Genomic DNA, 72089 nt, shown 5'->3' on the forward strand with positions numbered 1-72089 from the left:
TCCAGAACTTGGTCTAATGGAAACCTGGAAAATAATTACTGAGAATAGTGGTTAGTGTCAAATTTGCAGTCTCTGATTTAAAAATAAATAGCTAAATGCTGTGTACAGGATCATGGTAAATGAAATTGCAAATGGAGAAATTTACAGGGAAATTAAATTTTAAGTTGTCAGATTTTTAATTTATGCCCCACTTTAAAAAATTAGATTTATTTTCAAGAAGACTGCTTGTTGACATATCAAAAGCATATGCATTGGTGAATTTGTGTCTCTAAATTATTCCTTTTTGTTGAAAAATGGGTCATTGATTTATCATTAGCTGTTAGGTTAGCTGGTGTTTAAGCAACTAAGAAAAAAATGGGTCATCTATTTATATAATAGCCTAGGGCTCCCATATTTTAATTACTTGTGTTCTCTGTGAATAGTCAACTATGATAGCAGTCCTACATCCTGTTATGTGAAGTACTTATTTACTTATTTTGGCCTTCCTTTGTTTCTTCCTCCCTCCCTTTCTATGTGTGTATATGTATATATAGTTTTTGCTTTCTGTCAGAAAGGCAAGGATGATTATTATTAAAAACAAGAATTTACCAGGAAAATATTTTTCCACTTTTACTGTGTAATTTTGCAGTATTCTGACCACAAAGAAAACAAGAAAAAATAATTTTCCTTGGTATCACAAATATTTATATTTGCTATAATGCTCAAAGTGTACATCACTTTAAAATAGACTTATCACCTTCCCCCGTGAATTTTTTTTATTGAGTACCTATTGCAAGCATTGTTATATAAACATATGTCTTTATATAAGCAATGTCTATAAAGCAATGTCTTTACCCTGAGAAAATGGGAATCTACTCTTGTCTATTTAATTTTACAGGCTGAAAATACAAAATATTTATAATTAAGAAACAATACTAATAAAGGATTTTATAATAATACAGAACAAATACAAAGATGTAGTTAAAAATGCAATAGTAGAGAAAATTCACCATATTTATCAACTTGTCACAGGATTCATATGTATATTATTCATACTAACAGTTAGTTATATGGACAACGTGACATGGATGCTTAGCATTGAAAGCTCAGGGAAAGAAATCACATGGAAATTTCAGAAAACCTTCTTTTTTTTTAGATTGGCTCTATTATTTCCCTGAAACTAATAACACAATACAATTGTTGATGAAAATAATCAATAAGCAATTTATAATAGAAATTGAAAAGAGTTTTATTTGAGCCAAACTGAGGACTATAGCCCAGAAGACAGCCTCTCAGGTAACTCTGAGGAAATGCTCCAGAGAAGCATGGTTTTCAGTACAATTTTATATCTTTTCAGAACAAAGAACATTAAACAAGTCAGGGATACATTCCTTCAAAGTTTCACAAAAGCAGATCTGCATGTATACAGTGAGTCACTACGGCTTTGGCACCTGGGTAGGGAGTCTTATCATCAAAGGAGTACCAGCATTAGTGTTCAGGAAAGGAGGCTAATGTTTATTTCTAACATGGACATTCTTTACTTCTGGTTAATGTGCCCTTTTCTTTAATAATTAAAGCAGATGTACAATGTATGTTTGATAGGCCACAAACAGCCTGTTTTAGTTAGCATAAAATTCAAGTTTACTTATGTATAAGACAGAATGACTTCCCCATACCTCAATATGTGAAAGTTTATTTCATCATGTTCCACTTTTAATTACATTTTTCCCCAATTGCCACAAGCAAAATAAATATGTAAGTATTAAATTTTTGATGCTATTCTATTTGGTAATCTATGTAACAAGATGTCCTCTAAAGAGTTTGACAAAGGACAGCAACAGAAAAGAAGACACCAGGTTTAAAATCATGCCTAATTTGAGGATAATAAAAATGAAAAGGGCACAATGATACAGAAGGATATGTAACTATTCTGGAGGTTGGCCTCTCTAGTGAAATCTCACTGAGTTTATAAGCAACCAATACATGTTTTTCATGGTGAAACCTGAGAAAATTGATTAACAAGTAAAGTAGGCATAATTTGCATGGGGTGGAAGTTGGAGTAGAATGTCCTTGTCCTTTTTTAGAAGTTCTATTGAAAGATATCTCATGGGAGATAGGAATTATGGTAAAAAAATAAAAATAGTATTTCTATTCCCCTCTTAAGTACTAGGCCATTTATTCAGAATAAAGAAAAGGCTTTTTCCTAGGATTTCCAGGAGCAGCTGATTTAATTTTGTCCACCCCTTCACCTCTCTCTGTGGAAATAATGAGCTCTAACTCTAGAGTTTTCCCCAAAAGGCAGCTTAAATTTGGCATCCTAGTTAGGATTCTCGTACGCAGAGGTCTTGATAGTCTCTGGAGATTTAGGAATTCTTCTTGAATAGTTTTCCATATCCATTCTGAATTGGAGTTATCTTTAGTAAGAAAATAGATTGCTAAGTGGCCAGAGTCCAGTTCCCAGTGATTTTCTTCCCTTGAGAGTTAGGACTGGGGGTAAAATCCTTTTCCATGTCAATCAATGAATTTGTCCCAGCTTCCTCCCTTTGCTAGCTCGGACTCTAATTTCATTCCAGGGCATAACAGCCCAGCATTTCTCTTCTAAGATTCCAGGGAGCTGCTGGAATTTTCACTAATCCATTAAATGCTAGCCAGCAGGACTAAGGGTCAGGGACAGCAAACTGCATTTGTGAGCAACTGCAGCTGGGGGGGGGAGATTAAGTACTTTAGCAAGCACAGTTGGCAGAGCTGGTGGTGGCCCAGGGGCTGGACCTCCTGTTACCTCTGCTACTGGGGCAGCTCTGCTCCCAGCTTCTGGGAACCTCTGGGGATAACATGCTGCACTATTGGGACCTGACGGCAAAAAATAGCAGCTGGGGACCCAAAAGAGCACAGGAAAATACCTCGATGGTGTCTGCTCACACACTCCTCTTCTCCCTGGATTACCAGCATGTGCAAATTCCTTTCGAGATCACACTCTGGATTATGTTAGCCTCTCTGGCAAAGATAGGTAAGTGAGGAACTTCCCAAGGCTCTCCCAGGGAGTTGCCTAATGGGGGAGAGGACTTTCAGGGCTTTTCCAGATGTTAAGAAAGGCACCTTTTCCTTAATAGACCAGAGAAAGACAAACTGGAATATTTGCCTCCCGTGCTCTGTCACAAGGATCTTTATCTTCATAGCTCAAACCCTCTTGCAGTGATTATGTTCAAATATTGGTGGTCTCCCAGCAGAAGGAGGTGGGAATAGGCTCAGCACAGGAACTTAGACTACAAAGGGTCCCAGTTGTTCAAGGGTTGAGAAGATGAGGCATAACTTTAAAAGGGAGAACAGAGAAATCTTAATAGAATGATTCTAACTGATATGAGTCTTTAGGCAGCCTTTTTTTCTCAGAGGATGCTTATTATAGTTACCAGGTAGTGAGAAAGTGGAACAAGTCCATTTCCTATTTTTTAAAAGATAGGCCTTTTTGTCACCACTCAGAATTTAAGTGGAAACACAAACTAAGACTAAATCCAGCAAGAAAAGAAGAGCTGCTATGTTTTAACTATTTCACCTTTATGAACACCCTGATTTACTAGTGTTATGATTCTCTTAAGGAGATTTATTCTGTTATTCCTTTTATGTTCTTTAATAATTTATCAGACCTTTGCTTTGGTGGTATTAAAATTATGAGAGTCCTTTAACAGTTCAAAGTATTTATGATGGAATTAACATTTTTATGTAGGTTGAGAACCAAAAACAATGCCAGGAAAACATAAAAGACTGTAGAATTCTGTCATTTTAAAATGAATTTATTCTAAAATAAACCATGTTCAGCATTTCAAAGTTTTATTTAAGTGACTTTATAGATACCAAAGCTTTACCATTCATGAAATGTAATATTTAATAATGACACAGAAAATCCATAGATTCATAGCACAATAGATTGTCAGAGCTGGAAAAACCCTAGAAATCATTCTTATCCAACTCCTTTATTTTATAGATAGGAAATCTGAGGCCCAGGGAGAGAAGATGCTTTGTGAAGTTCAACAAACCAGAACTAGAATGCTGGTCTCATGCTTCCTTGATTAGAAATACATGCTGTTTTGGGTGATAGTAATTAGCACTTGTGGATTCTTTTAAATTATTAGGGTTAATAATTAAGGTTATTAGGGTTAGGTTTCTTTTAAATTATTTTTGTAGTACTAGATATATTGATTATAATAAATAGTCTAATTAATGTTAATTTCAGGATAACAGGGCAAAGGAACTTCCCAGTAGGTCTTACATCCCCATTTGTTTAAGTAGGACTTTATTGAGCCATCACTGACAGACAATTTTTTGCTGTGACCTTGTAAGAGAATGTAAATTAAAAAACAAAAAACTTCCTTGTTAGCATTCATTCAACAAATACTTTTGAGCACATTTTATGTGTGGAGCATTATATTTGGCCCATGGGCTACAGAGATGAATAACACCCCATCCTTCCCATGAGGAGTTTTCAAATTATTTCAATGCCTAGAGGAAATAAGTGGTTCTGTAGAGCATAAAGAGAGACCTAGCATGGTTTAGTGGAAAGATAAGATTACTTTGAGCTATTTAATATTTGCTCAAATTTAGGAGCCAGTGCCTGGCACATAGGCAATCAGTATGTGTTAGATGAGTGAAGTACTTCTTTGGCCTCATATTTATCATTTCTAATATGGCGATAACAGTATTTACATTGCTGTGTTGGTATGATGAGAGAGTCAAATAGAAGAGTATATGTGAAAGCACTTTTGAAACTGTTTAAAGTCTAGCTTAGGAACCAACTGGCTTTCTTTTCTAAAAATATATTTATTATTTATTTGATAAGTATCTGTTGAGCTCTTTCTATGTGCTATCAATGTGCTAGGGGATTAATGTAAAAACTAGCTTCAATCCTTGAGAAAGTTGTAGTCAAATTAATTAACAAATATTTTAGAAAGGGATCTCAGCAGTGTATTAGTGGTGACTGGGGCAGAGAGGAAGGGGATGGATTAGCTCAGATGACCATTAAGGCCCTTTCTATAGCAGAGAGGATTGATGATAATTAGAGTCGTTATTTATAGGCTTCATGTAAGCTAGAGCATGATGATGTGGCATATAACATGGGCAGAGGTAAAAAAATACAGGATAAAACAGAGAACTGCTGCTATGTGGGTTGCTAGAGATGGCTGCATTTCCCTCATGGGATGAAAGACTCATATCATTCTATGAGAAAAAAACTAACTTTATAGTTGGGATTGTATTTTGATAATTCAGTAGTATGCATTAGTGTTAAGTCCATATCTGTCAATCAGACCAAGTGACAGTTTGGGGTAATTATAGGAACACTGAGCTAAAAGTCAGGAGACCTGGCTGGGTTGTCATCTCAGCTCTGCCACATAATTACCATTTAGCCATGAAAAGTCACTTTACTTCTTTGGCCTCAATTTCCTTATAAGTAATTTTAATTCCTTATCAATGAAGAGTTAGTTATGATTACTAAAGCCCTTTTCAACTCTTATTATTCAAAGCAGACATTTGAATTATGGTTGTCATTTCTATATTTTTAAGTTTCTGATGTCTTTGACTATGATCATGAGAAGAGCAGAAGAATATTGCCAGCTGATAAATGCATTGTTTCCATTTTAAAACATGTACTCACATTTTAAAATGATTCAGTGGGCACATGGATAATCATTTGCTGTTAACTGTGAACACTTTTATTCTATTAGTAAATATTTTCCATTATAAAGAAAATTGTCTCCACTCATGCCTCTGCATCTTTATCAAGTCATTATTAAAATGTAAAATGTAAAATGACTGAGAGGCTATTTTCCTGAAATCATGAGGCTTGAGAAGAAGGCTGACATATAGAGATGATCGATAATAAAGATGTTATAATAGTCTATCTTTTTTCTCTTTTCTAGGATTTCACCTCTATAATAAGTTACCCACAGTTGTACCTGAAAGCTGCCTCTTGATATTTGTATGTCGCAACATGGGAGGACTAATTTACAGTTTAAATGACAAATCCCCACCAGTCATGAACAGTGATATATTTTTCTTGTATTTACTTCCACCAATAGTCCTTGATGCAGGATATTTTATGCCTAGTTAGCCATCTTTTGAAAACATAGGGACCATTCTGTCATATGTTGTAGTTGGAACCATGTGGAATGCATTTGGGATAGGCCTTTCCCTCTATGGCATATGTCAGGAGAAGTACTTCAAACTTCAAGATGTGTCATTGCTCCATAACTTTTGGTTTGGTAGTTTGATTGCTGCAGTAGATCCTGTGGCTGTACTCTCTGTATTTGAAGAAATTCATGTGAATGAAAAGCTTCACATTTTGGCATTTGGAGAATCCCTCCTTAATGATGCTGTTACTGTTGTAAGTATCCGAAGCATGAGCTTTCATGGTAATTAATTAGGTTCCCTTATGGTCACCCTTGAAATTTAAATAAGAATTGAATTCTGGTTTAGACCATGATTGAGCAACTTAGTCCTAGGAATAAGTCTATGAATCGAGAGAATATGATTTACGGGTCATTAATATGTTTTCAAAAATAACCATGCTTTTTTGATACTATACTAATCTTGTATCAGTTTATTAAGTGAAAACTAGGATAAAACTTCTGGAGGCCACAGTCTTTCTAGTCATGTCAAATAAGAATATTTTAGCCATGAAGCATATATTCACAGCCCATCGGACAATTTTCAAACAGAATCATGCATAATTTGATATTGACCTGTAGAAATATCTTTTGATGTAGGGAAGATTTCTAGGAACTCATGTTGGGAAGGAAATGGGGAGTTGGAGGACTTCAAAGTTGAGAAACCTCAAAATAGAAGGATACATAGGGCATAAGTTGAGACTTTTCTGATTGGTAAATTCACTCTAATCTTTTTTTATGAAGGTGCTCTATAAGTTGTTCAAATCTTTCTCTGAAATGCCATCTATCAAACCATTGGATATTTTGGCTGGGATAGGAAAGTATTTTTTGGTTGGAATAGGAAGCATTTTCATTGGGCTCCTGTTTGGCATGGTTGCTGCCTTTACCACACACTTTACCAAGACCAGCCAGGTCATCGAACCTCTCTTTATCTTCTTATATAGCTATCTCTCCTACCTGACAGCTGAAATGTTCCGTCTCTCAGGGATTGTGGCATAAGTATCTGGAAAAGTCTTTGATTTATTGAATATCTTTTAGGAATTGAGTCTGATTTCCCACTAGAAATCTAGGAAATTGCATTTCCTAGATATGGGAGAAGGACCCTCCCTTTATGTTCTTCTAGGATTTCCTGTTACCTCTAATAGTCACTTAGTCATAGCACTGAAAGTGTTATTGTGGTCAAGTTCATGGGCTCCCTGTAGAGATTAAATGGCTACATCCCAACTACCTTGCCTATGTTGGGGTGGGGGTCAGTATGACTCTTTCATTGTATAACAAAAATGCTGAGAATTTGGCATGGGGCTACCTAGGGCAGTTCTCTATCTTTGCAGGGGAGAATCATTTCTCCTAATGGATTAGTTATCTGAGCTCAGTAGCATTCCAGTGGTAAGTAATTAGATGGCCCAGCTAATAAATAAGCTTGGCATTAGTCCTTGTATAGATGAACTTTCTGCCATAACAATTAAGAAATTTTATTACTTCTTTTGTAAACCATATGGCATATGCTATATTTTTTTTTTCCTATCCATCACTGGTATTTAACCAATGATGATAGTACCTCATATCTAGTAATTAGCTTGTAAGGCTAAATGCCCACATGGTAAGTATTAACGCCTAAGTGCTTTTGTACTAGGGTTCAGACAGACCATCCGTTCTGTGTTTTTAAAAGAAATAGAATGCATTTTTTTTTCAAATGTTGCATGTTTTCTGAAAGCTTAAAAAGAAAAAAAGAAAAGATTGATTTTTAAATTAAGTTCTATAGAGCTAATGCCATTTGATTTTAGGTTGCTCTAAGTTCTAAATGGAATTACTGTACATGATAAATGTCACAATATAGTGGTTGAAATTAGTCTGTTTTAAATAAAATGTTCTAGGTTGAAAGCAAGGATTCTATCTAGGGTCTGGGTGATTGCATTTTAATTTGTTAAGGGATGTAGTTTGTGCTTAAATTGTCTTTGATGTTTATTGTTCGTGTTACCTATTAATGAAAGACATGTTTAAAAAAATCCAATAAAAGAATTGGATTAGGAAATTTAAATTTAATTCTTCTAATCCAGGGCATTTTCCAAAGCTTTGAATACAGTATCTTTTAAGTGGCTTCCTTCTTTTGAGCACCCTGGACTTTTAAAGAATTTTGCAATGTGGAGAGTATTGCCATGTCTCTGTTGAGTCCTGAAAGAAAGAAACAGGGGGTCTCTCAGGTTAGAATGAATTCCAGTCAATCTTTTTCCATTGTCCCTGAGATACACTTTAATTAAAAAAACAGACAAGTAGTTATGAGCTCTTGTATGTTTAGTGCTATTCTCATTGTTAGGAATGATAAAAGTAACTTTTTAATAAATTTAAATTCTTGCTTTCAGAGATCTTATAATCTACTTAATGATGAAAAACATACACATGAAATAATAGGTTGACAACAAAGAAAGATGGGAAATACTCAAATGTATGGTAACAATGAATAGCACTTATCTGCTGTCATGCCTGGGCCTGGGCCAGAGTTTCTTGTGGAGAAGGGAAGGTCTGAGACCTAGGGGAAAAACAAGAGTGGGGGGTTGTGTAGAAAAGGGAGAAGAGAAGGCTGGCTTCATGGCTCTCTCAACACTGAAGACCTAGAGGCTGTAGAATTTTCTGCCTGCTTCCTCCTTTTGCCTTCCATAATAACTTCTTTTAATCTTTAGTGCCATTAAATATTGCACAGTTTTTGATTCATATTAACTGCTTTACGTGTGAGGACAATTTGTAACCAGCTACTCATTAAATCTTCCAGAAAGTGGCCATAAGGTACTTAATTATTTTTACCTTATACATATGTGAGCATGTTTTATCCATCCTCACCCCCAAAGATTGTGAGCTCCTGTAAGATAGTGACAATATCCTCTGTATTTTTCTGTTTTAACTAATTAACTAGCATACCATAGATGCTAAATATTTATTGAAGATAAGTTTTATTAATTTATTTATTTAGTATTATTATTACTTTATTTTTGTGTGCCTCCTAGAGAAAAGTTAGACTGGTAAAATGCTTTGGGGACTGGTAAAAATATTGTTATTTTGTTACCAAACTCAGGTTCAGCTGCTTGCCTCTTGAAAGCCGATACTGGAGACACAAGTGTTGGTTGGAAAAGGAAAAGTTGCTTTATTCAGGAGGCTGGCAACCTGGGGAGAAGGTGGACCAAGAACCAATTGCAAAGATTCTGCTCAGCCATGAAAGTTTTTAAAGGGGAAAAGGGAAGCTAGTTGCAGTTAACCATTTGGGGAGGGGATCAGAATCTTGGTCATCTTTCACTGTGTGCAGACTTACTGACTCCCTGTGATCTTTCTTTAGATGTTATCTTGTTCATGCAGTTTGCTCGTGAGATTACTGAAGGGGAAAATAGGGAAAAGATCTAGTCATCAGTTAATTACTTATTCTTCATTCCTACTTCTTCAGTCTAAAAAAAAAATCAACAGGTTAGACAAGGCATTATGTGATCAAAAGATTTGAGAAGTACGCTTGGGCCAGAGATTAGTGAAGCATGGGGGCACCTGGTGTAAGGTTAAGTTAAAATACAGCTGCTAAAGTGATGGGACAAAGGGCCTCCTGCAAAGAGCTGCTTCCTGCAAAAATCTGTTTCCTGCAAAGAGCTGCTTACAGTTTGATAGGTGTATTAAATACCTAGTAGCCCAAGTTACACTGCTAGGTGCTACATACAAAATTTGTGTACAGAGATACAACCCCTTTTTTAATTATTAGAGCTTGCTGTTACTTCAACACTTTATATAGTAAGGGTGAAAGCAAATAAGTGGTTGAAATTGATAGTCTAAGTGGTCTAAAAAGAAAGCTGTTCTCACTTTAAAATCCTTGTTATAATAATTTTTTTTTAAAAAACTAGTATTAGAATTTGATTCCTAAGTGGCTGTACTTCAAAAAAATACTATTTGTCTCACCTTTTTTAAAAGTTTTGCTGAAATAAAAGTTTGGATTTGTACAGTGAAAAGAGAAAGAAATGAAAAGGAAAAAAAGGGTGACCAAAAGTCTGTTGGGTGACAGCGACAGTGAAGGGAAAAGAAATAAAAGAAGTAGGGACAGGAAACCTTATAAAGTAGGTGAGACTTATTGCCAAATTAGCACATGGGGTGTGCCAGACTATCAATATAAGAACACAAACTTAACTTATGTAGGCAGGCTTGATTTGTTTTGCGTGGAGAGCTACAGGAACCATATCTGGTTATTACTGGTAAAGGTCTGACATGGATCTTTTTTGACAGGTGTTGTAAACTGTAGATTTTAGTCCTAGCCATTACCCCAAAAGGTGAATAGTTACAACTTAATTTTATAGTAATTTACTATTGCACCATATACAGTTTGTTACATAAAGAGAAATCATAAGGTATGCAGAGTTATGAAGTAAAACATACCTGAAAATTTTTGAGTCTAGTACAGGCATATCTCACTTTATTGTGCTTCATTTTATTGCACTTCACAGTTATTGCATTTTTTACAAACTGAAGGTTTGTGGCAACCCTGCATTGAGCAAGTCTATCGGTGCCGTTTATCCAATAACATTTGCTCACTTCATGTCTCTGTGTCACATTTTGATAATTCTTGCAGTATTTTAAACCCTCCACCAGCAGAAAGATTACAACTCACTGAAGGTTCAGTTGATGGTTAGCATTTTTAGCAATAAAGACTTTTAAAATTAAGGTATGTCCATTGATTTTCAGACATAATACTATTGTACATGTAATAGATTACAGTACAGAATAAACATAATTTTATGTGCACCGGGAAACCAAAAACTTCATGTGACTTGCTTTATTGCAATATTCACTTTATTACAGTGATCTGGTACAGAACCTGCAATATCACTGAGATATGCCTATATTCCACCTAGATTTTGTTGTGTTTTAGATCTTTGGCTTTTCTTCCTTATAAAGCACAGTCTTGGGATGCTTACAGTAACTCTTTTTGTATGAGAAGGATATTAATAACATTTTACTATATGAAACATAAGTGATCTATGCAGGATAATTTTTTCTATTTTAACATGATGTGGCATTGGGTGATAGAAAGGCCATAAGTACTGGAATTAGTCAGAGTTGGGTTCAAATATATGCTCTGCAACTTACTAGTTGTTTAATATTGGGCCAGTTAGTTAACTTATTTACATTTTGTGTATTTTGTGAGGTTATGAAGATTAAATGGAATAATTCATGAAATGTGACTATCATGTAATAGACACTCAATATTAGCAGTTCTAACCATTTTATTAGGAATGTGTTATATTTAATAGTTAATAAATCAAAATATATTTTAATCCTGCTTTATCCCCAAATTTTACTTAAATAGCTTTTCCTTTACCTGACATTGCCACCTTCATTAGCTCTTCCTACCCTGGCTAAAAGAAATGACCAAATTATAGTTCTGGTTTTGCATAATTGATCTTTCACTCTCACCTCTCTTAATACCTTCTTTTTGGTGTCATTTCTAAAAAAGAATTAGAAATGACCTAAGTGTTATGGGGGGGGGTACTTTAAAACCACAGCTACTTCATTCATCTTTTATCTGGTTATTGTCTTTCTTTATGAGATGTATGAATGTATGTTTGTCTATAGTTAGAAAACAGAATAGAAAGAAAAATTACAATCAATCTTTGAAAATAATCAGTTTATATGCAAATTGTATTTCTAGCTTAATGTATGTACTGTCAGAGTGACTTCATGTTACCTAAGATCATAAAGTGATTAAGAGTAGGAACCATGTCTAAAAATAGAATTACCATATGACCCAGCAATCCCACTACTGCACATATACCCAGAGAAAAGCATAATTCAAAAAGACACATGCACCCCAGTGTTCAATGCAGCACTATTTACAATAGCCAGGTCATGGAAGCAACCTAAATGTCCACTGACAGATGAATGGATAAAGAAGATGTGGTACATATATACAATGGCATATTACTCAGCCATAAAAAGAACAAAATTAGGTCATTTGTAGAGATGTGGATGGACCTCGGGACTGTCATACAGAGTGAAGTAAGTCAGAAAGAGAAAAACAAATATTGTGTATTAACGCATATATGTGGAATCTAGAAAAATGTTACAGATGAATGGGTTTGCAAGGCAGAAATAGAGACACAGATGTAGAGAACATACATATGGGCACCAAGGGGGGGAAGAAGGGTGGTGGTGGTAGTGGGATGAATTGGGAGACTGGGATTGACATATATACACTAATATGTATAAAATAGATAACTAATAAGAACCTGCTGTATAAAAATTAAATAAATAAAATTCAATTAAAAAAAAGAGTAGGAACTATGTATGGGGGAGAAATCACACAATGCACCATACTGCTCAGAAAATATTAAGCAGTATCAACTGGGAATTGCCTTAGATGTGGTCATAGTGTATGTCTGGTGGCAATAATATATTCTGGGTAATATTTTAATTAGTTACCACCTATAAGATCCTCAAAGATGCAAATGTAGAACTCTCTTGTGCTGAAAGACACCAGACAGCATATAGTATTTCAGGAATTTCAGCAGAAGCTCTATGTGAATCTTACTCCCTGAGGATTTCATTATTCCATTTCTCTCAAACAATAACAAATTGACCCAAGAGAATGGACACTTGTGGTTATAGAGCTGCTTTAATTTTTTTTTTTTTTTACAGAATATGATATAAGAATAAAACCTGCATGTAACGGGTTGGAAAACAAGAAATTTATGATAATTATTAAGTAACCAAATGCTATTTATTGGAAGAAATTATTAAACATAGTGAAAATAATAAGGAAATATATTCTCTGGAGATGAATTAGCACTTGAGAGTTCACTTAAGGTTTTTTTTTTTTAACATCTTTATTGGAGTATAATTGCTTTACAATGGTGTGTTAGCTTCTGCTTTACAACAAAGTGAATTAGTTATACATATACATATGTTCCCATATCTCTTCCCTCTTGCATCTACCTCCCTCCCACCCTCCATATCCCACCCCTCTAGGTGGTCACAAAGCACAGAGCTGATCTCCCTGTGCTATGCGGCTGCTTCCCACTAGCTATCTATTTTACGTTTGGTAGTGTATATATGTCCATGACACTCTCTCACTTTGTCACATCTTACCCTTCCCCCTCCCCATATCCTCAGGTCCATTCTCTAGTAGGCCTGGGTCTTTATTCCCGTCTTGCCACTAGGTTCTTCATGAACTTTTTTTTTTTTCCCTTAGATTCCATATATATGTGTTAGCATACAGTTTTTGTTTTTATCTTTCTGACTTACTTTACTCTATATGACAGACTTTAACTCCATCCACCTCACTACAAATAACTCCATTTCGTTTCTTTTTATGGCTGAGTAATATTCCATTGTATATATGTGCCACATCTTCATTATCCATTCATCCGATGTTGGACATTTAGGTTGCTTCCATGTCCTGGCTGTTGTAAATAGAGCTGCAATGAATATTTTGGTACATGACTCTTTTTGAATTATGTTTTCTCAGGGTATATGCCCAGTAGTGGGATTGCTGGGTCATATGGTAGTTCTATTTTTGGTTTTGTTTTTTTTTTAACATCTTTATTGAAGTATAATTGCTTTACAATGGTGTGTTAGTTTCTGCTTTATAACAAAGTGAATCAGTTATACATATACATATGTTCCCATATCTCTTCCCTCATGCATCTCCCTCTCTCCCATCCTACCTATCCCACCACTCTAGGTGGTCACAAAGCACCGAGCTGATCTCCCTGTGCTATGCGGCTGCTTCCCACTAGCTATCTATTTTACATTTGGTAGTGTATATATGTCCATGACACTCTCTCACCCTGTCACATCTCACCCCTCCCCCTCCCCATATCCTCAAGTCCATTCCTTAGTAGGTCTGTGTCTTTATTCCCATCTTGCCACTAGGTTCTTCATGACCTTTTTTTTTTCTTTTTTCCTTAGATTCCATATATATGTGTTAGCATACTGTATTTGTTTTTCTCTTTCTGACTTACTTCACTCTGTATGACAGACTCTAACTCCATCCACCTCATTACAGATACCTCCATTTCATTTCTTTTTATGGCTGAGTAATATTCCATTGTATATATGTTATACATCTTCTTTATCCATTCATCCGAATATTATTCAACATAGTTTTGGAAGGGTTGGCCACAGCAATCAGAGAAGAAAAAGAAATAAAAGGAATCCAAATCGGAAAAGAAGAAGTAAAGCTGTCACTGTTTGCAGATGACATGATACTATACATAGAGAATCCTAAAACTGCCACCAGGAAACTACTAGAGCTAATCAATGAATTTGGTAAAGTAGCAGGATACAAAATTAATGCACAGAAATCTCTTGCATTCCTATAAACTAATGATGAAAAATCTGAAAGTGAAATTAAGAAAACACTCCCGTTTACCCTTGCAACAAAAAGAATAAAATATCTAGGAATAAACCTACCTGAGGCAACAAAAGACCTGTATGTAGAAAATTATAGGACACTGATGAAAGAAATTAAAGATGATACAAATAGATGGAGAGACATACCATGTTCTTGGACTGGAAGAATCAACATTGTGAAAATGACTCTACTACCCAAAGCAATCTACAGATTCAATGCAATCCCTATCAAACTACCACTGGCATTTTTCACAGAAGTAGAACAAAAAATTTCACAATTTGTATGGAGACACAAAAGACCCCGAATAGCCAAAGCAATCTTATTTTTGGTTTTTTTTTTTTTGGTTTTTAAAAAAATTTTTTTTTAAACATCTTTATTGAAGTATAATTGCTTCACAATGGTGTGTTAGTTTCTGCTTTATAACCAAGTGAATCAGCTACACATATACACACGTTCCCATATTTCCTCCCTCCCGCATCTCCCTCCCTCCCACCCTCCATATCCCACCCCCCCAGGCAGTCACAAAGCACTGAGCTGATCTCCCTATGCTATGCGGCTGCTTCCCACTAGCTATCTATTTTATATTTGGTAGTGTATATATGTCCATGACACTCTCTCACACTGTCACATCTCACCCCTCCCCGTCCCCATATCCTCAAGTCCATTCTCTAGTAGGTCTGTGTCTTTATTCCCATCTTGCCACTAGGTTCTTCATGACCTTTTTTTTTCCCCTTAGATTCCATATATATGTGTTAGCATACTGTATTTGTTTTTCTCTTTCTGACTTACTTCACTCTGTATGACAGATTCTAACTCCATCCACCTCATTACAAATACCTCCATTTCATTTCTTTTTAAGGCTGGGTAATATTCCATTGTATATATGTGCCACATCTTCTTTATCCATTCATCCAATGATGGACACTTAGGTTGCTTCCATGTCCTGGCTATTGTAAATAGAGCTGCAATGAACATTTTGGTACATGACTCTTTTTGAATTATGGTTTTCTCAGGGTATATGCCCAGTAGTGGGATTGCTGGGTCATATGGTAGTTCTATTTTTAGTTTTTTAAGGAACCTCCATACTGTTCTCCATAGTGGCTGTATCAATTTACATTCCCACCAACAGTGCAAGAGTGTTCCCTTTTCTCCACACCCTCTCCAGCATTTATTGTTTCTAGATTTTTTGATAATGGCCATTCTGACTGGTGTGAGATGATACCTCATTGCAGTTTTGATTTGCATTTCTTTAATGATTAATGATGTTGAGCATTCTTTCATGTGTCTGTTGGCCATCTGTATATCTTCTTTGGAGAAATGTCTATTTAGGTCTTCTGCCCATTTTTGGATTGGGTTGTTCGTTTTTTTTGTTATTGAGCTGCATGAGCTGCTTGTAAACCTTGGAGATTAATCCTTTGTCAGTTGCTTCATTTGCAAATATTTTCTCCCATTCTGAGGGTTGTCTTTTGGTCTTGTTTATGGTTTCCTTTGCTGTGCAAAAGCTTTCAAGTTTCATTAGGTCCCATTTGTTTACTTGTGTTTTTATTTCCATTTCTCTAGGACCTGAGTCAAAAAGGATCTTGCTGTGATTTATGTCATACAGTGTTCTGCCTATGTTTTCCTCTAAGAGTTTGATAGTGTCTGGCTTTACACTTAGATCTTTAATCCATTTTGAGTTTATTTTTGTGTATGGTGTCAGGGAGTGTTCTAATTTCATACTTTTACATGTACCTGTCCAGTTTTCCCAGCACCACTTATTGAAGAGGCTGTCTTTTCTCCACTGTATATGCTTGCCTCCTTTATCAAAGATAAGGTGACCATATGTGCATGGGTTTATCTCTGGGGTTTCTATACTGTTCCATTGATCTATATTTCTGTTTTTGTGCCAGTACCAAACTGTCTTGATTACTGTAGCTTTGTAATATAGTCTGGAGTCAGGGAGCCTGATTCCTCCAGCTCCATTTTTCGTTCTCAAGATTGCTTTGGCTATTAGGGGTCTTTTGTGTCTCCATACAAATTGTGAAATTTATTGTTCTAGTTCTGTGAAAAATGCCAGTGGTAGTTTGATAGGTATTGCATTGAATCTGTAGATTGCTTTGGGTAGTAGAGTCATTTTCACAATGTTGATTCTTCCAATCCAAGAACATGGCATATCTCTCCATCTATTTGTATCATCTTTGATTTCTTTCATCAGTGTCCTATAATTTTCTGCATACACGTCTTTTGTCTCCTCAGGTAGGTTTATTCCTAGATATTTTATTCTTTTTGTTGCAAGGGTAAACGGGAGTGTTTTTTTTAATTTCACTTTCAGATTTTTCATCATTAGTATATAGGAATGCAAGAGATTTCTGAGCATTAATTTTGTATCCTGCTACTTTACCAAATTCATTGATTAGTTCTAGTAGTTTCCTGGTGGCAGTTTTAGGATTCTCTATGTATAGTATCATGTCATCTGCAAACAGTGACAGCTTTACTTCTTCTTTTCCGATTTGGATTCCTTTTATTTCTTTTTCTTCTCTGATTGATGTGGCTAACACTTCCAAAGCTATCTTGAATAATAGTGGTGAGAGTGGGCAACCTTGTCTTGTTCCTGATCTTAGTGGAAATGGTTTCAGTTTTTCACCATTGAGGACAATGTTGGCTGTGGGTTTGTCATATATGGCCTTTATTATGTTGAGGAAAGTTCCCTCTATGCCTACTTTCTGCAGGGCTTTTATCATAAATGAGTGTTGAATTTTGTCGAAAGCTTTCTCTGCATCTATTGAGATGATCATATGGTTTTTCTCCTTCAATTTGTTAATATGATGTATCACGTTGATTGATTTGCGTATATTGAAGAATCCTTGCATTCCTGGAATAAACCCCGATTGATCCTGGTGTATAATCCTTTTAATGTGCTGTTGGATTCTGTTTGCTAGTATTTTGTTGAGGATTTTTGCATCTATGTTCATCAGTGATATTGGTCTGTAGTTTTCTTTCTTTGTGACATCTTTCTCTGGTTTTGGTATCAGGGTGATCGTGGCCTCGTAGAATGAGTTGGGGAGTGTTCCTCCCTCTGCAATATTTTGGAAGAGTTTGAGAAGGATAGGTGTTAGCTCTTCTCTAAATGTTTGATAGAATTCGCCTGTGAAGCCATCTGGTCCTGGGCTTTTGTTTGTTGGAAGATTTTTAATAACAGTTTCAATTTCAGGGCTTGTGATTGGTCTGTTCATTATTTCTATTTCTTCCTGGTTCAGTCTCGGTAGGTTGTGCATTTCTAAGAATCTGTCCATTTCTTCCAGGTTGTCCATTTTATTGGCATAGAGTTGCTTGTAATAATCTCTCATGATCGTTTGTATTTCTGCAGTGTCAGTGGTTACTTCTCCTTTTTCATTTCTAATTCTATTGATCTGAGTCTTCTCCCTTTTTCTCTTGATGAGTCTGGCTAATGTTTTTTCAATTTTGTTTATCTTCTTGAAGAACCAGCTTTTAGTTTCATTGATTTTTGCTATTGTTTCCTTCATTTCTTTTTCATTTATTTCTGATCTGATCTTTATGATTTCTTTCCTTCTGCTAGCCTTGGGGTTTTTTTGCTTTTCTTTCTCTAATTGCTTTAAGTGCAAGGTTAGGTTGTGTATTCCAGATGTTTCCTGTTTCTTGATGTAGGCTTGTATTGCTATAAACTTCCCTCTTAGCACTGCTTTTGCTGCAACCCATAGGTTTTGGGTGGTCGTGTCTCCATTGTCATTTGTTTCTAGGTACTTTTTGATTTCCCCTTTGACTTCTTCAGATATCACTTCGTTATTAAGTAGTGTATTGTGTAGCCTCCATGTGTTCGTATTTTTTACAGATCTTTTCCTGTAATTGATATCTAGTCTCAGAGCATTGTGGTCGGAATAGATACTTGATACGATTTCAATTCTCTTAAATTTACCAAGGCTTGATTTGTGACCCAAGATTTGATCTATCCTGGAGAATATTCCATGAGCACTTGAGAAAAATGTGTATTCTGTTGTTTTTGGGTGGAATGTCCTATAAATATCAATTAAGTCCATCTTGTTTAATGTATCATTTAAAGCTTGTGTTTCCTTATTTATTTTCATTTTGGATGATGTGTCCATTGATGAAAGTGGGGTGTCAAAGTCCCCTACTATGATTGTGTTACTGTCGATTTCCCCTTTTATGGCTGTTAGTGTTTGCCTTATGTATTGAGGTGCTCGTATGTTGGGCGCATAAATATTTACAATTGTTATACCTTCCTCTTGGTTCGATCCCTTGATCATTATATAGTGTCCTTCTTTGTCTCTTGTAATAGTCTTTATTTTAAAGTCTATTTTGTCCTATATGAGAATTGCTACTCCAGCTTTCTTTTGATTTCCATTTGCATGGAATATCTTTTTCCATCCCCTCACTTTCAGTCTGTATGTGTCTCTAGGTCTGAAGTGGGTCTCTTGTAGACAGCATATATATGGGTCTTGCTTTTGTATCCATTCATCCAGTCTGTGTCTTTCGGTGGGAGCATTTAATCCATTTACATTTAAGGTAATTATCGATATGTATGTTCCTATTCCCATTTTCTTAAATATTTTGTGTTTGTTATTGTAGGTGTTTTCCTTCTCTTTTTTTTCTTGCCTAGAGAAGTTCCTTTAGCATTTCTTGTAAAGCTGGTTTGGTGGTGCTGAGCTCTCTCAGCTTTTGTTTGTCTGTAAAGGTTTTAATTTCTCTGTCAAATCTGAATGAGATCCTTGCTGGTTGGAGTAATCTTGGTTGTAGGTTTTTCCCCTTCATCACTTTAAGTATATCCTGCCACTCCCTTCTGGCTTGCAGAGTTTCTGCTGAAAGATCAGATGTTAACCTTATGGGGATTCCCTTGTGTGTTATTGGTTGTTTTTCCCTTGCTGCTTTTAATGTTTTCTTTATATTTAATTTTTGATAGTTTGCTTAATATGTGTCTTGGCGTGTTTCTCCTTGGATTTATCTTGTATGGGACTCTCTGTGCTTCCAGGACTTGATTAACTATTTCCTTTCCCATATTAGGGAAGTTTTCAAATATAATCTCTTCAAATATTTTCTCAGTCCCTTTCTTTTTCTCTTCTTCTTCTGGGACCCCTATAATTCGAATGTTGGTGCGTTTAATGTTGTCCCAGAGGTCTCTGAGACTGTCCTCAGTTCTTTTCATTCTTTTTTCTTTATCCTGCTCTGCAGTAGTTATTTCCACTATTTTATCTTCCAGGTCACTTATTCGTTCTTCTGCCTCAGTCATTCTGCTATTGATCCTGTCTAGAGTATTTTTAATTTCATTTATTGTGTTTTTCATTGTTGATTGGTTCCTCTTTATTTCTTCTACATCCTTGTTAATTGTTTCTTGCATTTTGTCTATTCTATTTCCAAGATTTTGAATCATCCTTACTATCATTATTCTGAATTCTTTTTCAGGTAGACTGCCTATTTCCTCTTCATTTGTTAGGTCTGGTGTGTTTTGACCCTGCTCCTTCACCTGCTGTGTGGTTTTTTTTCTTCTCATTTTGCTTATCTTTCTGTGTTTGGGTCTCCTTTTCACAGCCTGCAGGTTCGTAGTTCCCGTTGTTTTTGGTATCTGTCCCCAGTGGCTAAGGTTGGTTCAGTGGGTTGTGTAGGCTTCCTGGTGGAGGGGACTAGTGCCTGTGTTCTGGTGCATGAGGTTGGATCTTGTCTTTCTGGTGGGCACATCCACGTCTGGTGGTGTGTTTTGGGGTGTCTGTGGCCTTATTATGATTTTAGGCAGCCTCTCTGCTAATGGATGGGGCTGTGTTCCTGTCTTGCTAGTTGTTTGGCATAGGGTGTCCAGAACTGTAGCTTGCTGTTCGTTGAGTGAAGCTGGGTCTTGATGTTGAGATGGAGATCTCTGAGAGATTTTCGCCATTTGGTATTACGTGGAGCTGGGAGGTCTCTTGTGGACCAGTGTCCTGAAGTTGGCTCTCCCACCTCAGAGGCACAGCCCTGATGCCTGGCTGGAGCACCAAGAGCCTTTCATCCACACGGCTCAGAATAAAAGGGAGAAAAAAATAGGAAGAAAGAAAGAAAGAGGATAAAATAAAATAAAATAAAATAAAGCTATTATAATAAAAATATGAAAAAAATTTATTAAGAATAAATGTATTCAGAAAAATATTTTTTTAATTTTTAAAAATAGATTTATTAATTCTTTATAGTAAAAAATAAGAAAAAATTATTAAGAAAAAATTTATTAAGAAAAAAAATTTAATTTTTTAAAATAAAAATTTAGAAAAAACTTATTAAAATTTTTTTTTAATTTCTGAAAATAGAAAATAAGGAAAAATTATTAAGAAAACATTTATTAGGAAAAACAATTTTTTTTAAGTAAAAAAAAAAAAAAAAACACGGGCGGACCTAGCCCTAGGACTAATGGTGAAAGCAAAGCTATACAGACAAAATCTCACCCAGAAGCATAAACATATACACTCAGAAAAAAAGGAAAAGGGGAAAAATTAATATATCCTGCTCCCAAAGTCCACCTCTTGAATTTGGGATGATTCGTTGTCTATTCAGGTATTCAGCAGATGCAGGCACATCAAGTTGTTTGTGGAGGTTTAATCTGCCGCTTCTGAGGCTGTTGGGAGAGATTTCCCTTTCTCTTCTTTGTTTGTACAGCTCCCGAAGTTCAGCTTTGGATTTGGACCCGCCTCTGCATGTAGGTCGCCTGAGGGCGTCCGTTCCCCGCCCAGACAGAACGGGGTTAAAGGAGCAGCTGCTTCGTGGGCTCTGGCTCACTCAGGCTGGGGGGAGGGAGGGGTACGGTTGCGGGGCGAGCCTGCGGTGGCAGAGTCTGACGTGACGTTGCAGCAGCCTGAGGCGTGCCGTGCGTTCTCCCAGTGAAGTTGTCCCTGGATCACAGGACCCTGGCAGTGGCGGGCTGCACTGGCTCCCGGGAGGGGCAGTGTGGAGAGTGACCTTTGCTCGCACACAGGCTTCTTGGTGGTGGCAGCAGCAGCCTTAGCATCTCCTGCCCGTCTCTGGGGCCTGCGCTGATAACCGCGGCTTGCGCCCGCCTCTGGGTTCCACACTGATAGCCGTGGCTCAAGCTCGCCTCTGGGGTCTGCGCTGATAGCCGCAGCTCACGCCCGCCTCTGGGATCCGTGCTGATAGCCAAGGCTCGCGCCCGTCTCTGGAGTTCGTTTAGGTGGCACTCTGAATCCCCTTTCCTTGCGCGCCGCAAAACAAAGAGGCAAAAAAGAGTCTCTTGCCTCTTCGGCAGCTGCAGACTTTTTCCCGGACTCCCTCCGGCTAGCACCGAAGCCCGAGCCTCAGCTCCCAGCCCCCCGCCCACCCTGGCGGCTGAGCAGACAAGACTCTCGGGCTGGTGAGCGCTGCTCAGCGCCGAGCCTCTGTGTGGGAATCTCTCCGTTTTTCCCTCTGCGCCCCTGTTGCTGTGGGATCTGCGCTGATAGCCGCGGCTTGCACTCGCCTGTGGGGTCCGCGCTGATAACTGCGGCTCGCACCTGTATCTGGGGTCCGCGCTGTTAGCCGCGGCTCGCGCCCGTCTCTGGAGTTTGTTTAGGCGGCGCTCTGAATCCCCTTTCCTTGCATGCCATGAAACAAAGAGGCAAGAAAAAGTCTCTTGCCTCTTCGGCAGCTGCAGGCTTTTTCCCGGACTCCCTCCGGCTAGCACCGAAACCCGAGCCTCAACTCCCAGGCCCCGCCCGCCCCAGCGGCTGAGCAGACAAGACTCTCGGGCTGGTGAGTGCTACTCAGCACCGATCCTCCATGCGGGAATCTCTCCGCTTTGCCCTCCGCACCCCTGTGGCTGCACTCTCCTCCGTGGCTTCGAAGCTTCCCCCCTCCATCACCCGCAGTCTCTGCCCGCGAAGGGGCCTTCTAGTGTGTGGAAACCTTTCCTCCTTCACAGCTCCCTCCCACTGGTGCAGGTCCCGTCCCCATTCTTTTGTCTCTGTTACTTCTTTTTTCTTTTGCCCTACACAGGTAGGTGGGGATTTTCTTGCATTTTGTGAGATCTGACGTCTTCTGCCAGCGTTCAGTGGGTGTTCTGTAGGAGCAGTTCCACGTGTAGATGTATTTCTACTGTAACCGTGGGAAGGAAGGTGATCTCCACATCTTACTCTTCTGCCATCTTGCCCCTCCCCCTTATTTTTGGTTTTTAAAGGAACCTCCATACTATTCTCCATAGTGGCTGTATCAATTTGCATTCGCACCAACAGTGCAAGAGTGTTCCTTTATCTCCAAACCCTCTCCAGCATTTATGGTTTGCAGATTTTCTGATGATGGCCATTCTGACCGGTGTGAGGTGACACCTCAATGTAGTTTTGATTTGCATTTCTCTAATGATTAGTGATGTTGAGCATTCTTTCATGTGTTTGTTGGCAATCTGTATATCTTCTTTGGAGAAATGTCTATTTAGGTCTTCTGCCCATTTTTGGATTGGGTTGTTTGTTTTTTTGTTATTGAGTTGCATGAGCTGCTTGTAAATCTTGGAGATTTATCCTTTGTCAGTTGCTTCATTTGCAAATATTTTCTCCCATTCTGAGGGTTGTCTTTTGGTCTTGTTTATGGTTTCCTTTGCTGTGCAAAAGCTTTTAAGTTTCATTTGGTCCCATTTGATTATTTGTGTTTTTATTTCCATTTCTCTAGGAGCTGGGTCAAAAAGGATCTTTCTGTGATTTATGTCATACAGTGTTCTGCCTATGTTTTCCTCTAAGAGTTTGAGAGTGTCTGGCCTTACATTTAGGTCTTTAATCCATTTTGAGTTTATTTTTGTGTATGGTGTTAGGGAGTGTCCTAGTTTCATACTTTTACATGTACCTGTCCTATTTTCCCAGCACCACTTATTGAAGAGGCTGTCTTTTCTCCACTGTATATGCTTGCCTCCTTTATCAAAGATAAGGTGACCATATGTGTGTGGGTTTATCTCTGGGCTTTCTATCCTGTTCCATTGATCTATGTTTCTGTTTTTGTGCCAGTACCATACTGTCTTGATTACTGTAGCTTTGTAGTATAGTCTGAAATCAGGGAGCCTGATTCCTCCAGCTCCATTTTTCGTTCTCAAGATTGCTTTTGGTATTCGGGTTTTTTGTGTTTCCATACAAATTGTGAAATTTTTTGTTCTAGTTCTGTGAAAAATGCCAGTGGTAGTTGGATAGGGATTGCATTGAATCTGTAGATTGCTTTGGGTAGTAGAGTCATTTTCACAATGTTGATTCTTCCAATCCAAGAACATGGTATATCTCTCCATCTATTTGTATCATCTTTAATTTCTTTCATCAGTGTCTTATAATTTTCTGCATACAGGTCTTTTGTCTCCTTCGGTAGGTTTATTCCTAGATATTTTATTATTTTTGTTGCAATGGTAAATGGGAGTGTTTTCTTAATTTCACTTTCAGATTTTTCATCATTAGTGTATTGGAATGCAAGAGATTTCTGTCCATTAATTTTGTATCCTGCTACTTTACCAAATTCATTCATTAGCTCTAGTAGATTTCTGGTAGCATCTTTAGGATTCTCTATGTATAGTATCATGTCATCTGCAAACAGTGACAGCTTTACTTCTTCTTTTCCGATTTGGATTCCTTTTATTTCTTTTTCTTCTCTGATTGCTGTGGCTAACACTTCCAAAACTGTGTTGAATAATAGTGGTGAGAGTGGGCAACCTTGTCTTGTTCCTGATCTTAGTGGAAATGGTTTCAGTTTTTCACCATTGAGGACAATGTTGGCTGTGGGTTTGTCATATATGGCCTTTATTATGTTGAGGAAAGTTCCCTCTATGCCTACTTTCTGCAGGGCTTTTATCATAAATGGGTGTTGAATTCTGTCAAAGCTTTCTCTGCATCTACTGAGATGATCGTATGGTTTTTCTCCTTCAATTTGTTAGTATGGTGTATCTCGTTGATTGATTTGCATACATTGAAGAATCCTTGCATTCCTGGAATAAAGCCCACTTGATCATGGTGTATGATCCTTTTAATGTGCTGTTGGATTCTGTTTGCTAGTATTTTGTTGAGGATTTTTGCATCTATGTTCATCAGTGATATTGGCCTGTAGTGTTCTTTCTTTGTGACACCTTTGTCTGGTTTTGGTATCAGGGTGATGGTGGCCTCATAGAATGGGTTAGGGAGTGTTCCTCCCTCTGCAATATTTTGGAAGAATTTGAGAAGGATAGGTGTTAGCTCTTCTCTAAATGTTTGATAGAATTCGCCTGTGAAGCCATCTGGTCCTGGGCTTTTGTTTGTTGGAAGATTTTTAATAACAGTTTCAATTTCAGTGCTTGTGATTGGTCTGTTCATATTTTCTATTTCTTCCTGGTTCAGTCTCAGCAGGTTGTGCATTTCTAAGAATTTGTCCATTTCTTCCAGGTTGTCCATTTTATTGGCATAGAGTTGCTTGTAGTAATCTCTCATGATCCTTTGTATTTCTGCAGTGTCAGCTGTTACTTCTCCTTTTTCATTTCTAATTCTATTGATTTGAGTCTTCTCCTTTTTTATCTTGATGAGTCTGGCTAACGGTTTATCAATTTTGTTTATCTTCTCAAAGAACCAGCTTTTAGTTTTGTTGATATTTGCTATTGTTTTCTTCATTTCTTTTTCATTTATTTCTGATCTGATCTTTATGATTTCTTTCCTTCTGCTAACTTTGGGGTGTTTTTTTTCTTCTGTCTCTAATTGCTTTAGGTGCAAGGTTAGGTTGTTTATTCGAGATGTTTCCTGTTTCTTGAGGTAGGCTTGTATTGCTGTAAACTTCACTCTTGGAGCTGCTTTTGCTGCATCCCATAGATTTTGGGTCGTCGTGTCTCCATTGTCATTTGTTTCTAGGTATTTTTTTGATTTCCCCTTTGATTTCTTCAGTGATCACTTCGTTATTAAGTAGTGTATTATGTAGCCTCCATGTGTTTGTACTTTTTACAGATCTTTTCCTGTAACTGATATCTAGTCTCATAGCGTTGTGGTCGGAAAAGATACTTGATGTGATTTCAGTTTTCTTAAATTCACCAAGGCTTGATTTGTGACCCAAGATATGATCTATCCTGGAGAATGTTCCATGAGCACTTGAGAAAAATGTGTATTCTGTTGTCTTTGGGTGGAATGTCCTTTAAATATCAATTACGTCCATCTTGTTTAATGTATCATTTAAAGCTTGTGTTTCCTTATTTATTTTCATTTTGGATGATCTGTCCATTGGTGAAAGCGGGGTGTTAAAGTCCCCTACTATGATTGTGTTACTGTCGATTTCCCCTTTTATGGCTGTTAGTATTTGCCTTATGTATTGAGGTGCTCATATGTTGGGCGCATAAATATTTACAATTGTTATACTTTCCTCTTGGATCGATCCCTTGATCATTATATAGTGTACTTCTTTGTCTCTTGTAATAGTCTTTATTTTAAAGTCTATTTTGTCTGATATGAGAATTGCTACTCCAGCATTCTTTTGATTTCCATTTGCATTTAATATCTTTTTCCATCCCCTCACTTTCAGTCTGTATGTGTCCCTAGGTCTGAAGTGGGTCTCTTGTAGACAGCATATATATGGGTCCTGTTTTTGTATCCATTCATCCAGTCTGTGTCTTTTGGTGGGAGCATTTAATCCATTTACATTTAAGGTAATTATCGATATGTATGTTCCTATTCCCATTTTCTTAAATATTTTGTGTTTGTTATTGTAGGTGTTTTCCTTCTCTTTTTTTTCTTGCCTAGAGAAGTTCCTTTAGCATTTCTTGTAAAGCTGGTTTGGTGGTGCTGAGCTCTCTCAGCTTTTGCTTGTCTGTAAAGATTTTAATTTTTCCATCAAATCTGAATGAGATCCTTGCTGGGTAGAGTAATCTTGGTTGTAGGTTTTTCTCCTTCATCATTTTAGTATGTCCTACCACTCCCTTCTGGCTTGCAGAGTTTCTGCTGAAAAATCAACTGTTAACCTTATGGGGATTCCCTTGTGTGTTATTTGTTGTTTTTCCCTTGCTGCTTTTAATATGTTTTCTTTATATTTAATTTTTGATAGTTTGATTAATATGTGTCTTGGCGTGTTTCTTCTTGGATTCATCTTGTATGGGACTCTCTGTGCTTCCAGGACTTGATTAACTATTTCCTTTTCCATATTAGGGAATTGTACAACTATAATCTCTTCAAATATTTTCTCAGTCCCTTTCTTTTTCTCTTCTTCTTCTGGGTCCCCTATAATTCGAATATTGGTGTGTTTAATGTTGTCCCAGGGGTCTCTGAAACTGTCCTCAGTTCTTTTCATTCTTTTTTCTTTATTCTGCTCTGCAGTAGTTATTTCCACTATTTTATATTCCAGATCACTTATCCGTTCTTGTGCCTCAGGTATTTTGCTATTGATCCCTTCTAGAGTATTTTTAATTTCATTTATTGTGTTTTTCATCGTGGCTTGGTTCCTCTTTAGTTCTTCTAGGTCCTTGTTAAATGTTTCTTGCATTTTGTCTATTCTATTTCCAAGATTTTGGATCATCTTTACTATCATTATTCTGAATTCTTTTTCAGGTAGACTGCGTATTTCCTCTTCATTTGTTAGGTCTGGTGTGTTTTGACCCTGCTCCTTCACCTGCTGTGTGTTTTTGGTCTTCTCATTTTGCTTACCTTACTGTGTTTGGGATCTCCTTTTCACAGGCTGCAGGTTCGTAGTTTCTGTTGTTTTTGGTATCTGTCCCCAGTGGCTAAGGTTGCTTCAGTGGGTTGTGTAGGCTTCCTGGTGGAGGGGACTAGTGCCTGTGTTCTGGTGGATGAGGTTGGATCTTGTCTTTCTGGTGGGCAAGTCCACGTCTGGTTGTGTGTTTTGGGGTGTCTGTGGCCTTATTATGATTTTAGGCAGCCTCCCTGCTAATGGATGGGGCTGTGTTCCTGTCTTGCTAGTTGTTTGACATAGGGTGTCCAGCACTATAGCTTGCTGGTCGTTGAGTAAAGCTGGGTCTTGGTGTTGAGATGGAGATCTCTGGGGGATTTTCGTCATTTGGTATTATGTGGAGCTGGGAGTTCTCTTGTGGACCAGTGTCCTGAAGTTGGCTCTCCCACCTCAGAGGCACAACCCTGATGCCTGGCTGGAGCACCAGGAGCCTTTCATCCACACAGCTCAGAATAAAAAGGAGAAAAATTAGAAAGAAAAAAAGAGAAGATAAAATAAAATAAAGTTATTAAAATAAGGAAAAAGAAAAATAATTATTAAGAAAAACAGAAAAAAACATTTTTTAAGTAAAAAAAAAAAAAAAAAGGACAGACAGAACCCTAGGACAAATGGTGAAAGCAAAGCTATACAGACAAAATCTCACACAGAAGGATACACATACACACTCACAAAAAGAGGAAAAGGGGAAAAAATAATATATCTTGCTCCCAATGTCCACCTCCTCAATTTGAGATGATTTGTTGTCTATTCAGGTATTCCACAGATGCATGGTAAATCAAGTTGCTTGTGGAGATTTAATCCGCTGCTCCTGAGGCTACTGGGAGAGATTTCCCTTTCTCTTCTTTGTTTGCACAGCTCCCGGGTTTCAGCTTTGGATTTGGACCTGGTTTCAGCTTTGGATTTGGACCCGGCTCTGCGTGTAGGACGCCTGAGGGAGTCGGTTCTTCGCTCAAACAGGACAGGGTTAAAGGAGCGGCTGCTTCGGGGCCTCTGGCTCGCTCCGGCTGGGGGTGGGGGTGGGGGGGGAGGGAGGGGCACAGAGTGTGGGGCGAGGCTGCGGCAGCAGAGGCAGGCGTGACGTTGCACCAACCTGAGGTGTGCTGTGCATTCTCCCAGGGAAGTTGTCCCTGGATCACCGGACCCTGGCAGTGGCGGGCTGCACAGGCTCCCGGGAGGGAAGGTGTGGAGAGTGACCTGTGCTTGCATACAGGCTTCTTGGTGGCAGCAGCAGTAGCCTTAGCATTTCATGCCCGTCTCTGGGGTCCTCGCTGACAGACGCAGCTCGCGCCCGTCTCTGCAGCTCGTTTAGGCAGCGCTCTTAATCCCCTCTCCTCGCCCACCAGGAAACAAAGAGGCAAGAAAAAGTCTCTTGCCTGTTTGGCAGCTCCAGACCTTTTCCAGGACTACCTCCCGGCTAGCTGTGGTGTGTTAACCCCTTCAGGCTGCGTTCAGGCTGCCAACCTCAGTCCTCTCCCTGCGATCTGACTGAAGCCCGAGCCTCAGCTCCCATCCCCGCCTGCCCCGGCGGGTGAGCAGACAAGCCTCTCGGGCTGGTGAGTGCTGGTTGGCACCGCTCCTCTGTGCGGCAATCTCTCTGCTTTGCCCTCCACACCCCTGTTGCTGAGCTCTCCTTCCATGGCTCCAAAGCTTCCCCACTCTGCCACCCGCAGTCTCTGCCCGTGAAGGGGCTTCCTAGTGTGTGGAAACCTTTCCTCCTTCTCAGCTCCCTCCCACTGGTGCAGGTCCCGTCCCTATTCTTTTGTCTCTGTTATTTCTTTTTTCTTTTGCCTTAAGTTTCTTGCCTTTTGGGAGGTCTGACATCTTCTGCCGGCGTTCAGTGGGTGTTCTATAGGAGCAGTTCCACGTGTAGATGTATTTCTGATGTATCTGTGGGGAGGAAGGTGATCTCCGCATCTTACTCTTCCACCATCTTCTCCTCTCCTATATCTCACTTAAGGCTTTTGATGCCCAATTATTTTTAGATTTTTTTAAATGAATTTTTATTGGAATATAATAGTGTTACAATGTTGTGTTAGTTTCTGCTGTACAGCAAAGTGAATGAGCTATATGTATACATATATCCCCTCATTTTTGGATTTCTTTCCCATTTAGGTCACCACAGAACACTGAGTAGAGTTCCCTGTGTTATACAGTAGATTCTCATTAGTTATCTATTTCATATATAGTAGTGTATATATGTCAATCCCAATCTCCCAATTCATCCCACCCCCTTTATCCCCCTTGGTATCCATAAGTTTTTTCTGTATGTCTGAGTCTCTGTCTCTGCTTTGCAAATAGATCACCTATACCATTCTTCTAGATCCCACATATATGCATTAATATATGCTATTTGTTTTTCTCTTTCTGACTTACTTTGCTCTGTATGATAGTCTCTGCAAATGACACACTTTTGTTCCTTTTTATGGCTGAGCAATATTCCATTATAAATATGTACCACATCTTCTTTATCCATTCATCTGTTGATGGGCATTTAGGTTGCTTCCATGTCATGGCTATTGCAAATAGTGTTGCAATGAACATTGGGGTGCATGTATATTTTTGAACTATGGTTTTCTCAGGGTATATGCCCAGGAGTGGGATTGCTGGATAGTATGGTAACTCTATTTTTAGTTTATTAAAGAACCTCCATACTCTTCTCCATAGTAGCTGTATCAATTTACATTCCCACCAACAGTGTAAGAGGGTTCCCTTATCTCCACACCCTCTCCAGCATTTATTGTTTGTAGATTTTTTGATGATGGCCATTGTGATTGGTGTGAGGGTAATACTGCATTGCAGTTTTGATTTGCATTTCTCTAGTAATTAGTGATGTTGAGCATCTTTTCATGTGTTTGTTGTCCATCTGTATGTCTTCTTTGGAGAAATGTCTATTTAAGTCTTCTGCCCATTTTAGGATTGGGTTGTTTGTTTTTTTGATATTGAGCTGCATAAGCTGCTTGTAAATTTTGGAGATTAATCCTTTGACAGTTGCTTCATTGGCAAATATTTGCTCCCATTCTGAGGACTGTCTTTTCGTCTTGTTTATGGTTTTCTTTGCTGTGCAAAATCTTTTAAGTTTCATTAGGTCCCATTTGTTTATTTTTGTTTTTATTTCCATTTCTCTAGGAGGTGGGTCAAAAAGGATCTTACTGTGAGTCATGTCATAGAGTGCTTGTTTTCCTCTAAGAGTTTTAGTGTCTGGCCTTACATTTAGGTCTTTAATCCATTTTGAGTTTATTTTTGTCTGTGATGTTAGGGAGTTTTCTCATTTCATTCTTTTACATGTAGCTGTCTAGTTTTCCCAGCACCACTTATTGAAGAGGCTGTCTTTTCTCCATTGTATATTCTTGCCTGCTTTATCAAAAATAAGGTGATCATATGTGTGTGGATTTATCTCTGGGCTTTCTATCCTGTTCCATTGATCTATATTTCTGTTTTTGTGCCAGTACCATACTGTCTTGATTACCGTAGCTTTGTAGTATAGTCTGAAGTCAGGGAGCCTGATTGGTCCAGCTCCATTTTTCTTTCTCAAGATTGCTTTGGCTATTCGGGGTCTTTTGTGTTTCCATACAAATTGTGAAATTTTTTGTTCTAGTTCTGTGAAAAATGCCAGTGGTAGTTTGATAGGGATTGCATTGAATCTGTAGATTGCTTTGGGTAGTATAGTCATTTTCACAATGTTATTCTTCCAATCCAAGAACATGGTCTATCTCTCCATCTGTATGTATCATCTTTAATTTCTTTCATCAGTGCCTTATAGTATTCTGCATACAGGTCTTTTGACTCCTTGTGCACAACTGAGGAGTGTGCACTTGCTCCAATAATATCCCCCTCTACTGCCTCTAGCAGCAACATTGATTGGTTTAGAGATTATCATACTAAGTTTAGTAAGTCATAAAGAGAAAAATAAATGCCATATGATATCATTTATATGTATCATCTAAAATATGATACAAATGATCTTATTTACAAAATATGCTCATGGACATAGAAAACAAACTTATGGTTACCAAAGGGGAAAAGGGATAGGGGAGGGATTGGGATTAGCAGATACAAACTACTATATATAAAATAGATAAACAAGAAGGTCCTACTGTATAGTACAGGGAACTATATTCAATATCCTGTAATAAACCATAATGGAAAGGGATATGAAAAACAATATATATATATAACTGAATCACTTTGCTGTATACCAGAAACTAACACAACACTGTAAATCAACTATACTTCAATTGAAAAAAAGAAGAGTAGTAATATGTTAAGACCTCGCAAGAGCAAATGTTAAAGATGAATGCCAGGATTTCTATAGATTTGTATGTATAGTTTCGTGTGAAAATTCATGAGATGAAACAAATCCTCTTTCCAATACCATTTGATTTCTAAATTATAATGTGTAGATAACCACTACATCTGGTATGAAAAAAAGAAAAAGATCCTTATCATAAAATAGTCAATGAGGTATCTGTACCTCTTTTAAGTCTGGCATCATAATTTATCTTATTTTTGTGCCTAGATATACAGAGGAAAGATGAGCTGAATACAGACCATATGAGGCTAGGAATTTTTTCCCTTTGGATTTTAGTCATATTAAATGATATATTTATTTGCAATTCTGTTAAGTTAGAAGATTTCTGTAGAATATTATCATTCTTTTGGTTTGGGGACCCACTTAGGATGAATAATAAACAAAACTGAAAAGTCAGCATTCTGGCAATATGTCAATATTGCTGAAGCAATACACCTAAGCCAGCCAAAATGCAGTTTGACTCAAAGTATTCTGGATGAATTTCCATTTAGCCAAATGGTAATTTGGCCTCAAATGAATATCCTGTCACTAGATTTGAGTTCTGGTAATTTTAATACAGCATAAGAATGATTAGAAATTTGATTATATATGTTCAGGCAGTACTGGAACAACTTAAATGTTCAACAGTGGGGAAGTAGTTATTATTAGAAAAATAATAATATAAAGTCATGTGTGGCTTTGGAAGGTTTTGTTCCAAAGTGTTAGCAATAATTTTCTCTCTGGATGGGTGGGGTTAGGGGTACTATATGCTTCCTTTGCATATTTGTATTTTTCTCTAAAACCTTCCTTTGCTTTTGTAGTAATAAGAAAGAAAATTAAAAGGTAAAGAAACTTAGTTTTTAAAAGAAAATTAAAAGATCTAAAATTTTCAGTGGATTTAGCTCTCAATTATTTTAATCATACTGCTCTAATAGTTTGACTAAGTTTTCGTTTTCTGGCACTGTGTAAAATATTTAAATTGAATTAAATTGTTTTTAAAAACAGAAATATGGACGAAAATTCTTAGTCATATACAGAGGCTGCCAGACTACTCCCACGGCTCTCCAAATTGCCATATATATATTTTTTCCAAACAAATCAATTTTGGCTAACGTGTCTGTTAGCCAACTTATTTCAGCTCAAATTTTGTGTAAGAATCCCCACTTTCAGCCCATCTGTCAAGTAACCTTGCATTCTCTTTCTGGTCTTGAAGTAAATTATCTGATAAACTCATTCACAATAAGATGTTTGAAACATAATCACTGGGAGTAAGATCTATGGGACAAAGGTTTAACTGGTGCCCTTCAAATAGTACTAGTACATGAGCAAGCACTTCTCTTGTGGTTAAAGCTCGTTTTTGAGACTACAGAAAAATGTGAGGAGTAAAAAGCTTTGGCTGAGGCTTGAGTCTCAGAACTCTAGACTCTGGGTGACAGGAGGAAAAAAAAAAACTTTTTTCAAAGCCTTGAAGAACATGGAATCCTGGCTCATCAAAGATGAAAACCAACACAGGTCACATTACTTAACTTTTAGTTCACCAGCTTGGGTCACCTCACTAGTATTTATAAGACTGAAGAGAAAGTTATATTCTGTTTGTAGAGACTATTTTTGCAGAATGCCCCAGATTAGTCCACATGGGCCTAAGGAAGGGAATTGCACTGCTTTCATCCTAAAAAACAGAAAAATCAAAGGAAAAACCAAAGCACAACCAAAATAAAATGTAACTATTTAAAGAAATCTCTCTGAGGAAATAAACCTTTAAATAGTTTAGTTATTTTAGGCTTTTAAACTATTCATCACAATTCCTTAGAATTCCAATCTAGTTTAACACTAATTTATTATAACATGTTTGTAGCATTTTCCTTCTGTTGATTACTCAAGTATTCTACTTATTGGAAAATTTAGGAGTTCTTGTGCTGACTTTCTTCGTGAACAAATGTTGTGTGAATACAGTCACCAGAAAGGACCAATTTAGTATAGCCTATGGAGGGCTGAGGGGAGCAATCTGTTTCTCCCTTGTTTTTCTGCTCCCAGAGTTTTCCAGAAAGAAGCTCTTCATTACAGCAACCACAGTCGTTATCCTCTTTACCGTTATTGTTCAGGTAAACAAAACAAAGTAGTGCAATTTGAAACCTTCCACTTAGATGGATATGAATGGGCCAACATTCTCTTTCAGGAACTTGAAATGAGTGTATATTTAGGAGAGACAATTATAACATGTGAAATAGTCTCTACCATAACTCAAACAGAACATTTGCAAAACTTGAGATGGGATTTATTTTTAAATCAATAGGGGGATGGAAGAATTGGCATTTATTCAAGTGGTTGACACCAATAGCTTTACAAAAAAGACTGCAATTTAGCTACTTAAAAAGGTAAAGTTGAGGTTGAGAACAGAAGAGGAAATAAATAAAATGCTTTAGGAGTTTCATTCTAAGGCAGGTTTTCTCTTGAATTATCTCTTTATCCTCTGCATATCACCATTTCCCTCTAATTGCCATTTCACTTCAGTTTTATAAAGCTGGGCAAAAGAATATTGAAAAAATGTCTAAAAACCTATTCAGCAACTTAATGAGATAGTATTTCAAATTTTGGCTAAAATGTTTTAACGAGCATAATGATGGTGGATATTTGTGTGTGTGTGTGTGTGTGTGGTGGAATAAGACAAGTCAGAAGATTTGAATCTGGCAGGCTTCCCTTAAACAAAATAATTATTTCTCTAGAATGGGTGAGATCATTCCTTAGGCTTTGAATTTTTTGTTTTGTTTTATTTTGTTTGTAAATGACTGATTAATGTTGAACATTTATTTTCTTCTCATTTAAAACTTAATGAATTGTATTAAACCAGTCCCGAATCAAATTGTGTTTTTATCTAAGCACTAACTGATTTTCACTTTAATATGTGTCATGTAGCGCAATGTTACTTCAAAATGAAGAGTCATTTTAAAGAATTAACTTTCAATTCCTATATCTTTTAGAATTCTTAATGTCTCTGATAAATTATCAGTAACACTCATGTTCTCCTTTAATTTTGCATTTCTTCCAGGTGTTCAAATGCATCTTACTCCTAGAGACTTCATCATTTGGTATTTACATTTTCCCATTGATTAATACTGTAATCCATTTAAGACCATGATTGGGGAGTTTAGGTGTTTTGGGGAGGTATTGTTGGATGATTGTAATTGTAGACAGATTGTAAAATAATGTCTCATGTCATTCTAACACCATCTAGTGGTTAAAATATTTTCAGAAATTTAAATTTTGTTTAAGAATTAAGACCCATTGGGGGGAAAAAAAAAAACAAAGTACAATGTTATATTTTACTTATTGGAGATTGATAAAATTGCCATGATGTGTTTCAAGCAAATGAGTGCCTGGTCCACCATCAGTAGAACATATCTTTCAATTTTTTTCTGTGATACACTGGACATGCTCTGTAGTGATCCGGCCATTTTTACCCCTTTATTCTTCTTGAGGGGAAAAGAGGACTAGAGTTAAAATCAGAAGACCTGGGTGCTATTCACAACGTTATTCCAGATGAGCTTTCTATCTTGGACATTTTATTGATTACTCAGTATCTTTTTTTTTTGTAGAAAGAGGATACAGGGCCTATCTTTCAGGGCTGTTTTGTTATAAAGATCAAATAGTAATATAAGTTTAAAATAATTTTGTGTTTATAAGGTATTATTTTTATTGTTACTATGACTGAGCACACTCAAGAAATTTATCTTCACATGCTGCGTCAGCTTGTCAGTTTCACTTAACTACAATTTGGATTCTGCCCTCACTGTTCCACCAAAATTATTCTTGCCAAAAGGTCTCTGCTGGCGTCCTTAGTGCCAAGTTAGGACACATTCTTTTGTCCTAACATTATGAAACTTGTCAGCACAGTTTTATACAGTGGGCTACTTCTTTCTTGAAATACTTTTTTTTTTTTTTTGCTTTTTTTGACATCATACCCTGCTAGTGTTTCTGTCTTTCTGGTCATTTCATAGACATCTTTGCAGGCTGATCCTTTTCTATTGGGTCTCTAAATGTAAGGGTTCTCCAGTATTAGGTCCTGAATATTCTGTTCTCCCTATACTTTTTTATTAGGTGTTTATATTCATTTTCATAGCTTCAAATGCAGTATAAATTCTGATGACTTCTGTTTACCTGTAGTCCAGCTATCTACTCTGAGATCTAGATGTTTACATTCAACTGTTACTTCATACTTCCACTTGGATGTCTCACAAGAATATCACAGCTGTTAACAGAAAAAAAAAAGCACAACCTAAAAGTTGTGAGTTATGTTTTATTTGGGCACCTTACTGAGGACTATAGCCTGGGAACAGCCTCTCAGATAGCTCTGAGGAACTATTTCAAAGAGGTAAGAGAGAGGCCAAGATATATAGGAGTTATTGCTGAAAAAAAATGTAGTCAAACATCAAAACATTACTGCTAATCACAAAAAGCAGACATCTCAAGTTAATGATTTTAGTGCTTTTCTGTGTATGGGAAGATGCAAGGGTCTGAGCTCATTGAAATTATTCCTTAGATATGCATCTTAACTTTCTAGGGCCACTGTCCTGTTTTTCTCCATCCTGAATTCCCCTGAGGGCATACCTTTGGGGGTAGCTGCAGTGGCTGATGGCTTGATGGCAGGCAACATTCATTGTCTATGGGAATGGCAGGCAACATTTGTTTTCATCCACACAGGCAATATATCTACAAAGGATAAATCTGATTCTCATCTGTTTTGCTTCTGTCTTAGTAAATGGCTCTGATATCCATCCATTTACTAAGGCTAGAAATGTAGAATACATCTTTGATTATTTCCTTTTACTTATCCTTCACGTCAAACCCTGTGGTTTCTAACTCCAAAATAGATCTTCAGTATATGTATTTGACTTTTAAAAAGTTTCTAGATATACAAAATTGTATTAATAAATATTTTGATTTATGACACACTAGAATCATTGGCCCATACATGGCATTTATTTATTAATTCACTCATTCTTTCAATCTTTCATTTAATACTTCTAACAGTTGTGAGCCCAGCACTAAATTTGAGAAAGTTAACAATAACCCGTGCAATGCATCCCTATCCTGTTTTCCTTCATCTCTCACTCTCTCATAGGTAACTGAATGAATCATTTACCAATCTCTTGTCTTTTAAAAAATAGTTTTTGAAATCACATATTACACACATAGACACACACATAAACAATATATTGATCAGTTTAAATTGTTTTCTAACTTTATGAAAGTGTGTATGTGGGGGTGTGTGTATGTGTATGTATTGCATGTAGCCTTCTGGAATTTTTTTCATCTATTAACATTTTATTACTAATACTTATTCACATAGTTGTGAGTAGTTGTAGCTCATTCATTTTCAGTGTTCTACAATACTGCATTTTATGATTATACACCAATTTATTTATTCATTGTCCTTTCAATTGATATTTTTTTTTCTTTTATGCTTTTACAAATGGTGTTGTCAAAAATATTCTTGTATCTGTCTCCTTGCAGAATCTCTATGCTATTCTCCATTACTATTGCCATCATCTTAGTCCAAGCTACTATCATCTGTTTCCTGAACTGCCTTAAAATTTTCCATTTTCCTTTCCCCTTTCAATCTGTTATCCCCACAGAATCAAAAGCAATATTTTTAAAACACAAATTTTATTATTTCCAAAATTCTTCTATTGGTTCTTTTTGAACTTTTAATAAATTCCAAAACACTTAACATGACTATAAGCTGTGACAAATATTGCTCATGTCTACCTTTGAAGCCTCACATTTTTGGGCCATTCTCCCTCTTGATCACTGTGTTTTAAAAGCCTCTTTAACTGCTTCAAACTTGACAAACTTTTTCTCAACTTGGGGTTTTCCAAAATGTCATTCCTTCTCCCTAAAACACTATCTCATAAGTTCCTTGCATATCTGTCTTCCTTTTATCCTTTAATCCTCAGCTATATACAACCTCCTCAGAGAAGCCTTCCCAGACCTTCTATGTAAGTGCGTTTGATTTTATTTCTGGGAGAGCCAAAACTGTAATTAAACTATGTCTTGTTTTGATGGTGTGGGGCTTAGTATAAGCATCTCCATTTTGGGCCTATTGTTTTGAACACTTTCATAGAATGTATCACTATATGTATGTATGTATGTATCTATCTATCTATCTACCTATCTAACAATCTTTTAGTTATTTTCTTCTCCACTTGGGTGATGTCTGTCTCCTCTACTAGGCTGAGTTCCATGAATGCAGGAAACATATATGATTTATTCTCCACTATATACTCAGAGTCTACTAGTGTGGGCTCCAATGAAATGTGCAATAAATATCTGTGAAATAAGGAAATAAATGAATAAATAGTAAATAAAAGTTAATTTGGAGTATGAATATAAATTATGAACATATATAGTAGACCTTTGAACTTGAGACCATTTTTTTTTAAAACATGATTTTTATTGATTTACTCAAGACTTCATTTAACCAGCTATGCTACAGAGATTCAAAATGTGGAATAAAATTTTGTCTCTCACCTATATTTTACATCTTCAAAAGACCAGAATATAATAGTACAAAATACATAAAATGGGTTATAGGAGGAGATGTCAGGATCAGGTTGGTTTGACATCTTTATTTTAAAAGCATTAATTTTGATCTCTCCATGGTAGACTGAATGGAATGAATTAAATTAAGTGAAGATGGAGAGTTGCATGGATGGGTTTAAAAATGCAAATATGGAGTCAGCCTTTCAAAATGCCAGGTCATTAGACAGACCTGCTCACACTGGGAAGCTTTTTGCCTGTGATAAACACTGTTAAAGGATGTAGTTCTATCCCATGAAAGCATTGTATGATGATTTTTCAAATGTCAGAATGAATTTAGTGGATTCGTACAACTCAAATGTCATCTAAAAAGCGGGAATTACACAAAATTACTTATGAAAACCATGTGAATAGGACGATCCCCTGACTTTGGGCAATTCAGATGCTTTTGCAAAAGATTACAGCGTTCCAAATTGTAAAGGAAGTTTTTGGTGTGACATGCTCATTTGGTGTGTTAAAGAAACCAGGGCCAAAGTAAGGCATTTTTGTCATTTAACACTGCTGAAGAGCTGATGAAGAGCTAGGACACCTTGAGTTTCTTTTAAGTTTCAACCTTAACATTAATGGGAATTATTACCTGCTTCTTTCCACATCTCTGAAATAAGGTGAAAATAGAAACCTTATGGGGATGCATTTTCAAAGTGTTTTGAAAATGACTAAGTAGTGTGGAAGTTCATTGAAAGCAATAGATTTTTTTGTTTATTTGCAGCCAGTTTTTTCCATATTCCACCTCATGTTTTATACTTCAGTTGATAGCTTTCTTTCTTAAAGTCCTTGTTCCCACATGTAAATGTTAGAGCAAATCTCAACTTCTCTTACTTTTCATTCAACCATACTTTTGTTTAAAAAGACAAAACAAAACTAAGAAAAGAGAACTCTGCAAAGAGCAACTTGTTTTTTAGTAGTCATCCATGGAAGCTCCTTCAACTTTCCAACATAACTGCATCTGCTCCTAGCCTTTTCTTTCTTCTTATTACAGAGCTGTAATTTATTTATTAATTATTTTTTATTTATTATTATTATTTATTATTAATTTATTTATTACAGAGCTGTAATCTTATTACAGAGCTGTCTCCTATCTCAAGCTATGCTCTGTAATCTATTCCTTTCTTGTCTTGCATTTTCAATCAGTTATTTTGTCTCATGTATATTCACACTCTTCTTCTCAACTAGATCCTTCCCATCAACTTTAAACAGGCTCAAGTCACTCCTATTTAAAACACAACACAACTACACTAAACTAAAGTAATTCTCTCTTTTGACCTCATAAATCTTTGTTGCTCCCATCTCTTTTATTAAGGTTACTAATGACATTTGCAATCCTCATTTCACTTGAGCTTTCACAGGAATTCCACATGAGTCAAACTCCCACCTTCTTGAAATATTGTCTTTTTTGTGCTTTGTGACAACTCACTTTCTGATTTTCCTCTTACCTCTCTGGTTCCTCTTTCTCTGTCTCTTTTGCAAGCTTATTCTCATTGTTATATCACTAAATATCAGAGTTCCTCAAAGATTCCTGTAGAGCCTTTCCTCTTCTCACTCTTTACTCTTTCCCTAATGATTTCATCCATACCCACATAACGGCTTCATTTACTGACTGTATACATATGACTTATGAATTTATATATCCAGTCTAAATATCTGAGTTCTAGAACATACTGTTTTCTTGACACCCTCACTTGGCTATCTCACAGGGATCTTAAGTTTTGTATGTTTAAAATTGAACTTTTGATTTTCCCTGCCAATCTGGTTCCTACCTTTAGTCGTCCTAACTTAGATTAGTGTTACCATCCTCTACTCCTTTTGCTCAAGCATGGAATCTTAGTGTCATCCTTTCTGTCATACTGTCCTTTTTTATGTCTATTTGGTCACTAAGTCAGTTTCTTTGTATCCGCTCTGCCATCATCTTTGTCTAAGCTATCACCATCTCTAACATGGAATACAAAAAACAGTCTCCTAAACAGTCTCCTCATATCCATTATGGCTCATTTTCAACGCTTTTTCCACACTGAAGCTAGTTATCTTTTTAAAGCACAAATCTGGTCAAGCCATTTCAATTTTCAATTAGTCTTAGAATTTTTAAAAAATGGCTAACACAGCCTGGAAAGCTTTGCATTGTCTAACCCCAGCCTCTCTCTCTAGTCTTAATAATAATATGATCTCCCTTGTACTCTACATCCCAACTACACAAGGTTTTCATTTTCTCTAATATGCCATGCCAAGGGGCGTTATCAGTGCTATTATTCTCTCAGCCAGGAATGGTTCTTTCCCCTTCATATAGCTAAAGTCTGCTCATCCTTCAGGTTTTAGCTTAGGAAAAACTTATCCTTCAATTTAAACTGTGTTACTCTGTCATAAACCAGCTTCATTTCCTTCAGAACACTTATCTCAAGTTGTAGTTGTTCATTCATTAATGCAATTATTAAACTAATGGCTCTCTCCCTGAGACATACTACACTGTAGCCTCCATAAGGCTGTGGGCCCTTTCGACTTTACTTTCCCATTGTAACTCCAGTGCCTAATATAGAATTTGGCAATAATACATGTTCAATAAATATTGTGGCACAACTCGATGAATAGTTATTAATATAGAATGTTTGCTTCTTTTATTATCCCTCTTAAGAAAAATTTAAAGTAACATGTGGAGAGGACTGTAATCCCATATATAATGGATGATGAATAATAAAGACTAAATGATATACCTGAGGTATTTGGCAATAATTGAAATGAAAATCTCTTGCAGCACTTTGGCTCTGTGATTTGACTACTTCTTTCTGTTTTTGAAATATAGTGGTAGATTTTTTTTAGGATTTATTAAATGACCTACATATTTGTAAACAATACATATATATATTCCCCATTGATCTTTGTGAGAGAAAACCACAGCACATCTCTCTGGTGTTAGACCAATGGTCCCTCTGAATTTTAAGAGAATATTCTAAATTCCTATCATGGCCAGATTAAGAGATATGTGCATATGCACCCACACATAGACACACAGACACACAGACAGACAGACACACACAGACACACACACCAGGGAAATATTCAAGCACTAATTTTATATGAAAGAAATTCAGCTTTCTGTTTTTCATTTTGTAGGGGATGGCCATTCATCCTCTTGTTGACTTATTAGATGTGACTAGAAGAGAGACCTCTCCAACTGTGAGTGAACAAATTCTCATTCGGGTAAGATGTCTATACATCATGTAGGTCATTTTGTTGACTGGAACTAACCCATTAGGTCCTTACATATTAGGTCTTCTTATACTTGAATTTCTCTAATAAAAGGAGACGTGATTTTATGAATTCTAAACAGGTATTTGTTATATTGTGACAATCTGTAATTTGAAAATCAATAAGTCAGTTCTTCTGGTAAGAGGTAAGAACAATGGAAGTCTGAATTCTAGCATTTGCTCTGTTACTATCCAGCTTCCCTCATTATCTTAGAAAAGTCTTTTAACTATTTTGTGACCTTGGTTTCCTAATCAGTAAATTTAAATGGCTGTTTAAATGATCTCTGAAATCCTATCCAGGTTGAATAATCTATGAACTATGAATTATTTTACTCCAAATTATAACAGTTTTTGGTTTGTTTAACATATTAATTCTTAATATTAGACTAAATTATCCAGTAACTTAGTTAATTCTCTATTTGATATCATAAAGCAATTGCTTATAAGCTGACCTGTGTAATCCTTATGTAGTTGGAAAATTTTTCTTGGGGTATTTTAGTCTTTGGTGGAGATTTTTTTTTTGTACCATCAAGGATTGTGAAAGTTAAAAATTTCCATATTCAAATTTCAAAATATACTCTTTGAAATAGGGTTTCAAAATTACACAGAGTTTAGAAGAAAATGACTCATTTCTACATTAGAAGTAAGGAGAAGTTCAGAGAAATTTAAAGATGTGAAATCTATGTCACTTGGTTTTATCTTCTTATAGAAATAAAATTTGAATTGTTGCTTATCCCAAGTGGGCTTTTATAAAATATAACAACAGTAGTATTGAAATATAGAGAATGTTAAGAATGATTTCAAGATACCCTTAGATTTATTAATGTGGAAAAAAACTCTGGGAATTTTAGTCAAAGAGAAGAGCTAGCTTGTCTACCTTGCTTCTAACTTCAATGTGGCACAGTTCATAATTTCCTGAGATACGTTTTCAGCACATGTAATGGCTTTCTACACATAAACACTTAAGTTTTATTAATAACTATGTGCCTAAGAATGTGTACAGATAAGCATGACTAATTCAACTTTTTATGTTCTTTTCTTCAAATTTTAATACTTGATTGCCCATTTTGTAGAAAAAACATATGTTGGGATTTTTATTATAATGGAATTACATTTTTTAGGCTATTTTGGGGGGAAATCATACTTTTTACTGTATTATTTCTACCATATGGATGACTTTTAATGACTGTATAATATATATTACATTGATAAGACATAATTTAATTTATTTAACCAATTTATAGGACGGAGTCAAACTTTATTTTCTTTTTTCCAACTTTTTATTTTAAAAAGGTCAAGCATACAGATTTCAAAGATAGTTCAATGAATATGTATATACCCTCTACCTGGATTCAATGTAACCTTTCCCATCTTTGCTTTACCACTCTCTGTCTATATATGTATATATTATTATTGTCATTTGCTGAATCATTTGAGATTAAGTTGTAGACAGCTGACTATTCACTGCTAAATATTTCAGCATGTATTAATATTTCCTAAGTAAAAGGACATTCTAGTACATAAACACAATTTTTTATCAAATTCAGAAAGTTTAAAACTGAAACAATAGTGTAATCTAATATAACTCCATATTCAAAATTTTTCCAAGTGTACCAATAATGTTTTTATAGCATTTTTCTCCTGATCTAGGATCATACATTGCATTTAGTTGTCATATCTTTTTAGTTACCTTTAATCTAAAACTATTTTTCAGCATTTTGTTGTTTTTTATGACACTGGCATTTTTGAAAAGTGCCTGAAGTTACTTTGTAGAATATCACTCAAATTGGGTTTATTATTTCCTCATAAATATATTCAGGCTATTTTTTGTGATGTTATATCAAATTAAACTTTTAATCTTAGTATTTAAAGTCCTTTGTTAACTATTTTCTCTTCCCCACCCTTGACCTACATCTATCCAACCTTCTTTTTCTCATAAATTCCTTATATAGTTCCTTGTTTTCTCCCATACATTTTACTCACAATGTTCCCATTACATAGAATGATTTATTTTTTCCATATGTAACCCCATTTCTTCAGGGCCAGCTCACAATGTACATTTTCATATAAGCCTTCTCTAACTCCATCTTTTTCTATTTCTTTCTTAAATTTTCCTTTTCTTGTTGCATTTATACATGTACACATGCCAAGTTTGAACTGTATTATCATGCACGTGCTTTGATCCCTGTCCACTTCTTTAAGTCTTGCCTCTTCAATTTGGTTCTACGTCCTTCAAGGGCAAGGGCCATGCCTTTTACTACTTTTATTTCCTTCATTTTTACCAGGCCCAGATTTTTGATAGATGAATGAATCTATCATATGATACTGATTGATATGTGCATTTTCAATTTTAAATGGAGTGTCTCCAATGCTAATACTAGAATTACTGCAAATATTCTTACATATAAATATAGATGCTCCTTTTTATGCTTACCCTGAAAAGAGCTTAAGATTAAAAAAATAAGTAAGTGGGATGAAATCAACAATTTTGAAGACACTTTTGAGGGATTCTTTTATTTGGTAGTAATTGACCAAGTTCCTCATGCATACTGTATATTTAGACATATGTTTTGTTCTATTTCAGTTATTTGATCATTTGCTGGCTGGCAGAGAAGACATATCAGGACACTGGGGACAATATTACTGGAAAGACAAGTGAGAATTTGCCAAAAGTATGCTTGTGTACATGTATAGAAAAGTGGAAGTGAGCCTATATCTCTTTCTGTATGTTTCTCTTGGGTATAGTTGAGATTTATTCATCCATATATTATAAAAAAGATGACAGCTAAAAAACAAAGACAAAGATCTTTCTTTTTCTTTTTATCATGAAGGACATGACTGATGCCAAGTCCAGACCCCAAAACTAAATTGTGTGCCATAAAGTTCTCAGACCTCCCTTTTTTGGGGGTAGGGGATATTATGCCCAGTTCCAGAGAAAGAGATTTTACATCAGATCATGTTACTATCCTAATTAAAGTTTCTATTATCTTGTCACTTAAAAAATATCCAAACTTTTTACCTCAGTTTACAAATCTGGCTACTGTTAGCTTTCTTCCACATCTCATTCTATTCTCTCTGCCACATACTACACTGTAGCCATGTTGTCCTTCCTAACACATTAAGTTCACCACATTTCTAACTTAAAGCCTTTATGTAATGTTCCATCTGTCTGGAATGCTCTTCTACCTGATCTTTGCATGCCTAGTACCTTCATGTCATTTAAGCCTTGGCTAAAATTTCATTTCCTCAAAGAGTTCTTCCCTTACTACTCAATCATTCTCTATTATATCAATGTGCCGTAATTATCTGAATAACATATAACTCTAATATTTTAATGTCTTATCTTGTTTATTAAATAAAATTTTATTTTAATTTGAAAAACTATAATTCATATAAATCTATCATTATTCTTATTGTATGTTTCTCTCCAACTAAAATGTAAGTGGCAAAAGGGCAGAGACCTTGTCTGCACTAAGTTCTGTAACTGCAGCACTTAGAAAAGTTCCTTCCACATAGTAAGTACCCAATAAATATTTTTGAATGAATGACTAAATGAATTATAAAAGGGATATTTTTAATGTTGATATTAAATCTAGTCCTAGATTTTAAATCCAAATGTTTAAACTATTCTAAATTATGATCTATTTCTAAGTGCCCTGGTAACAACCCTTATTAAATCTGCTGCTTCAGCCTAGATTCCTTGAAGGAGCTGTGTAAAACAACAGATACGGTTTTAGCAGCCAACCCTTGGCACAAGCGGTAGGGTTGATATTTTGTCAACATCCTTTTATGCCACCATCCAGGAAAGATGTTTTCTAAGGTGAAATTAGTGTCAGAGAACTAAGAGAAATTATAATAGTGGTCACTCCCAAAGCAAGTTTATTTTAAACTCTGATAAAGAATAAATTAATTTACCCTTCTTATAAATGCAAAAGATCTAGCAAAAATCAGTCTTTTCCACATGTTTGATTTGGATGTTTGCTTTTGATCACAGAGAAGGGATGTAAACCATGAATGGGACTATTTACACTTATTGTCTTGTCCTTCCTGATAATTCAAACTGCCAAACAATTAAATATTTTTTACAATAAACAGTTTGAGCTAATTACTTGGCTTTCTGTTTATGTTCCATGTGGTTTTATGCAGTGACTTTTGTCTGTGGAAGAGCTACACACACAGACTTTGAAAACTTCATGAAGAACCTAGGGGCAAGACAGGAATAAAGACGCAGACCTACTAGAGAATGGACTTGAGGATATGGGGAGGGGGAAGGGTAAGCTGGGACAAAGTGAGAGAGTGGCATGGACATATATACACTACCAAATGTAAAATAGATAGCTAGTGGGAAGCAGCCGCATAGCACAGAGAGATCACCTCGGTGCTTTGTGACCACATAGAGGGGTGGGATAGGGAGGGCGGGAGGGAGGGAGACACAAGAGGGAAGAGATATGGGGATACATGTATATGTATAACTGATTCACTTTGTTATAAAGCAGAAACTAACACACCATTGTAAAACAATTATACTCCAATAAAGATGTAAAAAAAAAAAAAAACTTCATGGTTACATAGATTTGGGTCATCTCCTTTCCTTCTTCTTCCCTTTGCTCTCACCTATTCTCACAAATATCCTCTTCCTCTAAAATAGCGTCTCTACTGAGCTCCATACATTTCAGGGTCCGATTTTTTTCATTGATAAAAATTGCTATGTAACATTCTACAGTTTTTTTGTTTTGTTTTTTCTGATACTGCCACCTATTGTTTTCCTGAGCCAATTTCAGGTTGACAACTTGAGCATAGAGTCAAGTGGCCTTAGACTCCTGGAACATCAGAAAGTGCCTTTTTTAAAAAATGTAATACAGTTTATTTTTCCCTTTATAGAAGTAAAATATCATTTGTTGTTTTAAATGTTAAAAATGCAGAAAAGTAGAAAATATCGTCTTATTCTTAAGTAACAATCACTTGGTTTACTTCCCAGTCTTTTTTCCTATGCTTAATTTTTTATTAATATAAATATATATTTATATATTATATATATATATAAATATATATAAAAATATAATATATATATTAATTAATTAATTAATATTAATTAATTATATTATAAAATTAATTATAAAATTATATAATTTATATATAATTTTTATATATATAAAATTTTATATATATAAAAATTTTATATAATTATAAAATTATATAATTTATATATAATTTATATATATATAAAAGTTATATAATTATATAATTATAAAATTAATTAATATTAATTAATTTATATATTAATTAATTAATATTAATTAATTAATATATATTATATATTATATAAATATATATAATATATATATAAATATATATAAATATATATATTATATATATATATATATAATAATATTATTATATTAATAATAAAATAAAATTTTATTATTATTTTTATTAATATATATATAATTAATATATATTTTATATATATTATAATATATATATATTATATATACCATATATATAATTTACCTTTTCTTTTTCACTTAGAATAGTTACACACATTTTGACAAATTGTTAAAACTCTTAATGAAAATCATTTTAAATGGTTTTAAAATATTCCCTGACATGAAGGAATTGTAGTGCACTTAATTAACCACTTTATATTGTTAAGCATTATGAGTGTTTCCAATTTTTCTGTTTTTATAGAATAAGAGTGCAGAGAAAGTGCCTTTTAATATGTAAACAATTGAAAAAGAAGTAGACCTCAGGAAAGTATTCAAGATTATGGTGCATGTTTTTTAAAATATGAACTTATTGACCATAAATTTATATTTAGCTGAACATTTTCACTCAGGTGTTGTGAAACTGTGGTTTAGCATGATTTATTTTTCATTTTGTGAGTTTACTGTGTGAGTTTAAATTCAGATTCCCTAAGCAAACATTTAACACAGTTGTTCTATTCCTTTTCCCATTCATTGAAATAAACTATATAAGCCCTCTTCCTTCAATGGCCTTCTCTGAAATATAGACCCTACTTGGCCAATATTTCTGTCTTTGGTGCAAAGGTTTTATCTTCATAGTCTGTGTTTCCCTTGGCTTGGTTGACATTAATGGGATAAACCTAAAACTTCAGTTTCCTAATAAAGACATATTTGAAATTAAGTAAAAATTTCTTATAAGTTATTTTCTTTTTACACCATAGATTATTTTTTCTATTTAAACAAAGCACATTTGGAATAGGCAGTGGGTGAACCAGTTCTGAGACCTTCTAGCTAGAGTATAAAAGTACTGAAAAAAATGGCAGTAATTTTTTGGAATTTTTATTTTATATGCTTCTTGAACAGATTGGAGTATTTCAACAGCAAGTATCTGCAGAAGATTTTGCTCAGAGAATATGACCAGCCCATATCAAGCATTGTGCTTCTTTATGAAAAGCTTGAAAGAAAACACGCCATTGAGCTAGCAGAAGCAGGCCAGTAAATATACACACCATATAGTACATCTTTTCTGTAAGTGTGTGTGTGTGTGTGTATGTGTGCACACCCATGTGTTTGTGCATGTTTGTGTGTCTTCATTTGTTTAATGAGATATCACAAAAAAAATTACAGAATTATTTAAAGTTCCTTCCCTTTCAAGCACAGTTGTCTTTCTTTGCATCACCTCCTGGGAAAATATGAAGAAGAGCTTAGATAAAATGGAGAACATTTCTTTGAGTACCACAGGCTGCATTGTTTAGCATACAGTGGTGAACAAAGCTTAATGAAATAAACTCTGTCTATGATACTTAAATAAACTCTGTCTATGAAACTTTAGTTTCTAAAAGTTTAAAAAAGTTATCTATCTTCCAAGAAGTACGTTTGTATTTTTATTTCATTTAAAGATTCATGTTATGTAAAATAATTTATCATTAGCTTTTGTTGATTAAGGACTGAACTGAGTATTAAAATGTATTTAGTTTTTTTAATTATTATTTTGCTGGGGAAAGTCAATAGACAAAAATATAATTTGGAGGTTTCCTTGATGTAGGTCTTCAGACAATTGTTAGGAGACAATTGTAGAGAGATCTTGGAAAGGGAAAATATAACAAAGGGAAAGTAATAAAGAAAGAAAAACTATCACTATAAATAATTATTTACTGTATTTGGTGTTTGAGGAGGAATTGGTGTTTTCCTGCATCATGAGATTTTGAGGCAGGGAGGTTCTTTTTATTAAATTTTTATAGAATTTTAAAAATCCTTCAAGAATAATTTGTTTTAATGGGTATGAGGTAACTGTAGTTGTGTATTTAGCCTAGGACAAAAGGATTAACTAACTTATGCTTGGACCCATCATTCTCAACCAGCAAGTGCTTGATTTGACAGGAATACATTTCACCAGCGGATAACTCATTTCTCTATTCTACATTCAGAAGTCAAGGCCTCAAAGTTTAGCCATTGTTTAATAGTAATTAGCTAGAACACTATTGCAGCCCTTAGATATATATGGTATGTGTTGACATGGAACTATATCCAGGACACAATGTTGATTAGAATAAGAAGGTTGAAAAATAGAAAGTATAGCATGATCATTTTTTATAGAAAATATAATTTATATACCTCCATCTGTATATGTGCATAAAAATTCTAAAAATGTATACACCAAGAGTTAATTGTAATTGTCTCTAAGTAATTACTTGAGTTTTGTATTATCTTTATATTTTCATATATTTTTGGTGTATGTATATATTAATTTTATAACCAGAAAAAAAAAATGTAAAGGCATCCAGGAAAGGAAATTCAAAATCAAAAGCAAAACAGAACTTAAGGTAAAAAAAAAAAAAAAAAAAATCCCAAACTCCGCAGTTGAAGAATGTGAATCCTCTGGGTTCCAAACAAGTGACTAAAGTTAAGGGATGCCTTTTCAAGAATAAGTTAGCAAATAAACACTGGAATAGGATATCAAAATATAGTACAAAATAATTTTGTTTTAAAAGATTATTAATTAGAACATAATTTTTTTTATTGTTGAGTTTTTGACTTGCCTTTTTAAAGTGAACTGCACCAGCTGACCTCCTGAAGTATTTTCTGCTATAAAGTATTTCTGCTATTAGCTGGATCTTCTGTATCAGGTAAGGGTATACTGGCTACAGAGAAGGACAGATAGATGGGTAACAATTTTATGCTGTAAATCCTTGAATAGAGTAGGCTTTGGACCTATTTAGGAATGTTAGTAATTTTTTATTAAGCCAGGTATATGTAATCAAAACAAAGTTGAGAGCTAAGTATAAATTTGATTTATTTGAGTCATATATATAGCAATTCTGATTAATTCAGGACCCTAAATGTGAATTTCATTTTATGTAAATCACACAAACTGGCTTTCATCATTGTCTGAAATGACCACAGAAATATTGACATTTCCCTTTTATGTAATAGTATAAATCTGGCATTAATATTAGGAAAAGAAGTATGCTAAATATTTAGGAATTTATAAGCCTTTATTAATGATAATATGTCAGAATTTGGATGGAGACTAAAGCTTTAATTGCATAATTATCAGAAAAATATTGTTGTAGGCTTGTATATATAGGAAAAGTCAATTCAATTATTGATAGATGGTAGCATACTTAAGAAAAATCTCAAGCCACTTCATGCCCATTAAGATGGCTATTTTAAAATAAATAAATAAATAAGTAAACAGAAAATAGCAAGTGTTGGCCAGATTGTGCTGAGATTGGAACACTTGTACCTTCCTGTTGGGGATGTAAAATGGTGCAACTGCTGTGGAAGATGATACAGTGATTCCTCAAAAAAATTAAACGTAGAATTACCATATGATCTAGCAATTCCACTTCTGGGTATTTACCCAAAAGATGTGAAGGCAGAGACTTGAACAGATGTTTGTACACCCTCGTTCATAGCAGCATTATTTACAGCAGGCAAAATGTAGAAGTGACCTAAGTGGATATTGACAAATGGATAAACAAAATGTGGTATATGCATACAATGGGATATTATTCAACCTTAAAAAGGAAAGAAATTTTAACAATGCTACAACATGGATGAACCTCAAAGACATTGTGCTAAGTGAAATAAGCCAGTTACAAAAAGATAAATACTGTATGATTCCACTTATATGAGGTACTTAAAATAGGTAAATTCATAGACAGAAAGCAGAATGGTGGTTTCCAGGGCTAGGGGAAGGTGAGAATCAGGAGTTATAATTTAATGGGTACAGTTTCTTTTGGGGAAGATGAAAAATTTCTAATGATGGATGGTGATGATGGTTGCAGAAAACTGTGAATATATTAAATGTTACTGAACTGTACCTTTAAAAATTCTTAAAATGAAAAAAGTAAAAGAAAAATCTCAAAAGCCATTTGAAATGCTAGTATGAAACAGCATAATTCTGATGCCTGGTTTCAGTCATCATAGTTAAATTGATTTGCCATTTCCCTTGCATAATGATTGAATAAGTACTTTAACTTAAATTTCAACAGGTATTCAATCTATATCTTTATTAAAGCCATTTTGAGGAAGTACTATCAATACTGTATAAATACTTATTTAGTTGTATATAGAGTAAACAGAGGTATGGATTATAAAAATTTTAGTACTCAAGAAGAGAACTGTCTTTTGAAATATTTTTAGTCCAATATTGAGATAAATGGACTTAAAAGTAGAAATTCCCTGAATGTCTGACTTTGCTACCCTTAAAGTTCAGATTTCTTCTTTACAATGAGCCTTTCTACACTCCTCCCTCTCCACTCCACCTTCAATTAGTCTTTCAGACCACCTTCGTAATGCATCTATTGATAGTTTAGCATTCATGAATTCATTTATGGAATTTGTATATTTATGTGTTGCATGCATATAATAAATCCAGGTACATTTTTTTTTGCAGCCACAGTCATGGAACAGCCAAGTCAGCCCCATCCCCAACGCCTCTGGATCAAGATCTTATGGATAATATTCAAGAAATACTGACCACAAACCTTTATAAAATCAAGGGAGTGGTAAGATCTTTTTCAGTACATACTACTTTATTTGTCACACAAATGGAATAAATCTATATTCTTTTCGTTTTATAGTTCCAAATGAAACTGGCCCCCATATATGTCACAGAAATACTAGCAGGGTAAACGAAATGACAGGTCAGTGTTTAAGTCACATTCCAACTTGTTATTCATAGGAAAGTGCTTTAACATTTTCTATTTAATTGCCAGTGCAGTGCATTACATGATGTCCAAGAGTCCTGAGAGACGATGACATTTTCTTAAGTATACTATTTTTTTTTTTACAGTAAACCCTATTCTATTTAGCATATTACAAAAATGGGGTATTTTAGTTAGCAAATTATTTTTGGTTACTAGAGAGTTGCCAAATTCCAAATTTTAAAAAATTTAGACATGATAAAATAGACCTAATATATCTAGATTGAGAGTATGTAATATTTCTTGAATAATTCAGAAATCTGAAAATTTCTAAGAACATTAGAATCCTATCTTTTTTCCTTATTCAATGAAAGAAAATCTGGTCTACAGATCAGTATGTGCAATCTCATTTTGAAATTTAAAAGTTGGCTTTATGTTAGAAACAGCCCAATTTAAACTTGTATATTTTTAAGTCATTGCTGTTAAAACAATTTTTTGCCTGTGTGCATTTTGCAACCCTATAAAAAGAAATGTAATGGAAATGCCAGTTAACATAAGTGTCAAAAGCATTCTGTTTAGTAGTATGCTGGATAACAGAGTTACTGTGTGGTGGAGAGTCTTAGAGAATAAAGCTCAATAGACATGAAAAACATTTTGAGCTCTTGAGGAAAAAGCTGGAAAATAATTAGAACAATAAACGTTTAATAATAATAAATGAATATTACTCTTTTAACACAAGCTTGCACATGATCCAAATTATTTTCTCAAATTGGCATATCAATGTAATATCTTTGTTCCCTGGGTTTCTTATTTTTAAATACTGCCTATTACATTAGAGTATAAAGTAATTATAACGTTCAATGTGTTGTAAACAAATTAGTCAATTCTTCATTAAGTCAGACTCATTTTAAAGAATTGTGTATAGTTTTTTTCCAGTTTTATTGAGGTATAATTAACATCCAGCACTGAATAAGTTTAAGGTGTACAACATAATGATTTGACATGTACATCATGAAATGATTAGTGCAATAGGTTTAATAATCCATTATCACACATAGATACTACATGAAAAAATAGAAAAAATATTTTTTCCTTGTGATGAGAACTCTTAGGATTTAGTCTCTCAGCAACTTTTATTTATAAGGTACAGCAGTATGTATGTATCATGTTGTACATTACATCCCTAGTACTTATTTATCTTATAACTGAAGTTCCTACTTTTTGACTGCCTTCATCCAATTCCCCCTCCTCCCACCTCCATCTCTGGTAACCACAAATCTGATCGTTTTTTCTATGAGTTTGTTTGTTTGTGAAGTATAATTGACTTACATCACTATGTTAGTTCCTGGTACACGACATAGTGTTTTGATATGTGTATACATTTCAAAATAATTACCATTATGTCTAGTTACCATCTATCACCATACAAAGATGTTACATAACTATTGACTATATTCCCCACACTGTATATTTCATACCTATGACATTTATTTTGTAACTGAAAGTTTGTACCTCTTAATCTCCCTCACCTATTTCTCTCGTCCCCCCATCCCCTTCCACTCTGGAAACCACCACCTTGTTCTCTGTGTCTATGACTCTCTTTCTGTTTGGTTATGTTTGTTCATTTGTTTTGTTTTTTAGATTCCACATATAAGTGAAATCATACAGTGTTTGTCTTTCTTCATCTGTCTTATTTCTCTTAGCCTAATACCCCCTAGGTTCGTCCATGTTGCCACAAATGACAAGATTTTATTCTTTTTAATGGCTGAGCAATATTCCATTATATATATATATATATATATATATATATATATATATATTTGATTGTATATAATGTTGCAATATATATATATATTATTGTATATACTGCTGCAATGGACATTGGTGTGCATATATTTTTGTATTAGTGCTTTTATTTTTTTTCAGATAGATACCCAGAAGTGGAATTTCTGGATCATATGGTTGTTCTATTTTTAATATTTTTTAGGAATCTCCATACTGTGTTTCATAGTGGCTGCACCAATTTACAGTCCCACCATCAGTGCTCAAGGATTTCCTTTTCTCCGTATCATCGCCAACACTTGTTATTTGTTGTCTTTTTGATAATAGCCATTCTGACAGGTGTGAGGTGATATGTCATTGCGGTTTTGATTTAGATTTCCCTGGTGATTAGTGATGTTGAGCATCTTTTTCATGGGCCTATTGGCCATCTGTTTGTCTTTGGAAAAATGTCTATTCAGGTCCTCTGCCCATTTTTTAATTGGGTTGTTTGTTTTTATGATGCTGACTTGCATGAGTTCTTTGCATATTTTGGATATTAAACCCCTGTCAGATATATCATTTTGTTTGGTATAGTCCAATTTCTTTTGCTATAATCTTCTAGTTTTATTCCCTTGTTGTCAGAAAAGACACTTGAAAATGAATTCCATGTTCTTAAATTTGTTGACATTTTTTTTTATCTAGCATGTGATCTATCCTTGAGAATATTTCATGGGCACTTGAAAAGAAGTTGTATTCTGCTACTATTGTGTGGAATGTTCTGTATATATTTGTTAGGGCCATTTGATCTATAGTATTTTTCAAGTCTGCTGTTTCCTTATTGATTTTCTGTCTCAGTGATCTGTCCATTATTGTAAGTATTGAATTGAAGTTTCCTACTTTTTTTTGTATTGCTGTCACTCTCTCTCTTCAGGTGTGTCACTGTTTGCTATATATATGTGCTATGATGTTGAGTACATATATATTTATAATTGTCACATCTTCTTGTTGAATTGACCCTTTTGTCACTATGTAATAAACTTCTTTGTATCTGTGACAGTTTTTTACTTAAAGTCTATATTTGCTGATATCAGTAAAACCACCCCATATCTCTTTTGGTTAAGAGTTGCAATATATATTTCCATCCTTCCACTTTCAGCCTATGTGTGTCCTTAAATCTAAGGTGGGTCTTTTTTTAGACAACATATAGTTTGGTCTTTTTTTTTACGCATTCAGCCACTCTATGTCTTTTGATTGGCGAGTTTAACCCATTTACATTTAAAATAAGTATTGATAGTTAAGGACTTACTATTGACATTTTGTTAATTATTTTCCATCTGCTTTGTAGTTCTCTTGTTCTCCTCTTCTTCTTTTGCTGTCTTTATTTGTGGTTTGACAATTTTTTGTAGTGATATGATTTGATTCTCTTCTCTTTGTCTTTTGTGTATTTGTTATAGTATTTTCTCTTCGTTGTTACCATGAAACTTGCACCAAACATCTTATAGTTATAATAAACTATTTTATGCTCAAAACAACTCACCTTCAATTACCTTAAAAAGTTCTACACATTTACTCTTGTCCCCACACTCCATATTATTGACGTTAGAGTTTAATTATTTTTATATAGTATATCCATTAACAAATTTTTGTGGTTATAGTTATTCTTAATACTCTTGTATTTTAATTTTATACTAGTAATAAAAGTGATTTACATACAGCCATACTCCCAAAAGGAGTGCTTCTATCCTTTCCTAACAGTGCTCCATGATATGTCAGGGTTGTTGGCAGGATTATGCTGTCACTCAGGGACTGAAGGAAGGGCTTCAGGGTTAGGTGAGTTGGCTGGATGGGCTTCCTGGTAAGGTGTGGCCATTAACAGAGCTCCATGAATGGGTAGGTAATTATGGATGGGCAGAGCCTACTGGCTGGGTTCTGTAGTCAAGTGGGCCTGGTTGGGCTTTACAGTTGCATGGGGTAACTGGCAGGGTCCATGGTTTGGTGATGCCACTGGTGGTGCTCCATGGTCAGGTAGGTGTGGTATGCTTGGTTCCAAATTTGTGTACAGCTTACTGGCTTGTCTCTACAGTTTTGTGGGTCAATCTACAGGAACCACTGTTGCATAAGGCTGCTGGTGGTGATCCAGTGTTGGGCTACGCTACTGGGAGCCTCCCCTTTTGGGCAGGTCTGTGTGACACTGTTCTGTGGTTAGGTGAGGTTGCTGTTAGAAGTCAACATCTGACCACAGATCAAAGCAACAGGGCCAGCCCATCTGCAGAAACTGGCAGCAGTTCTCAGCTACTAGCAGACCCTGGAAGAATGCACTGCCTGCCTATGGACACAGCCAGCTGGCCTTCTCAGAATCAAAGTCTCTGCTGACTAATAACTATCTTGTTCTGCTGAAGTCAGCCTGTAAGACCAGAAGAGGTGACCACATCTTCAAATGTTCAAATGCTAACTCAAGTATGCAAGGATCACAAAGAGTCAGGGAAACATGATATTGCCAAAGGAAACTAATAAAGCTCCAACAAATAATCCTACAGAAATGGAGATCAATGAACTACCTGACAAATAATTCAAAACAGTCATCTTAAATAAGTTTAGTGAACTAAAAGAGAACACAGGAAAAATAACACATGAACAAAATGAAAATTTCTACAAAGGAAAGAAACCATGGGGGAAAAAACACAGAAATCTAAGAGCTGAATAATATAATTACTGAAGAGAAGAATTCAATACCAAGCTTCAATATCAAATTCATTCAAGAAAAAGAAAGAGGGGAGATTAACCAAGATGGCGGAGTAGAAGGACGTGCTCTCACTCCCTCTTGCGAGAGCACCAGAATCACAACTGGCTGCTGGACAATCATTGACAGGAAGCCCCTGGACTTCACCAAGGAGGATACCCCACGTCCAAGGACAGAGGAGAAGCCACAGTGAGACGGTAGGAGGGGCGCAATCAGAGTAAAATCTAATCCCATAACTGCTGGGTGGGTGGCTCACAGACTGGCAAACACTTATACCACAGAAGTCCACCCACTGGAGTGAAGGTTCTGAGCCCCACGTCAGGCTTCCCAACCTGGGGGTCCGGCTACGGAAGGAGGAATTCCTAGAGAATCAGACTTTGAAGCCTAGTGGGAATTGATTGCAGGACTTTGACAGGACTGGGGGAAACAGAGACCCCACTCTTGGAGGGCACACACAAAGTAATGTGTGCATCGGGACCCAGGGGAAGGAGCAGTGACCCTGGGAGAGACTAAACCAGACCTACCTGCTGGTGTTGGGGGGTCTCCTGCAGAAGCGAGTGGTGGCTCTGTTTCACCGTGGGGATAAGGACACTGGCAGCAGAGGTTCTGGGAAGTTCTCCTTGGCGTGAGCCCTCCCAGAGTCTGCCATTAACCCCACCAAAGAGCACGGGTAGGCTCCAGTGTTGGATTGCCTCAGGCAAAACAACCAACAGGGAGGGAAACCAGCCCCACCCATCAACAGTCAAGTGGATTAAGGTTTTACTGAGCTCTGACCGCCACAGCAACAGTCAGCTCTACCCACCACCAGAGCCTCCCATCAAGCCTCTTAGATAGCCTCAACCACCAGAGGGCAGACAGCAGAAACAAGAAAAACTACAATCCTGCAGCCTGTGGACCAAAAACCACAGTTACAGAAAGATAGAGAAGATGAAAAGGCAGAGGGCTATGTACCAGATGAAGGAACAAGAAAAAACCCCAGAAAAACAACTAAATGAAGTGGAGATAGGCAACCTTCCAGAAAAAGAATTCAGAATAATGATAGTGAAGATGATCCAGGACCTTGGAATAAGAATGGAGGCAAAGATTGAGAAGATGCAAGAAATGGTTAACAAAGACCTAGAAGAATTAAAGAACAAACAAACAGAGATGACCAATACAATAACTGAAATGAAAACTACACTAGAAGGAATCAATAGCAGAATAACTGAGGCAGAAGAACGGATAAGTGACCTGGAAGACAGAATGGTGGAATTCACTGCTGCGGAACAGACTAAAGAAAAAAGAATGAAAAGAAATGAAGACAGCCTAAGAGACTTCTGGGACAACATTAAACGCAACAACATTCGCATTATAGGGGTCCCAGAAGGAGAAGAGAGAGAGAAAGGACCAGAGAAAATATTTGAAGAGATTATAGTCGAAAACTTCCCTAACATGGGAAAGGAAATAGCCACCCAAGTCCAGGAAGCGCAGAGAGTCCCATACAGAATAAACCCAAGGAGAAACACGTCGAGACACATAGTAATCAAAGTGGCAAAAATTAAAGACAAAGAAAAATTATTAAAAGCAGCAAGGGAAAAACGACAAATAACATACAAGGGAACTCCCATAAGGTTAACAGCTGATTTCTCAGCAGAAACTCTGCAAGCCAGAAGGGAGTGGCATGATATACTTAAAGTGATGAAAGGGAAGAACCTACAACCAAGATTACTCTACCCGGCAAGGATCTCATTTAGATTTGATGGAGAAACCAAAAGCTTTACAGACAAGCAAAAGCTACGAGAATTCAGCACCACCAAACCAGCTCTACAACAAATGCTAAAGGAACTTCTCTAAGTGGGAAACACAAGAGAAGAAAAGGACCTACAAAAACAAACCCAAAACAATTAAGAAAATGGTCATAGGAACATACATATCGATAATTACCTTAAACGTGAATGGATTAAATGCCCCAACCAAAAGACATAGACTGGCTGAATGGATACAAAACAAGACCCATATATATGCTGTCTACAAGAGACCCACTTTAGACCTAGGGACACATACAGACTGAAAGTGAGGGGATGGAAAAAGATATTCCATGCAAATGGAAATCAAAAGAAAGCTGGAGTAGCTATACTCATATCAGATAAAATAGACTTTAAAATAAAGAATGTTAAAAGAGACAAGGAAGGACACTACATAATGATCCAGGGATCAATCCATGAAGAAGATATAACAATTATAAATATATATGCACCCAACATAGGAGCACCTCAATACATAAGGCAACTGCTAACAGCTATAAAAGAGGAAATCGACAGTAACACAGTAATAGTGGGGGACTTTAACACTCCACTTACACCAATGGACGGATCATCCAAAATGAAAATAAATAAGGAAACAGAAGCTTTAAATGACACAATAGAGCAGATAGATTTAACTGATATATATAGGACATTCCATCCAAAAACAGCAGATTACACGTTCTTCTCAAGTGCACACGGAACATTCTCCAGGATAGATCACATCTTGGGTCACAAATCAAGCCTCAGTAAATTTAAGAAAATTGAAATCATATCAAGCATCTTTTCTGACCACAACGCTATGAGATTAGAGATGAATTACAGGGAAAAAAACGTAAAAAAGACAAACACATGGAGGCTAAACAATACGTTACTAAATAACCAAGAGATCACTGAAGAAATCAAAGAGGAAATAAAAAAATACCTAGAGACAAATGACAATGAAAACACAACGACCCAAAACCTATGGGATGCAGCAAAAGCGGTTCTAAGAGGGAAGTTTATAGCTATACAAGCCTACCTAAAGAAACAAGAAAAATCTCAAGTAAACAATCTAACCTTACACCTAAAGAAACTAGAGAAAGAAGAACAAACAAAACCCAAAGTTAGCAGAAGGAAAGAAATCATAAAGATCAGAGCAGCAATAAATGAAATAGAAACAAAGAAAACAATAGCAAAGATCAATAAAGCTAAAAGTTGGTTCTTTGAGAAGATAAACAAAATTGATAAACCATTAGCCAGACTCATCAAGAAAAAGAGGGAGAGGACTCAAATCAATAAAATCAGAAATGAAAAAGGAGAAGTTACAACAGACACTGCAGAAATACAAAGCATCCTAAGAGACTACTATAAGCCACTCTATGCCAATAAAATGGACAACCTGGAAGAAATGGACAAATTCTTAGAAAGGTATAACCTTCCAAGACTGAATCAGGAAGAAACAGAAAATATGAACAGACCAATCACAAGTAATGAAATTGAAACTGTGATTAAAAATCTTCCAACAAACAAAAGTCCAGGACCAGATGGCTTCACAGGTGAATTCTATCAAACATATAGAGAAGAGCTAACACCCATCCTTCTCAAACTCTTCCAAAAAATTGCAGAGGAAGGAACAATCCCAAACTCATTCTATGAGGCCACCATCACCCTGACACCAAAACCAGACAAAGACACTACAAAAAAAGAAAATTACAGACCAATATCACTGATGAATATAGATGCAAAAATCCTCAACAAAATACTAGCAAACAGAATCCAACAACACATTAAAAGGATCATACACCACGATCAAGTGGGATTTATCCCAGGGATGCAAGGATTCTTCAATATACGCAAATCAATCAATGTGATACACCATATTAACAAATTGAAGAATAAAAACCATATGATCATCTCAATAGATGCAGAAAAAGCTTTTGACAAAATTCAACACCCATTTCTGATAAAAACTCTCCAGAATGTGGGCATAGAGGGAACCTACCTCAACATAATAAAGGCCATATATGACAAACCCACAGCAAACATCATTCTCAATGGTGAAAAACTGAAAGCATTTCCTCTAAGATCAGGAACGAGACAAGGATGTCCACTCTCACCACTATTATTCAACATAGTTCTGGAAGTCCTAGCCACGGCAATCAGAGAAGAAAAAGAAATAAAAGGAATACAAATTGGAAAGGAAGAAGTAAAACTGTCACTGTTTGCGGATGACATGATACTATACATACAGAATCCTAAAACTGCCACCAGAAAACTGCTAGAGCTAATTAATGAATATGGTAAAATTGCAGGATACAAAATTAATGCACAGAAATCTCTTGCATTCCTATACACTAATGATGAAAAATCTGAAAGATAAATTATGGAAACACTCCCATTTACCATTGCAACAAAAAGAATAAAATACCTAGGAATAAACCTACCTAGGGAGACAAAAGACCTGTATGCAGAAAACTATAAGACACTGATGAAAGAAATTAAAGATGATACTAACAGATGGAGAGATATACCATGTTCTTGGATTGGAAGAATCAACATTGTGAAAATGAGTATACTACCCAAAGCAATCTACAGATTCAATGCAATCCCTATCAAATTACCAATGGCATTTTTTACGGAGCTAGAACAAATCATCTTAAAATTTGTATGGAGACACAAAAGACCCCGAATAGCCAAAGCAGTCTTGAGGCAAAAAAATGGAGCTGGAGGAATCAGACTCCCAGACTTCAGACTATACTACAAAGCTACAGTAATCAAGACAATATGGTACTGGCACAAAAACAGAAGCATAGATCAATGGAACAAGATAGAAAGCCCAGAGATTAACCCACGCACCTATGGTCAACTAATCTATGACAAAGGAGGCAAAGATATACAATGGAGAAAAGACAGTCTCTTCAATAAGTGGTGCTGGGAAAACTGGACAGCTACATGTAAAAGAATGAAATTAGAATACTCCCTAACACCATACACAAAAATAAACTCAAAATGGATTAGAGACCTAAATATAAGACTGGACACTCTAAAACTCTTAGAGGAAAACATAGAGAGAACACTCTTTGACATAAATCACAGCAAGATCTTTTTTGATCCTCCTCCTAGAGTAATGGAAATAAAAACAAAAATAAACAAGTGGGACCTAACGAAACTTCAAAGCTTTTGCACAGCAAAGGAAACCATAAACAAGATGAAAAGACAACCCTCAGAATGGGAGAAAATATTTGCAAATGAATCAACGGACAAAGGATTAATCTCCAAAATATATAAACAGCTCATTCAGCTCAATATCAAAGAAACAAACACCCCAATCCAAAAATGGGCAGAAGACCTAAATAGACATTTCTCCAAAGAAGACATACAGACGGCCATGAAGCACATGAAAAGATGCTCAACATCACTAATTATTAGAGAAATGCAAATCAAAACTACAATGAGGTATCACCTCACTCCTGTTAGAATGGGCATCATCAGAAAATCTACAAACAACAAATGCTGGAGAGGGTGTGGAGAAAAGGGAACCCTCTTGCACTGTTGGTGGGAATGTAAATTGATACAGTCACTATGGAGAACAATATGGAGGTTCCTTAAAAAACTAAAAATAGAATTACCATATGACCCAGCAATCCCACTACTGGGCATATACCCAGAGAAAACCGTAATTCAAAAAGACACATGCACCCGAATGTTCATTGCAACACTATTTACAATACCCAGGTCATGGAAGCAACCTAAATGCCCATCAACAGACGAATGGATAAAGAAGTTGTGGTACATATATACAATGGAATATTACTCAGCCATAAAAAGGAACGAAATTGAGTAATTTGTTGAGACGTGGATGGATCTAGAGACTGTCATACAGAGTGAAGTAAGTCAGAAAGAGAAAAACAAATATCGTATATTAATGCATGTATGTGGAACCTAGAAAAATGGTACAGATGAGCCAGTTTGCAGGGCAGAAGTTGAGACACAGATGTAGAGAATGGACATATGGACACCAAGGGGGGAAAACTGCGGTGGGGTGGGGATGGTGGTGTGCTGAATTGGGCGATTGGGATTGACATGTATGCACTGATGTGTATAAAATTGATGCCTAATAAGAACCTGCAGTATAAAAAAACAAACAAAACAACTAATACTAAACTTTCATTGGGTTATTTCTATGGAAATATGTTAATATAAATGTTTCAGACATTACATGAAATTTCTAAAAATCTTATATTTTTATTTGTATGGAAATATGTATGGAAATATATTAATATAAATGTTTCAGACATTACATGAAATTTCTAAAAATCTTATATGTTCTGGTATAATGTTTTAAGTAATAATCCTAGTTATTACTTTAAAATGTATATCTCAGAAATAACTAATTTTCTTGTCAACTGCATTATTATGAACTTTCATCAAATCTTTAACCGTGGTCATTTTTAAGTCTTTTGTCATTTACAGACAGTTCTGGGTGTACTCTGATGATTTTGCAAATATGTTCCTATAAAAGGGTTTCATCTTCAAGAAATTCATGGAAAAGACTCTGACAAGTACAGGTTTCTGGTAACTGACTGTACTGCTGAACTGAATGAATAAGCATTTTCAGAACTCTAATGAAAAACTGATGAACTCATAAAAGTACTAACAAAAGATGAAGATGAAAAAAAAAATTAATTACATGGGACTGAGTGAACTGATGAGGATGAGTATAATTTGTGTGACTTTCTGTCTGAATTTAAAAAAAAAAAAAATCCCACAAGGAGTCAGAGGCAAAGAATATACAAATCAATTTTCACTGCAAAGTAAAGGAGCTGTTACAGTGAAGGATTACTGGACTGAATGTCAATATTATGACATAGTATGAGTGTGTTTCATGTTTGGTAATTGCAATCAGTGTTGCTTTTGTTGTGGTCGTCCATGTACAATGCTTGGTGTCAGTCTATTTATCTCTTGTAAAAATAAAATACAGTGTGTGTGTGTAAAAAAAAAATAAAAAAAGGATCCTTTTATGGTTCTAAAAAAAAAAAAAAGAAAGAAAAAGAAAGAATTAGTGAATTTGAAGCCAGCTTATTTCAAATTAAATAATCAGAAGAACAAAAAGAAAAAAGAATAAAAAAGAGTGAAGAAAGTCTATGGGCCTTATCGGAAGCCATCAAGTAAAAACTATATGCATGAGAGAGCTACCAGAAGTAGATAAAGGATAGAAGCTTATTTAAAGAAATAATGGCTGAAATATACAAATATTGAGAGATAAATGGACATTCAGATTCAGATGAACCCCCAAACATGTTAAACCTGAAGATGTCTATATAAGACAGATTATAATTAAATTGTCAAAAGTCAAAGACAAAGAGAGAATTTTGAAAGTAGCAAGAGAAAATTGACTCATCACAAATTTAGGAGGGCCACTATAAGAATACATACTTTTTCTCAGCAGAAATCTTGCAGGCCAGGAGAGAGTGGGATAACGTATTCAAAGTACCAAAAGGAAAATAATGACCAAACAAGCATACTGTGAATGGCAAAACTGTTCTTCAAAAACAGAAGGAGAGATAAATACCTTTCCTAAATAAACAAAAATTGATGGAGTTTGTCACCACCAGATCTGCCCTACAAGAAGTGCTAAAGGGAGTTCTTCAAATTGAAATGAAGAGACACTAAGCAGCAAAATTAAAGCATATGAAAGTATAAATTTCACTGGTAAAGGTAAACACATAGACAAACACAGACTATCATAATACTGTAATGGCTGTATGTAAATCACTTTTATTACTAGTATAAAATTAAAATACAAGAGTATTAAGAATAACTATAACCACAAAAATTTGTTAATGGATATACTATATAAAAATAATTAAACTCTAACATCAATAATATGGAGTGTGGGGACAAGAGTAAATGTGTAGAACTTTTTAAGGTAATTGAAGGTGAGTTGTTTTGAGCATAAAATAGTTTATTATAACTATAAGATGTTTGGTGCAAGTTTCATGGTAACAACGAAGAGAAAATACTATAACAAATACACAAAAGACAAAGAGAAGAGAATCAAATCATATCACTACAAAAAATTGTCAAACCACAAATAAAGACAGCAAAAGAAGAAGAGGAGAACAAGAGAACTACAAAGCAGATGGAAAATAATTAACAAAATGTCAATAGTAAGTCCTTAACTATCAATACTTATTTTAAATGTAAATGGGTTAAACTCGCCAATCAAAAGACATAGAGTGGCTGAATGCGTAAAAAAAAAGACCAAACTATATGTTGTCTAAAAAAGACCCACCTTAGATTTAAGGACACACATAGGCTGAAAGTGGAAGGATGGAAATATATATTGCAACTCTTAACCAAAAGAGATATGGGGTGGTTTTACTGATATCAGCAAATATAGACTTTAAGTAAAAAACTGTCACAGATACAAAGAAGTTTATTACATAGTGACAAAAGGGTCAATTCAACAAGAAGATGTGACAATTATAAATATATATGTACTCAACATCATAGCACATATATATAGCAAACAGTGACACACCTGAAGAGAGAGAGTGACAGCAATACAAAAAAAAGTAGGAAACTTCAATTCAATACTTACAATAATGGACAGATCACTGAGACAGAAAATCAATAAGGAAACAGCAGACTTGAAAAATACTATAGATCAAATGGCCCTAACAAATATATACAGAACATTCCACACAATAGTAGCAGAATACAACTTCTTTTCAAGTGCCCATGAAATATTCTCAAGGATAGATCACATGCTAGATAAAAAAAAATGTCAACAAATTTAAGAACATGGAATTCATTTTCAAGTGTCTTTTCTGACAACAAGGGAATAAAACTAGAAGATTATAGCAAAAGAAATTGGACTATACCAAACAAAATGATATATCTGACAGGGGTTTAATATCCAAAATATGCAAAGAACTCATGCAAGTCAGCATCATAAAAACAAACAACCCAATTAAAAAATGGGCAGAGGACCTGAATAGACATTTTTCCAAAGACAAACAGATGGCCAATAGGCCCATGAAAAAGATGCTCAACATCACTAATCACCAGGGAAATCTAAATCAAAACCGCAATGACATATCACCTCACACCTGTCAGAATGGCTATTATCAAAAAGACAACAAATAACAAGTGTTGGCGATGATACGGAGAAAAGGAAATCCTTGAGCACTGATGGTGGGACTGTAAATTGGTGCAGCCACTATGAAACACAGTATGGAGATTCCTAAAAAATATTAAAAATAGAACAACCATATGATCCAGAAATTCCACTTCTGGGTATCTATCTGAAAAAAAAATAAAAGCACTAATACAAAAATATATGCACACCAATGTCCATTGCAGCAGTATATACAATAATATATATATATATTGCAACATTATATACAATCAAGTATATATATATATATATATATATATATATATATATATATAATGGAATACTGCTCAGCCATTAAAAAGAATAAAATCTTGTCATTTGTGGCAACATGGACGAACCTAGAGGGTATTAGGCTAAGAGAAATAAGACAGATGAAGAAAGACAAACACTGTATGATTTCACTTATATGTGGAATCTAAAAAACAAAACAAATGAACAAACATAACCAAACAGAAAGAGAGTCATAGACACCGAGAACAAGGTGGTGGTTTCCAGAGGGGAAGGGGATGGGGGAAGGATAGAGTTAAGTGAAGGAGGCAAGGTCTTGCCATGCAGCTGTCAGGGATTACAGGGCTACTTCTAAGATCTGTGTATGTTTACTCCTGAGGTCCCCTGCCCCTTTTAGTTTTTTTCTAGGTGTCCCCACGTAGTCTACCTGTTCTAATTCCTTCAGTGTTCTGCATGAGGTAACACAGAAATGGGCCTCAGAGGCACTTTCCCAAATGCTGGCAAAGTTCAATGTCCACTTCAGTTTATCTTTCGCTCAACAGAGAAATTGCAAACTGTATATATCCTTAGACGTGCTGTGCTGATTTGGGGGAAGAACAATGTGAAAAAAGTAAACCTTTTTTCTTAACCTCTTTGGATGCGTTTTTCTCATATTTTTTGTGTTCTACTAGAGTGCTGTCATCTCTCCCCTGGAGTTTGGAACCCTCAAAGGGCATTCTCATCTGTGGATAACTAATAATCAGTGTTTCTGTAGAGGTCAAGGGCTGGGGACTTCCTATTCTGCCATCTTTGCTTATGTCACTCCAGGATGAACTGCTTTATCATTGTAAATTGACCCATTTTATTCCAGGCTTCCTCTCCCTGCATCAGAGCATGGGCGCTCTCTCAAGGCAATTAGCTGAGACAATTTCATGGCTTATCTCTTTAGCTGCCTATTTTTCTGGCTTCACTTTCCTACATTGCTTGATTTACAGTGTTTTGCACATCCTTGTTTCCTATAGTTTTATTTGTTTGTTTCAGGGGAGAGGTTAAATTTGATCTCTATTACTTCATCTTGGCTGGAACCCAGTTTGTTTTCAATTTTTTTCCCTTTTTAATATTTTTAAAAGATTATGTAAAACATTTAATGGGTTCTACAGTTGAATGTATAGTGCAGGATACATTCAGATAAGTCTAGCTTTCATCGCTATCTCCTCCTATACTGTTTTTTCCTTCCACCTAAATATAATGAGTTTTTAATTAGTTTGTGGTTTGTGATTCCATTTTTTCTCTTTGAAAAAATAATTAAAATTATTTTTTAATGGTGATCTAATTCTGTCATCAAAATTGGGATATATACTCAGTTTCAAAAGTATCACTCAAAATCTCTAAAGGTGTGATATGGTTATAAAATAAATATGGTTTAAATGTCGTTAAATGTAATTTTTTGTTCTGTTAAATTTTTTGAGCTCTTTTAGCTGCAGACATTCTGAATATTTTTACCTTGAGAAATATGCCTCACTCCTTAGCTCAGTGGAGACTTATATAAAAGGATAAAAAGAAGTCTCATATTTTCTTGAACTTCTTTGATGAACTCTAATGCCCTTCACACATTAACAGTTATAATAATTTTATTTATGTATAGATTGTGTTTATTCATTAATAATCATATTCTTGGCACTTTAATTCTGAAACCTCTGTGTTGTATATTTTATCCAGGCTCCAACATATAACAGGTATACCCTTCCAAGAGAAACAGGAACAGCAGAACAAGGAAAAGAAATCCTCATTCACTGACACAAGAGTCTGCAACCAAGTCTTTCTCAAAGTGACTCTAATCAGTCTCAAAAGGAGGTATATATAAAGTTGTTTTCTCTTTCTTCTAGTTGTTCTGTTGTAATTAGTTCTTATTTGGCACCTTCCCTCCCCTATACTAGAAATAGGATTACCTGAACTTTTTCTAATAGCTTCTTTGTAGTCAGGCCTTAACAGGGGAAGTGAAAGGTCTGATTTACCCTTGTCACAAGTTATTATTGATACAGTTCTGTAAGACCTCAGTTTGAATATTGGAATTAAAAATTACCATATAGCAGGGCCTTGGGATCTGGGTACCAAAAACAATTCATTAATACTCTTGGTATAGGGCTATATTTTCTATCTCCTTATTTAGAAACACTACCTGTTGCTACCATATTAATTTAGGATGGACATAGGGGAGGAAGATAGGTAGAAAGGGAGCCCTGTGGTCCCCCAGGCAATGCTAGTGGCAAAACTTGGAGGTGAAGTCTAAGGTTCGGATTTTCTAAGTAGTAATCCAGCTAGTAGGAGGTAAGAATTGGGGAAAAAGTTAGGCAGTTTGTGATTGGCTTCAATGTACATAGTCTTTGTGGGCTAGATTCTAAATTTCGTAAAATATTGGGCTATGATTGTCTTGTTTACCACTCTGTCTCCAGCACCTGACAGTAGTGCCTAGCATGTAGCAGTGAATAATAGTGGTGTTGATATCATAAGTAACACTAACTAAATTTTTACTATCTATTCAGTAACCATTTTAAACATTTTGTATTATCTCATGTAATCTTCACAATTCCCTTTGATGAAACTATCATTATGCCCGTTTTACAAATGAAGAAACTGATGAGTAAGGAAAAGTAGATAACTGATCCAAGAATCAGAATTCAAATGCATTCAGTGTAGGTGCTCAAATTCTGTGATGAAAACATGCATTTGTGCATGAATGAATTGATTTACTAGGTTACACTCTATACCAAGAATGAGTAATGTGAGCTATTGGGCATGCTGAAGCTGGACTAGATTTATAAAACTATCTGATATCCCTGAATATACCATGGTATGAACTTGCCATCCTTGGGACAAAGGTCAGTTGTTTCCTTTGTCATGGAACTGAAGTTTAGGTTGCAATGAGAGTACAAGGAGACATCTGTTGTCCAGTTTCTTCCTTAGTGGATTAGGTGGTATTAGAGCAGTAGGAATGATATTGCCCAGATGGAGCACCTACAACAAATGTAGTCTGTCTTACAGATAGAACTACCATAGTTTATGGTTTGCCCACTCTGAGATTCTCAGACATGAGTAGATATAAACAGTGAACACCAAGCTCTATTATAATTTAGTTCCAAGATGGGGGGTCAAGAGTGAAGTTTTTATATGACTGCATAAAAATAATGGTAGCAGATGCACATATTTGGGTCTGGCCATGGAATATAGGGGAAAAATAGGCATCTTTTGAACCAATTCCTGATCCAAGAGTTAATTAAATGGCAATAATAAATAGTAGTTCACAACAGAGAGCTTAGGTTCAGATCACTTAAATTTAAATCCCAGTTCTCTCAGGTACTGGTTTTGTGAATTTGGGCAATTTATTTTCATAATTTAAATTTCAATTCATTTATCTGAAAAATAGAAAAAATAATTTTACTTGAACTAATGTTATTGTTTTGAGGATTAAATATGATAATGTATGTGAAGTGCTTAGTGTCTGATATACCAGTGCTCAGTACAATCTTAATGTGATTAGTATTATTTTTATTAATATTATTATTATCACTGTGTACCCAGAGTCTGAAAAATTAACTCATATTTGCTTGATTTCTAGAAATCAATTTTTTAAAGTTTATGCATTTTATTATTTATTATTTTATTTATGTATTTATTAAATTTTTATTTTATATTCGAGTATATTTGATTAACAATGTTGTGTTAGTTTCAGGTGTACAGCAAACTGATTCTGTTATGCATATACATGTATCTATACTTTTTCAAATTATTTTCCTATTTAGGTTATTACAGAATATTGAGCAGAGTTCCCTGTGTTATGCAATAGGTCCTTGTTGGTTATCTATTTTAAAAATAGCAGTGTGTACATGTCAAACCTAAACTCCCAACCTATCCATCCCCTGCCTCCCTTCCCTGATGGTAACCATAAATTCGTTCTCTAAGTCTATGAGTCTGTTTCTCTTTTGTAAATAAATTCATTGTATCACTTTTATTTTTTAGATTCCACATATAAGCAATATCATATGATATTTAACTTTCTCTGAAATACTTCACTTAGTATGATAATCTCCAGGTCCATCCATGTTGCTGCAAATGGCATTATTTCATTCTTTTTAATGGTTGAGTAATATTCCACTTTATATATGTACCACATCTTCTTTATCCATTCATCTGTCGATGGACATTTAGGTAGGTTGCTTCCATGTCTTGGCTATTGTAAACAGTGCTGCAATGAACACTGGGGTGCATATTTCCTTTCAAACTATGTTTTCCTCCAGATACATGCCCAGGAGTGGGATTACTGGATCATATAGTAGCTCTATTTTTAGTATTTTAAAGGAACTACATACTGTTCTCCATTGTGGCTGTACCAATTTACATTCCCATGAACAGTGTAGGAGTGTTCCCTTTTCTCTACACCCTCTCTAGAATTTGTTGTTCGTACATTTTTGTTGATGTCAGTTCTGACTGGTGTGAGGGGTTATCTCATTGTATTAGTTTTTACTTGCAATTCTCTAATAATTACTGATGTTGAGCATCTCTTCATTTGCCTCTTGACCATCTGTATGTCTTCTTTGGAGAAATGTCTGTTTAGGTGTTCTGCCCGTTTTTTGATTGTGTTGTTTGTTTGTTTGTTTTTTTGATATTGAGCTGCATGAGCTGTTTGTATATTTTGGAGACTAATCCCTTGTCAGTCAAATTATTGGCAAATATTTTCTCTCATTCTGTGGGTTGTATTTTTGCCTTGTTTATGGTTTCCTTTGCTGTGTAAAAGCTTTAGAGTTTAATTAGGTCCCATTTGTTATTTTTGTTTTCATTTTCATTACTCTAGGAGACAGATCCAAAAAGATATTGCTGTATTGCTGCAATTTATGCCAAAGAGTGTTCTGCCTATGTTTTGCTCTAAGAGTTTTATAGTATCCAGTCTTACATTTAGGTCTTTAATTCATTTTGAGTCTATTTTTGTGTATGCTGTTAAGGAAAGTTCTAATTTCACTATTTTGCATTTAGTTCTCCAGTTTTGCCAGCACCATTTATTGCAGAGAATGTATTTTCTCCATTGTATACTCTTACTTCGTTTGTCGTAGATTAATTTACCATAGGTGTGTGGGTTTATTTCTGAGCTCTCTATCCTGCTCCATTGATCTATATTTCTGTTTTTGTGCCTGTACCATACTGTTTTGATGACTGTAGATTTGTATCATGGACTGAAGTCAGGGAGCCTGATTCCACCAGCTCCGTTTTTCTTTCTCAAGATTGTTTGGCTATTCGGGGTCTTTTTTGTCTCCATAAAAACTTTGAGAGTTTTTGTTCTAGTTCTGTGAAAAATGCCATTGGCAATTTGACAGGGATTGCATTGAATCTGTAGATTGCCTTGGGTAGTATAGTCATTTTAAAAATGTTGACTCTTCCAATCAAAGAACGTGGTATATCTTTCCATCTCTTTGTGTCATCTTTGATATCTTTCATCAGCTTCTTATCGTTTTAGGAGTACAGGTCTTTTGTCTCCTTAGGTAGGTTTATTCCTAGGTATTTTATTCTTTTTGATGTGATGGTAAATGGAATTGTTTCTTTAATTGCTCTTTCTAATCTTTTGTTCTTAGTCTATTGAATGAAACAGATTTCTGTGTATTAATTTCATATCCTTCAACTTTACTGAATTCATCAATGAGTTCTAGTAGTTTGGAGGTAGCATCTTTAAGATTACTTATTTATAGTATCATGACATCTGCAGAGACAGTTTTACTTCTTCTTTTCTAGTTTCAATTTCTTTAATTTCTGTTTCTTCTCTGATTGTCGTGGCTAAGACTTTCAAAACTATGTTGAATAAAAGTGGCAAGAGTTGACATCCTTGTCTTGTTTCTCATCTTAGAGGAAATGTTTTCAGTTGAGTATGGTGTTAGCTGTATGTTTGTCATATATGACCTTTATTATGTTGAGGTAGTTTCCCTCTATACCCACTTTCTGAAGAGTTTTTATCATAAATCAGTCTTGAATTTTGTCAAAGGCTTTTTCTGCATCTGTTGAGATGATCATATGGTTTTTATTATTTAATTTGTTAATATGACATAACACATTGATTGAGTTGCTTATATTGAAGAATCCTTGCATCCCTAGGATAAATACACTTGATCATGGTGTATGATCCTTTTAATATGTTGTTGGATTTGGTTTGCTAGTATTTTGCTGAGGATATTTGCATCTAGCTTCATCAGTGATATTATCCTGTAATTTTCTTTTTGTGTGATATCTCTCTCTTGTTTTGGTTTCAAGGTGATGGTGGCCTCGTAGAATGAGCTTGGAAGTGTTCCTCCCTCTGAAATTTATTTGAAGAGTTTGAGAGGGATAGGTGTTAGCTCTTCTCCAAATGTTTGATAGAATTCGCCTCTGAAGCCATTTGTCCTGGACTTTTGTTTGCTGGAAAATTTTAGTCACAGTTTCAATTTTATTACTGGTGATTGGTCTGTTCATATTTTCTATTTCTTCCTGGTTCAAACTTGGAAGGTTGTACTTTTCTAAGAATTTGTCCATTTCTTCCAGGTTGTCCATTTTATTGTAATATAGTTGCTTGTATTACTCTTTTATGATCCTTTGTATTTCTGCGGTGTCAGTTGTAACTTCTTTTTTTTTTTTACATATTAAAATAAGCACAACTGTATTATATAATCAAAAGCAAATTTGCATAATTTTTTTTTCCACACTCACACACTCTATTTTATTTTTACAAGAGATAAATAGACTGACATCAAGCATTGTACATGGATGACCACAACAAAAGCAACAATGATTGCAATTACCAAACATGAAACACACTCATACTATGTCATAATATTGACATTCAGTCCAGTAATCCTCCACTGTAACAGCTCCTTTACTTTGCAGTGAAAATTGATTTCTATATTCTTTGCCTCTGAGTCCTTGTGGGATTTTTTTTTTTAATTCAGACAGAAAGTCACAAAAATTATACTCATCCTCATCAGTTCACTCAGTCCCATGTAATTAATTTTTTTTTTCATCTTGATCTTTTGTTAGCACTTTTATGAGTTCATCAGATTT

General features: G+C 35.4%; 1 protein-coding gene across 1 annotated transcript; it reads left to right on the forward strand.

Moving 5' to 3' along the window:
- Window positions 1-2811: 2811 nt before the first annotated feature.
- On the forward strand, window positions 2812-55495 carry LOC132357097 (sodium/hydrogen exchanger 2-like). Its single transcript, XM_059910402.1, is given in 10 exon segments — window positions 2812-2986; window positions 5889-6352; window positions 6879-7124; window positions 31527-31542; window positions 33368-33516; window positions 41114-41200; window positions 43832-43902; window positions 47574-47705; window positions 51112-51223; window positions 55226-55495. Coding segments are annotated over 10 exon segments (1722 nt in total).
- The last annotated feature ends 16594 nt before the right edge of the window (window positions 55496-72089 follow it).

This window comes from Balaenoptera ricei, chromosome X, assembly GCF_028023285.1.
Source record: "Balaenoptera ricei isolate mBalRic1 chromosome X, mBalRic1.hap2, whole genome shotgun sequence".
Lineage (NCBI taxonomy): Eukaryota > Metazoa > Chordata > Mammalia > Artiodactyla > Balaenopteridae > Balaenoptera > Balaenoptera ricei.